Source organism: Daucus carota, chromosome 4 (genome assembly GCF_001625215.2).
Source record: "Daucus carota subsp. sativus chromosome 4, DH1 v3.0, whole genome shotgun sequence".
Lineage (NCBI taxonomy): Eukaryota > Viridiplantae > Streptophyta > Magnoliopsida > Apiales > Apiaceae > Daucus > Daucus carota.
In genome coordinates, this window is record NC_030384.2 from 9,585,388 (window position 1) to 9,657,476 (window position 72,089).

The 72,089-nt window shown below is 39.1% G+C and overlaps 3 protein-coding genes across 4 annotated transcripts; 1 reads left to right on the forward strand and 2 right to left on the reverse strand.

Moving 5' to 3' along the window:
• Positions 1 to 14,427: 14,427 nt before the first annotated feature.
• On the reverse strand, positions 14,428 to 19,144 carry LOC108192341 (heparanase-like protein 1). 2 transcript variants are annotated; one of them, XM_017372288.2, is made up of 10 exons: positions 19,004 to 19,144; positions 18,330 to 18,587; positions 18,108 to 18,144; positions 17,772 to 17,955; positions 17,237 to 17,385; positions 16,905 to 17,138; positions 16,113 to 16,302; positions 15,871 to 15,996; positions 15,644 to 15,743; positions 14,428 to 15,048 (listed from the first exon to the last, which is right to left on the reverse strand). In XM_017372288.2, exons 2-10 carry the CDS (start codon positions 18,537 to 18,539, stop codon positions 14,656 to 14,658), a joined length of 1,623 nt encoding a protein of 540 aa, XP_017227777.1. In that variant the 5' UTR covers positions 18,540 to 18,587; positions 19,004 to 19,144; the 3' UTR covers positions 14,428 to 14,655. The 2 variants fall into 2 exon arrangements, with proteins under 2 accessions (XP_017227777.1, XP_017227778.1); XM_017372289.2 differs by having other exon boundaries at positions 18,883 to 19,013.
• An 11,722-nt stretch (positions 19,145 to 30,866) lies between these two features.
• Positions 30,867 to 33,398, forward strand: LOC135152159 (uncharacterized). Its single transcript, XM_064091989.1, has 4 exons — positions 30,867 to 31,817; positions 31,983 to 32,551; positions 32,611 to 32,701; positions 32,856 to 33,398. Exons 1-4 carry the CDS (start codon positions 30,867 to 30,869, stop codon positions 33,396 to 33,398), a joined length of 2,154 nt encoding a protein of 717 aa, XP_063948059.1.
• Positions 33,399 to 37,098: 3,700 nt separating this feature from the next.
• On the reverse strand, positions 37,099 to 38,049 carry LOC135152160 (uncharacterized). The gene has a single exon (XM_064091991.1). The coding sequence runs from the start codon at positions 38,047 to 38,049 to the stop codon at positions 37,099 to 37,101; it is 951 nt and encodes a 316-aa protein (XP_063948061.1).
• Positions 38,050 to 72,089: the final 34,040 nt, after the last annotated feature.

Genomic DNA, 72,089 nt, shown 5'->3' on the forward strand with positions numbered 1-72,089 from the left:
TTGATCAAAATATATTTAATATATTGATATTCTTGGGGTAAAACTAATCGATTTCCATATTCTAACTGCATATATACAGACAATATGGGTTCCGGCGCAACAATTGACCGAGTCAAAAGTTGCGCCACCCCTGTTAACCTGTATGTATGTACATCACTTAGTTTTTATCCCAAGTCCTTGTTGCACTAGTCTGAAACGTCTTGGCGCAACCTTTGACCAAGTCAAAAGTTGCGCCACATCCGTTTCTTACTCCTGTGATGCCTGGGTTTTGCTAAGTACGGAGTTGCGCCTCTCATACACAGTTCGTGTATGAGGGGCAAAAAGGTCTTTTTACTTCTTGCGCCTGGTATCTCATCAGTGCATACATGGAGGGCAAGTTGGTCTTTCACCAACTTGCGCCTCGGTATTTCCTGTGTGCATATAGAGTCGCACTTAACTCTTTTCTCTTTCAATTCACCGATATACACACGCATATATACACAGCCGAAACCCTCTCCTTTATTCAAATTACAGTCGAGTTCTTGTGCTTTCAATCGACCAACACTCACTGATTTCTTGTCCATTTACAGTACTGAGACCAGTTTTGAAACCCCCTCACCGAGAGCTTTCATTTTATACCTAAAAATCAACGATCCATCGTTATTTTTCGTTAGGGCTTTTCGAAACTCTTGATCTTCTAGGACAGATTTCTACGTGATTTTAGCATCGATAATTTGCGAAACCGATACCATTATTCTTAGAATTTCAAGAAGTACAACATACTTTAATTTCATTGAAATCTGAAATTCGTGGAATTAGGGTTTTTCGGAGCGTTATTAATTGATTATTTTCGTGACATAAAGTGAATATTTGTTCGTGTTTATTCGTGAAACGAAATTTATAATCATTTTTAATTTTAATTAAAAATGGCTGCAAATTTTGATATTCCGAAGACAAATTTCACAATTGTTGAGAATAATAATTTAATTACGCAAGCGAATTATCGACGTTGGGTTAGATATATGTCAGAATATTCATTTGCTAGATTTGCTATGACAGAGTCAGTATATCTTAACAAATCTCTTCTACGAGATTTCTTGTCTTCTATTTCTGTTGTGAATGCAGGACAGGTACTTGGTATTACTTGTCAAATTCAGGGACGAACACTATCAATTACTGAAAATACCCTGAACACTGCTCTGCAACTTCCAACAGAGGACTTTGAAGCTGTTCCAGATAGGGCTGAAAGAACAAATTTCTTCTTTGCTATTCATTGCCAGAGGGAGAATGGTGATCTTCCAAGCAAAATGTACGTCAAGCATTTACCTCGAGAATGGAATTTCTTCTTTAATTCCATTTCTCATGTATTTGCACCAAAGACTGGAGGGTTCCATGGCATCACTATCTTCAACCAGGAAATAGGAATTGCAATAGCACAGAACACAAGGATAAATCTGGGACACTTAATCATGGGAGCTTTTCAGGATTCTCTAAGAAAGAACAGGAATGTACTTCTCTACCCTCGGTTCTTTCAGATTGTTCTGAATCAAATGCTGACTCCTGCTGAGAGAGCTGTCTATCCAAATATAGACAATGTCATATGCTCTTTCATGACCACAAGGGTGATATCTATGCTGGAGAGTCACCAGAACTACACTAACAATGAGGATGTGGTTCTTCCGGAGGCAATGCAAGAATTCTTAAACAACCAGAACTTGCCTCCACCACACATTCAAAATGTTGCTGATCCTGTGGTTCAGGAAGAGGAGGTCCCTGAAACACAAAGTGCAGCAGTTCCTGAGTCATCTCATCAAGCTGACATTCCTGAGACTCAAACTTCTCAAATTCAAGAAGAGGTGATAGTGGAAGATGCACAGACATCCTCAGATGACAATGCTCAATCTGAAGGAGAGGATTCATTGCAAGACAACTCCACTGATTCAGAAGATGAAGTGAATACTCCTATTCAATCCACTGCAGCTGATGTAATGGTGGATGTTGATGAACTTTTCTCTAACACCTACAATCCACTGCTACAGTCAGGTATTCCTTCTGACTCTGACAACTTGTCATTTGATGCACCTGATTGGGTTCAGAATCTTTTGGATTCCAATCAGCTTTCACCTACTATCACACGTGCCAGTGAATTTGAAATCCCCCAAATTCATAACCAAGGCACCACTTCCCAAACACTTGAAGCAGAAATATCTCAACCCCTCAGCCAACCACTTCATATTTCTGAGAAAGAGGGAGAAAGTGCCTTAAGTGCACCACATAAGGAGATTGTTTCTGAAACTGCAGCTCTGTCTCCTAGTCAAGAAAGGAGAATAGAACCTGAGACAACTGCAGATATGTCTATTTCTTCACCACCTCAGCCAAATACTATTCCAATGCACAGTGAGGTTGCACACACAGTTGAAGAATTGACGGTTGCGAACACTTTGTCGTCCATGTCAGGGATAGACACTGTTGTTTCTGATCCTTTTCAGGGTCAAGTGCCTTCACAGGCTTCTGGGGGAAACTTGGATGAATTGCCACATTCTACATCCTTGTCTACCCCCCTGGGAGGAACATTCCCAGATCCTTCAAAGGACTCTTCACCTCTCGAAGGTGAACGGCAATCTGTTTCTGAGCCCTTCGTATCAGGAAGTGTGCCAGTTATAGAGGACTTGTCACAAAGTCATTCGCCGTCAAAGGCAGTTGTGGGAAACCAGGGTGCTTCGCCAATTCAAGGATCACATCCTTCGAGCCCTGTGTCTACCCACCCTGAGATTCCAACTCAGGATCCAACAAAGGACTCACTACTTTCTAGTAGTCGGCAACTTGTTTCTTATGACTCAGATTCATCTGACGAGGAAACCGAGGACGAAGGCTTACGAACCTTCATTGCACCTTCTGTGACCTCTCTAGAAGAGGCTAAGAAGATTTCACTTGCAGGTACATCAACAGATGCTGGAACTTCTTTGAGTGAGAGGGAAACACTTACAGAACCAGTTATACAGAAACCCTCTGACCCACTGAGTGTTCTAGCTTTGAGTGCAATGAGAGAAACACCTGCAGAACGTACTAGTGAGAACCCCACATCCCAACCTACAATTGAATCTGCCATTCCAACTGTATCTGTGATAGAATTTGAAGCTCTAAAATTCAAAGTTCAACACTTAGAAGCTGAGAATCTTGTTCTACGGGAGGAGTTGGTAGAGATCAAATCAACAATGGAACAAAGGTTAGCTGCCCTGGAGGCTAAGTTGCTGGCATCTCAACCTTCCAGAGAGGATTACTCAACTGAGGGGGAGAGAGCAGCAGAAAAAGCAAAGGGAAAAAGGGTGATATCAGGGGTGTCTGAAGAACTGATTGATTCTGCTCTGAGGCATCAATTCAGTTACAGTCATGATGAATACATCCCTGAGTTTGTTGATGACAGGGTGATTAGGATGGTTGGTGCTGAGAATGAAGATCTTGAAGAAGGAGAAATCCCAGATGCTGAAGTCTTTGCTGATGAACTTGCATATCACAATGACATCTTTCCTGCTGAAGAGTTTGAAATTGCAAATCCACAAGACATTGCTGATGTTGCTAGGGATTATGCTGAACAAAAGAAAGCAAGGGAGAAGTTAGAAAACCAAAGACGGATTCGAAGGGAAAGGAGACTTGCCAACTTACATAAAGATGGAGCTGAATGGGATGCTGCTAGATCTGTGTTTGATTTCCCAGAGGTCACTCAAGACAATGATGATGACGAAGTAAAAGATATCTTTGACTCCTTCAGGAACAACTACAAGGATTTACATGATTATCACGAGGTGTTAAATGATATCATTTCTACTGTGTCTGTTGCTGTTCTTCCCAGGAGAGGATGGATGGTGAACATATCATTTGAGCTACAGAGAGAAGGCCATGGACTCAAGCATGTGTCAAGTCAGTTTCTCAGAGATCTTTCTTTAACTGAGCTGTTTGTGGCAAGAAACAAGATCATCTCAACCGGCAGAAAGCATAATGAAATATTCAGAGATATGGTGGAAGGTTGGATATCTGATATTGGAGTTGAAATTCATGACAAGCCTTCAGTTATCAAGTATTTCAAGGATGGTATGATTCAGAGTATTGGACTCACTGATGAAGCATTATCAACATACAATCCTCGTATACTGAAATATCTGGAAGCTCAAGTCAGAGAGAAGTGCTCAAGGACTAGCAAGGGAAGACTAACTGCTGAATTGTTATATGCTTATCGTCTGAACTTTGCTGCTCTGAGAGACTTAGACTTATCAGCCATCAATCGTCAACCACCATATCCACTGCCTCCACTCAACCCTGAAATTCCTGAAAATCCAAATGCACCTGTTGTTACTTACAATCCTACATCTGTACTATTCAAGAAGAAGAAAGACTCTGAAGTCACTGCTATACCACTCACAGAAATTGGAAAACTCAATTCCAAAAGAATCACTCGTGCAGTTGCAGCTGTTAAGTGGTCAGTGGTAAAAGAAGACAAGAGTGTGCTCAAAGATTTGGTTGATCTTCTGGAGATAAGAAAAGCTGTAGAGACTGTCCACAACACTTCTAGGGTTCGTGCTCATCCATCAAGGATCATTATGAAAATTGAAGGAATGGAGATGAATGTCACTTTCAAGAAGTTGAAGAAGATGGTTCACCTGCAGACTTTAGAGAAGATGAAGAAAAATCTAGAGCAACCTCCACCTGAGAATACACTGGAGCAAGTGGCACTGAGTACCATTACAGCAAGGATTGAAGAGATTGAAAACAAGCTTACTCAGAAGAGAGTAGAAGAAGCTGCAAAGAGGAAAGCTGAGCAGAAGCTGATTAATGCAAGAGCCAAGAAACCAAGGAAAGATTAGTTCAGGCTAGAGGAACAATGGCTGCTTGTATTTACTTTTTGGTTTCTGGAAAATGTAAGATATAATCCAGACTGTACTTAGTATTATTTCCTGTTTAAATTAGTATGCTTTTTCATTGTGTCAGTTGAGTTATCCTCTTAAAGGATTTGCTTGTCGAACTCTAACAAACAAATAGGGGGAGATTGTAAAGCATAATGTAACGTAACTGTAATTACGATAACTCAACACAACAAAAGACAGGAAACAATATGTAAGTATTATACAGGAATCTACAGGTTGGAGATTCGATACGAACAGACAAAGACAATCAAGATATCTGAGATGAGCATCAGTCCACTGAAAGAAGTTCATTAACATGTTCAAGCCTCAGTGAAGAATAAAGTTCAATGTGTCTGCTATCAAGATTGCCTGAAGATCAAGTATCAAAGACCAGAAGATTCCAGTATATTTAAATTGATTATCTGTAATCAAATTTGTCGAAGCAACATCTAACCCGGAATGACTGATCAAGTACATTATCAAGCAAAGGATTCAAAGGATTATTTCAGTTCGAGTCGTTCGTGAACCAGACCAGTGCACAGGACGTCAGGACGTACGAAAGTATTCAGTGAATTCGATCAACGAATTAATTGATCAAGTCAATCGAGCTGCTCCAGAATATCGTCAAAGAACTTATTAATATACATATGTATATGTATATATATTAATTGTGAATTACTTGAACATAAATAATTCAAGTAATTAATTAAACACAATTAATTCTATATATATATATATATATATATATTTAATAAGTAGTGCAAATGGAAGACTAAGGCAAATTATTCTAAGGCAATGGACTACACAGTGAGATGGAGCGCAACCTTTGACCAAGTCAAAGGTTGCGACTTCAACAGTGTCCAATGCACATATACAAGCACTGGAAGTTTGTCTAAGTACGAGGACACCTTACTGGAGGTATATGGGCGCAAACTTTGACTCCAGTCAAAGTTGGCGCCACCCTCATACAGTAAAGCAACCTGAGCGCCACTTCTCACTAATTCTCTAAGTTGTTTACACTGTGAAGGCCACTCCACTAGAGAATGGAGCGCAACATTTGACCAAAAGTCAAATGTTGCGCCTCCTTTCAATACAGTCCCCTCACACACTTTTACTTGAGATTTATTCTAAGGGAATGCAGTAATAAGTAAATGGAGCGCAACTTTGTTATATATATATACAAGTATATATATGTATATAAAGTTGGCGCCACTTCCTGCATATTGTGGAGTTAGATTTATTTTTATAAATCGAATCCGTCCAGGACGAACTCAAGTCGTCCAGGACGAACTCGTTAACCATGGTTAGTTGTTGGAAAGCCTATAAATAGAGCTTAGTGTTTTCATTTGAAAACAACTACACACTTTGTAAGTGCACACACTATACACGTTCTCGAGAGTTAAATTAGAAGATCGTATTTATCGAGAGTTTGTAATAGAGTGATTGTAGTCTCTGCAGCCGACACTTGTGTTGGAATTTGTAGCACCCGAGGATTATTTCTAATACAAAGAATATTCCCCGACTTGCTGGAGTTATTTATTTACGATTGATTTAACATGGACTGAAACAGATTATCCGCAATTAAATTAAATCGAAGAAATTGGTACGACGTATTCAACCCCCCCTTCTACGTCTGATTGGACCTAACACAGCTCATCTCTATAAGAACTAGATGGCTGTTCCTCAGCATTCTTATCCAAGGTGACCAGCTGTCCACCTTTCAACTTTTCATTTTCCTCGGCCATCCGGGCAAGTTCAGCTTTAAGCTTATCCATTTGTTCCTCAAATAGAGCTGTGTTTTTGTGTGCACTCACCTCACGTACACTCAGAGATGTTTCACTCTCCTTACGTGCATGTGTATCGCTCGGTGTTTGCCTTGCATCTCTCATTTCATTCACACTTCCAGCTGTACCTGTATAAACTACCAATGTTCGTTGAGATGGGTTCAAAGGTAGTGGACGAACAAATTGTCCTCTAGATACCATTGAAGGCAGATGTACTTGCACATTGCTAAGCAGGTCCTGATCAGAAAAGAAAGAGTGATAAAAATAGTTTACATATATCTTCCAAGTAGTGAGGGCTCACTAATGAGGCGACCCAGCAGAATGATGAGCCCTCAGGTCTTCAAATATCTTCTAAGTAGTGGGGGCTCCTCAATGAGGCGGCCTAGCAGAATGTTAAGCCCATACGCCTTCATATATCTTCTAAGTAGTGGGGGCTCATTAATGAGGCAGCCTAACAGAATGATGAGCCCTTAGGTCTTCAAATATCTTCTTAGTAGAGGGGGCTCATCAATGAAGTAGCCTAGCAGAATGATGAGCCCTCAGGTCTTCATATATCGTCTAAGTAGTGAGGGCTTACTAATGAGGCAACCCAGCCGAATGATGAGCCCTAACGCCTTCAAATATCTTCTAAGTAGTGGGGGCTCATCAATGAGGCGGCCTAGCAAAATGATGAGCCTTGAAGCCTTCAAATATCTTCTTAGTAGAGGGGGCTCATCAACAAGGAAGCCTAGCAGAATGATGAGCCCTCAAGTCTTCATATATCTTATACGTAGCGAGGGCTCACTAATGAGGCGACCCAGCAGAATGATAAGCCCTTACGCCTTCAAATATCTTGTAAGTAGTGGGGGCTCATCAATGAGGTGGCATAGCAGAATGATGAGCCCTGAAACCTTCAAATATCTACTTAGTAGAGGGGGCTCATCAATGAGACGGCCTAGCAGAATGATGAGCCCTCAGGTCTTCTTATATCTTCAAAGTAGTGAGGGCTCGCTAATGAGGTGACCTAGCAGAACGATGAGCCCTCAGGTCTTCAAATATCTTCTACGTAGCGGGGTCTCATCAATGAGGGGGCCTAGCAGAATGATGAGCCCTTACGCCTTCAAATATCTTCTAAGTAGTGGGGGCTCATCAATGAGGCGGCCTAGCAGAATGATAAGCCCTTACGCCTTCAAATATCTTCTAAGTAGTGGGGGCTCATCAATGAAGTAGCCTAGCAGAATGATGAGCCCTCAGGTCTTCATATATCGTCTAAGTAGTGAGGGCTTACTAATGAGGCAACCCAGCCGAATGATGAGCCCTAACGCCTTCAAATATCTTCTAAGTAGTGGGGGCTCATCAATGAGGCGGCCTAGCAAAATGATGAGCCTTGAAGCCTTCAAATATCTTCTTAGTAGAGGGGGCTTATCAATGAGGCGGCCTATCAGAATGATGAGCTCTCAGTTCTTCATATATCTTTTAAGTAGTAAGGGGTCAGTAATGAGGCGACCCAACAGAATGATGAGCCCTCAGGTCTTCAAATAACTTCCAAGGCTGGGTTCACTTCATGGAATGGAATGAGGGGAGAATGGAATGAAAAATTATATAGAGGTTTTAAGGAGAAAGAAGAAATTATAAGATAATGGCGACAAAATATGTATGTAGTTAATTTTTTTTTTGTGAGGAAGATTGTGAAGAAACATGATGTTGAAATGGAATGAGTATTCCTTCCAAAACATGTGGGTTAGAGTTATAGTTAAAATAGTAAGGTTGAAATGATTAAAGGAATGAAAATAATATACACTTTCTTTGATCAACACCATTTAGAGTAAAAAATTCATTCCACTCTCCCTCCATTCCATTCACTCCGAGTGAACACAACCTAACTAGTAGGGGCTCATCAATGAGGCGGCCTAGCAGAATGATGAGCCCTCAGGTCTTCATATATCTTCAAGTAGTGAGGGCTCATGAATGAGGCGGCCCAGCAGAATGATGAGCCCTCAGGTCTTCATATATCTTCTAAGTAGTGGGGGATCATCAATGAGGCGGCCTGGCAGAATGATGAGCCCAAAGTACTTAGTCAACAATAATCACGAGCTTAATGTACTCGGTCCGGTTCCCCTCCAGCTGGAGAGCAATTAATGTTTTTAAATAGAGGTGAATGAGCCCACCTTGGTGATCCATATCTAAATATGGGCCTGCCGAGGCCCATGTCAAATTTGGGCATAACAACTACCCCCCGATTCCTGTTCGCCATTAGAGATGCGAGGAGGAATCAAACGAGGCCTTCAAAAAATGTGTATGTATGTACTTGACGAGGCCAGGTGAACGATCCCAAAAGTAGTGAGGCCTCACCTAGCTACCTGGTGGAGCCGAGCTCGGGTGGAGGGACCCTAGGTGAAGCGACCCTCCGGGAGCGAACCCGAGATACAGCGACCCCCGGTGGAGCGACCCTAAGAGAAGCGACCCTCAGGAAGCGACCCCAGGATACAGCGACCCCCGGTGGAGCGACGCCATTTGAAGTGACCGAGATATAGCGACCCCAGATGGAGCATCCCCAGGTGAAACGGCCCTTAGAGAGCCACCCCGAAGGAGAAACTCCTGGTGAAGAAATCCCGAGGTACATCGACCCCAGGTGAAGCGACCCTCAGGGAGCGACCCCGAGGGAAAGACTCCTAGTGAAGCAACGCAAGGTGAAGTGACCCTCAGGGAGCGACCCGAGGGAACTACTCTTGGTGAAGGGATCCCGAGATACAACGATCCCCAGTCGAGCGACCCTAGGTGAAGCGGCCCTCAGGGAGTGACCCCGAGGGAGCGACTCCTGGTGAAGCAACCCCGAGATAGCGAGACCTAGTATAGCAACCCTGGGGGCAGTCCTGTGTCCACGTAACGACCCCTCTCCAGAGGAAGGGGCTTGAACCTTGATAAATCTTCTAAGTAAAGGAGGCCCATTTGAGAAATCCTTATGCCTTGATAATTCTTCAAAATAAGGGAGGCTCCCTAGACGTCTTCAACAATGACGACCTCGAGGTAAAACGAGGCCAAAGGGCAGCGAGGCCATGGGACAGCGAGGCCAACAGGTAGTGACCCCTAGGCTCATTGCTCATTGCTGATACTTGTAGCGACCCCCCTGGGTGATGACCCCTCCAGGGTGACGACCCCACAGGGTGAGGATCCCTCCAAACGAGGACCCCTCAGGGTAACGATCCCCAAGGGTGACAACCCCTCCAGGGTGCTCCTCAAGTCTTTCACGTTCAAATTCCCCAGGTCGTCATTATTAGGGGGCCGCTCTCATAATTATCATTATGGAGAGAAGGGGAGGATCATTTCTCCTACTGCCCTGAATCTTAGATTCTCCCTCATCCTCATTATTCCGCAGCCTAGCGTTCGCACAAAATCACGCAAGCGTACGTGGTCACATGTAATATAGAATTCAATTAAGTTCGTTCCCACAGAGACTGGTGTAATCAAGAATTATGCACTTATGCAACAATATATGATTATTATTCATTGCTAAGACGAGTATCAAATTGGAGGTTGTTATCTACTTTAACTAATTGAAATTGAATTACTGAACTAAAATTATAAACTAAGTGATTAAACTCAAATTACTTTTGTGAATTAAAACATGGGATTCAAACTTCAATAACTACTTCATTCAGAGTTATGCTTTTTTCGCTATGTGATGGTTGATAACTAATCAGATAACAAGAAACTGCTACACACTATCTTTCGATAAACGTATACCATATTATTCCACATCCACAATTAAGATAGAAGTCGAACAGACACCAATTATACTTAGACCTTGTATGTCTATAAGATTTGAAAACATAATGGTACGAACAAGTTATCTATCAAGATTACATAGGGCGATGCAAGATGGTTAAAATCACACCACCAATCATGTATGTCAAAAACATAAACTTATGCTCGCATGGAAAGTTCTAACTCTATATATCCACTTTCGCTTCAATAAAGATTAAAAAACAACTTAGATGTTAGCTACGCATCCAAGAAGAATAAGCACAACCAATAAGAGGAAATCAAACATTCATCACACAAATATTTAAGGCAAATCAAGTACTGAAATCCATATATAAATCTACTAGAATCCTATGACAACGATGAGTTCATAATCGAACTTCTCATCATCATGGGTTCGAATGTAAACATGATAGGAATATGTCTAAAACAATACGAAAGTACGAGAATCAAAGTTATGAAAACAAATCCGAGACAAGCATCCAAAGTTACGCCTACTTCGAAGAATTACAAAAGTGAAAATATTAAAGCTAGATCTTCTCCGTAGCCGTCACGTGCTCTCTCCACTAACTCTAGATGATTTCTTTTCTCTATTCCTCTTTTCTTTATGTGCCCTTGCAACCGGGCCATCAAAACGCTCCGAAACAGGCCAAACGAGATTTTTCTCCCGTCAGGGTGGGGTGGGCGCGCCACCATGCTGTTGGTATGGCACGGGCGCGCCACTTTGGCAGCCCCGTGCCATTCTAATGCGTCTGTTCCCTTCCTCCGTTGCCTTTCGCTCGATTCCTTCGCCATTTTTCCACCTTTTTGCACTTGCAACCACCCTTTATTCTCCATCTAGGCACCCTAGACAAATGAACATAAAAACACATCAAAAACACCACACGCTTGAGGCCAAATCATCAACTTAAGTCAAAATGAACGCTTCCAAGTGTATATAAAATCCACTTATCACCTAGATTGTCGGCGGGAATGATAAGGAGGGGATCTCTCCCGTCGTGGACCTTGAGTGGTGAGACCGCCTCCTCTCGTCATAATGAGAGGGGGTCACTCCTCTCTGCGTTGGTGTTCTCTTTCCTCCTTGTTTTATGTTTGGCCTCTCTTGCTGACTTAGTGGTACCTCGCCTGTTTCAAGTGTCCTATCGTCATCGTCCTCTCGTTCAAAATCATTCTCCAAATTCTTGGGGGTAACTTTTGAGGCTCTCCTGCCTTTTGAGAGGTGAACAGTCTTCTTAAAGCCTCTTTTCTTCTTGCTGGTTTGCTTCTCCATCTTGGCCATCTTAGATGTCATGGTCTTCATCTCCTCAGAGATATTTAATGATGGGATCACATATTGGGGTCTCTCCTTCAAGAGTATCCAGGTGTCCCCTTTCGAGCTCATCAGTACGAGGGACCGCACTATTCTCCTCATCGAGGCCTCCTAGAGAGGTCCTCCATGCTCTCTTGGACTTGTTCTTCCTATGGCTCATCTTTCTCCCTAAAATGTTTTGATCTCCCACTTTGGTCGCCAAATTGTTAACGGGAGAAACTGGTTACAACAGATGCGGGTATTTGAGTGATTATAGGAAGGAACTGCGAAGAACACGGGACGGGAAGTGATGGATGATGTAGCTGATCTTGTGTTTAATCCTTGAGAGAAAGAGAGAATGTGTTCTCAGGTGTTTCTCAGCAAGAATCAGATTATTAGCACAAGAGGCCTACGTACCCTTATTTATAGGGGTTCAAGCTACCACGTAGTTCTTACGGACCAAACTTCTTAGCATGGGCTAAGTGTCAGTCCAGTCCATCAGGGCCCAGGTCCATGGGACTTTGAGGGCTGCCGTCAGAAGAGGCCCGTACTCGCATGGCCTAGGGCCATATGGCAAGAGGCTGTCATGGAGCTGGTCGAAATGTAGATAATGATCCAATAAGCGGAGGTAAAGACCTTGAGATCCATACTCGTGGGCCCAACGGGTCCAGGCACGAGCCTTCACGTCTTCATCATCCTCTATGGGGCAAGGGAGCCCGTTCATCCTCTATGGGGCGAGGGAGCCCATTCATCATTTTATGGGGTGATGTAACCCGATCATCATCTTACGGGGTGATGTAACCCGATCATCATCTTACGGGGTGATGTAACCCGATCATCATCTTACGGGGTGATGTAATCTGATCATCATCTTACCGGGTGATGTAACCCGGAGTGGAAGGCGTAGCCCTAATGACGAGAGCCCAAATGACTTAGCTGAATAAAGCACGTGACCTCTCCGATGAGGCCACCTTGTAGTTGAGAGGTTGAGGCCTAGAGGCCTAGCTGGAGAGTGAGCCATGGGATGAGGACCCCCCCCCCAAGACTGGCAACCTTCATCTATAATGACCCCCAAGGATAATGAGGACATGAGATAGTGAGGCCCTAGGCTCGCTGTTCTATCTTCATGATGACCTCTAGGGATGATGACCCCTGTAGAGTCCTCCTTAAGTCTTTATAAATCTTTTAAGTAGCGGGAGCTGACCAATATGATGGCCTATTAGAATGATGAGCCCAAGGGACTCAATCCAGAACAATCATTGATTCCAGAATCCGCGGCCAAATCCTCCCCCCAAGCAGGGGAACCAGATAATCTTCATAAATAGAGGTGGACAGGCCCACCTCCATGATCCATATCTTGACTATGGGCCTGCCGAGGCCCATGCTGATTTTTGGGCATAACAGACTTGCAATTTCAATATGTTACCTAGATGAAATCCTAAACTCGTGTTTAGGTAATGTACCAAAAAAAAGGCACTCCAACAATATGCTAGTGATCACTAGCACATCATCGCTTTTTTGTTTAATCTGTTCCCTTCTTTTCCCAGTCTTTTCCACTCTTTTCTCCTTTCCCTCCTTTTATTTTTACTAGTGAAATACAAAAGGTATCCTAGACTTTCTTATCAAACCACTCCCAATTCAAGTAAATGGAATCACAGAATCTCAACGCCAGGTTTCATATTCGGTATAAATTTTGTTATTTTTTATACAAATTTATTATCTAAATCTTGCATTTTTTGTGATGTCTGACTATTAGGTGCGTTTTGAGACGAATTCCAGTGATCAAGTGCCTTCATTTCTCGATATGCTTAACTCAAAATTGTCTAATTATGAGGAGCTTGCAAGGCCAACACAAAACTCTTATTTTTCACAAAGAATCGACCAAGAAGAAATTGTTGAAGCAACTCTTTTCCATCTCAAGTTGTTTCCTATGGAAAAGCAAAAGAAAAAGAACTAAAAATTTTACAAAACAAGAAGTTGAAATGCTTATTTCAATGTGCGAAATAAGATTAAAATTCAAATAAGTAATAAGATATGTAAACTATTGGACTTGCTTTAACCTAATTACAACCAGCCCAGTTCATGAATTAGTATACATTTAACATTTTCGAATAAGAAAATTAATTAATAGATACATACGAGTCATGTTCCAGAGATAACCATTATGGAGAGAACCCTTAGAATCATTACATTATTTCTGGTATTAGTCAGGGTTCTGCAACAGAACTTCAAATGAAAAAAAGTATTAGTTAGGGTTCTGCAGCAGAACTTCAAATGAAAAAATGTCTTATTTACGTATTATATTTTAAAATTATTTTTGAACACACACAACGATGCAAAAAAAACATATATTGAGATTTGGATCCTGAAAATTTATGATAAATATAGGGTTCCGCAGCAGCAGAACCTTGGTGGTTCTATTGTTCTATTTTAAACATTGGTTCTCTCTCGAGCGCGATGCTATACATACAATATATATACGGGTCCGGTTCCTCTTACAACTCCTTAATCTAAGAACCCTAGCACCTTTAACCTCTTTAGCCTTATTTCTAGAACTGCACATGTAAAAATGTCATGTTTATATATTACTATTTTAAAACTATTTTTGAACACAAACATTGATGCAAAAAATATCTATTTAGATTTAAATTTTAAAACTCTATTTAAAAGAGTTCAGTACAATCTTGTTCCAAGGTTCTATAGCGGTGATAGTATACATATTGTTTGCACAAGCAAATTACAATTGTTTTTCTATCATATATTGATGAATTCCAGCCAGAAGTTTACATACAGTTACAATGATGGAATTCTTAAAAGCTGACAAAGGGTTGTTAACCCATCGGAGCTCTTACAATAACTACCGTGAACATTGATTTTTTTCAATGACAATAAATACCATAATCATGCGTCATAATACAATTGTATTCAGATATTAATCCAAGTAAAGGGAGGCAAGTCTCGGACATCATTTGCACCCTGGAGCATTGAAGTTGGGGAGTACTATGAACTTGATGGACAAAGGATCAACTGAAAGCGGAGAGTTTATGTTCACATGGACCGGAGCTAAACTTGGGATATCACCATTATCCGTAAGCACTAATGGGATTCCATTTAGCAGCATAATTTTGCTTTGGATCTCTCCATCTTTGGGAGTTAAGTGGTATTCTTCTCTATATAGGTCTTCATCTGATGTTTTGCCTCCAATCCATGAAATTGTTTTCTTCAGATGATGCACTAATTTATTTTTCCTTGAAGTGGTTTCCTTTCCGGCGCTCAACTTGCTGCTCATTGTACTTTGAACACTTGCTTCAAAATAGGTCTGGTTGCTCAAGTTAATAAGAAGTAAAGTAACGCCAGCCTGTAAACGAAAGAAGTAGGAGAGCTATTATATTTAAAAGAAGTTTTACATATTGATATGATACATCTCTCAACAAAGGTAAAGTTTGCATTCAAGTATAATTACAGCAATTTAGCGCACCTTGCATTCAATTATTTATTTGTACTGAACAAGAGTCGACAGAACAGAGTAACATCGATCTCTGTTAAAACTATATCTGAGAGAATCAAATTTAAGAAAGCCCGAAAGAAAAGGCTAGGTCTGGTGTTAAATGCTTGAACATAACTCGACTCAGTGAAATAATGTTAAACAGTCAACACATATCTTAGCACTCTGTTATAACCTCAGACTGCATGAACATAAAGCACTCTGTGAGCAATTAGTTTCCACTTATCTTGGTTAGATGCAAGGTACTTGTGTTAAAAAAAAGAAGAAGCATATATGCAACGAAGACTGAAACATTTATCAAAAATTTCTCTATCCTAAAGACCGTTATTATTATTATTGGAGTGCTATATTTTACTGTAAGTTGATGGAGATACAAGTTGACTTGTACCAAGCAGAAGGTTTCTTCTTTTCTGTAGATAATAGATATAAATTATAATAGAATGCTTACTCTTCCTTTTGAACAATGTGCGTAATAGCGCAAATGTGGTGAAGCATTACTTTCAACAGAAAGAACCCCTTTTCCCATAAGTCGATGCCATAATAACGCACTATAAAGATAATATAAACAAGAAAGCAGATTTAGTACAGCATTTATGGACAAAACCCTTTATAACAACTTAGTCTAATGTACTAGATGAAACGTTGATAAGAACTTTGGCGAGCTAAATGCCTTGCCTATAATAATCAGGGTTGGGTACCAAAGTTGTCGCATTGATTAGTCCATAGTGTCCACCGATCAAAGTCTGCCTGCAATACACCTTTGTGTTGAATTTTGACGCAATTCCAAGCTGATCTAGATACCTGCAATGGCGTATTAATAAGTAGCAGCTGACTTTGTTAGACAGATACTAGCAAGAAATTTTACTCCCAATTGACCCCGAGTCAAATTCATAATAACCACTAGGCAAAAAAATTACCAAAAGCTATTTACAAAGGTGTCAGACACATGCCGGCCCCCGCTGTTATAAGCTCCCCCAGATTCTCCAACCCAAGCGGAAGCCCAAGGACCATTTTCCTGAATTGTCTGTTCAAGACTACTAAAAGTCTTTGTTACTCTACTGAGATGGAGAGGGTTCAAAATTTTATTCACAAGATTAGGATCAACACCTGAAACATAAAAAGTTATCGACTCAGAATTCATTAAAGTCTAAAAAAGTAATAACCTGTTCCGAATTTCCAAATCGACAAATTCTACGCATTTATTTAGTGGGCACTAGGTACAGACTTGAACATTTTTTATAGCCTACTACATGAATTGGACACTGCACTGTCACTCCTATAAAGATCCAATGAAAAAGCAATATTTTAAGCGCATTCTATTTTGCATAAATTTGAATTGGAAATACATTTTGTTGTCAAAGTATTTGGGGTTGTCAAGCTGATATAAACCCATAATATATGTCAAACTTAGAAGTCCTAATTATTCCAGAGTCCATTTTGCATTAAATACTGATTGAAACATGCATTTAACTGTTAAAGCATTAGTAGTGTCTGGGTGTCGAGTCATATATTGTGTCATATGACAAGAGGCACATAGCTGGCCCTGAATTGTATATATGATGAGTTATAACACTGACAACGTGCAAAACTGAAATCTTTTCATTCCGCATCAAATATTGATTGAAACATGCATTTGATTCTAAAAGCATTAGGGGGTGTATGTGCTGGTGTCAAGTCATAAATTTAGTCATATGAACAGTCAAACATACCTGGTCCTAAATTGTATATATGATGTGTCATAACATCGACAGTGTCTGAACCTGAAACCTTCAGGAGCTTATCATACCACTCCTTTTCATAAAATCCACCTGGTGCAACGAGCAAGGGTTTGGGGTGAAAATTCTTGTACAACTTGTCTAACAGAGCTTTTAGTTTAATTATATCTTTTCCGTACTGTTCAGCACCAACACTTGCACCAATTCCCTTGCCACTTAGTTCATTACCTGACAACAGAAGATAGGTTGAAGGGTGACGTTAAGCTGAGTGACTTGGAGAGTTTATATAACAATCCTTGAAATAAGAAAAGGTCATAACAGAATACCGAACTCCCACGAATCTATCTGGTAGCCTTTAAAGATAGTAAATTCTATAAAATCTTGGGTATTGCTGGAATTCCAATCTCCTCCCCAAACACCTTGTCTAATCTTGTGTCTCCCATATAGTGCATTTAAGCCAAATGTCATTATTGCGCTGAAACAAAGCAATGTGTTAAGCACGCCAAAATTTTGATGCCATTATGTGATATGGGGACAGACAAGTTATATGGTCAGTAACATGGACAAGGTTTTAAGGGGAATTATGAAGAATAGAAAGCATCATGATCATGATCATGAAAATATCCAACACAGCTCCTCTAATAATTCTGTTTATGTTATGGGGTCATAGTTTTGTGGAAAAATAATCATAATTTATAGTCACATTGATATTACTGCAACTAAGATATTGCCTAAAAGATATCTCTGTGGTTTGTTGATTAAAAATATGAGTTAATTTGACAATCATAAATATGGTCTATTCAAGTAGACCGATCAATAAGGTGAACAAGAAAATCATATAATTATCAAGTGATAACTTACCCCGTTTTAATGAAAAAGTTGTTTAGTTCATCCCACCTCCTCATGTGCAAACATCCCTTGGAATATCCAAACAACCCATTGCTCTCTTTTGCAAATGGATGACAAGGGGAGTTGAGGTTTCCCACGTCATACTTTACTTGGTCTTGCAGAGAACCCCCAACTCTTATTCTCAGTCTTTTGAAAGCTGTTAACCCACAGAAAAGTTGGTCAATGGTAAGAAATAAATAACTTATAGCTAAAAACCTATAACTGAAAGTAAGAAACAAAGTATGTTTTAGTCAACTTCATTATACGAACAACAAGAAGCCCCTGATAGAAATCGTCACAATAATGAACCTTTAACAGCTTTTGATAGCAATGGATGATCCAAGTCCTGAAAAGATTTAAAACAAATGCTTCATCTTTTCAATGAGTCGATTATAAATAGAAACCATATACCAAATCTACTTGAGCATATTAATGTATACAAATCTAATGCAATTAGCCATTTCTACGAAATAGCAAAAAATAAATTTGCAGTTGCCAATTTAAGATAAAGTAACTTTGTACCAGTCTTACCAAATTTATCGCAGATGAATAGCCCCACGGGCAACGATTGTAGTTACACTTATCATGAGGCCACCAATCGATAGTAGCACATATAAAATTTTCATCTGTTTCAGTAAGTAGTGCAGTCGAATTAACTACAAGTTCCGCGTCTTGAACATTTTGAGCCAGTATGCAAGCAAGAGGTGCCATAAAGAAGAAGAAAAGGGCAAAACAACCCATGGGTGGTTCTGTCGAGTAGCTTTCCCCTTTCTCTTTAATCTGAATGAGCTAATGCCAAAACAAACAATCAGTGATAATTAATATTCACTCTGGAAATTTGGTTCTCTTTGAATAAATTAAAAAGCAAGCTAGCAATTATGATAAGTTAAATATGCATGACAACATAAGCTTCATTTACATAACAGTACAAGGATGCACAAGAACAAGTTGTGAGATGGATGAGTATGATAAAAAAAAGACATACAGTTGAACTAATCATCACAATCATATGTACATACATATAAAAATCAATCTACCAAAGGATACCACAAGTAAAAGCAAAGTAATCACATTTATTCCTTACAAGATACTACTAGTTTAAGGTAATTGTAGAAACCCAGATCCCAAAGCTCCAATTCACAAATCTTTGAGCACATAGAATATAATCTTATTAAAAAATGCAGCTTAAGTGACAATGCACTTACTTAATCAAACAGCCAGCTTGGTTAAATGGGTTCAACAGAGTAGGAAGAATGATGGGTTGAATCAATCCAGTGAACACTGCTTTTATCCACCACAATCCAAATTTGTGCTTGCTTTTTGCTTTAAAAAAAGTGTTTCATACAGGATCTGTTTAGCCAAGGTTTTTTTAAATTCATGGGCTTATCGCACTGTGTAAATAATTTATAAATTAAAATATGAGAGGTTCGAAATCTTTATCTTTTTGGCGATTTATTTTTATTTTTAAATTTTAATTTTATAAATAATTTTATTAATATTTTTCATATTTCATAAATCGTAAATATTAAAACAAATTATAAAATAACATAAATTAAGAATTACTTCTCATTTATAATTAAATTCTCATATATAAATAATAAATATATTTTTAACGTGATCCAAACCGTTCCATAATTACCAAACAGCTCCCTCTGCCCTCGTCAATTGGGTATGGACATAAATATTAAGAAAAAGTATGAAAAATTAGTAAAATAAGATGAAAAGTGGTTAAAATGGTAATACTCATTTATATTTGGTGATAGATAATAGATTTGAGATGGTGGAAGAGAGTAATCGAGTGTAATAATAATTATATTATAAAAATTTATTATATTTGGAATGTATGGAAATGATGAAACATTTAAAAAAATTGTATAGGAATAAATATGACCTTAATTTCAAATAGGGAAAATAGATTTTTTTGCCACCCAACTTATTATTTGTTTAGAAACCTACCACTGCACTATAATTTTTTTCTTTTTTGTCACTGATGTTAGGTTCGGACTTTTTTTTGTCACTAACGTTAGGTTCGGATTTGATTATTAACACTATGTTATTTTTTTTGGTATTATTAAAATATAGTGTTAGTCTGCAATATAATGGCGATCTGATATGTGTTTATATCTTAGTGTCCTAGGTAGTTTACCTTGGAGGACGAGAGTTGTACACGCATTTTGAGACTCCAAAAAATTTTAAAAATTATTTTATTTTATTTTTTCTGTATAAAATTTAATGTTGGTGTTTTTTTAAGGAAAAAAACACCAACATTAAATTTTATACAGAAAAAACATTGGATTTTTTTTTATCACTAACGTTATGTTTTGATTTGATTATTAACAATATGTTATTTTTCAAGCATTATAAAAACATAGTGGTAGTCTGCAATATTATGGTGATATGATATGTGTCTATAACATTATATACAGTCATCTATATGTCCCTTAGCTAGTTTACCTTGAAGTATGAGAGTTTAACAGGCATTTTAAGAACCTAAAAAATTTAGTTTTATGAATTATTTTAAGACTTCACAAATATATAGTATCATTTGACTTTATAGTTATTTACCACTACTTGTCACGTATTTTAAGGTTCCCACTTTTTATAAATGTAGTTCCATAAGTTAATTTTGAGATTTCCTTTCTGACTAAAAAAATCCGTACTCTCGTCCTCTAAGATAAACTACCTAGGACACATATGGAGTACTACATATAAAGATATAGACACAGATCACTATTATATTGCAGACTACCGAAAAATAAATTTCCGAAAATATCGTTTAGATGGTCGGGAAATTTAAATAAAGATCTGATTTTAATTAAATATAATAAAATTTCCCAAAATACCCCTTCAAAAGTTAACGGTAACGGCAGAAGATAACGGAAAGGGTGCAAAGTGTCTACAGGTTAAAAGTAAGGGGCTGCATAGTGTTTATTCCAAAACTATTAGGTGCAATGTGCAACATGCTGAAATCAAAAGGTGCCAAATGCAATTAACTCTAAAAAGAATAACACAGTGTTAATAATCAAATCCGAACCTAACGTTAGTGACTTGCCACCCACTTAACTTATAGAACCTCCCATGCACTATAATTTTTTTCTTTTTTGTCACTGATGTTAGGTTCGGACTTTTTTTTTGTCACTAACGTTAGGTTCGGATTTGATTATTAAACTATGTTATTTTTTTTGGTATTATTAAAATATAGTGTTAGTCTGCAATATAATGGCGATCTGATATGTGTATATCTTAGTGTCCTAGGTAGTTTACCTTGAGGACGAGAGTTGTACACGCATTTTGAGACTCCAAAAAAATTTTAAAAATTATTTTATTTTATTTTTTCTGTATAAAATTTAATGTTGGTGTTTTTTAAGGAAAAAAACACCAACATTAAATTTATACAGAAAAAACATTGGATTTTTTTTTATCACTAACGTTATGTTTTGATTTGATTATTAACAATATGTTATTTTTCAAGCATTATAAAAACATAGTGGTAGTCTGCAATATTATGGTGATATGATATGTGTCTATAACATTATATACAGTCATCTATATGTCCCTTAGCTAGTTTACCTTGAAGTATGAGAGTTTAACAGGCATTTTAAGAACCTAAAAAATTTAGTTTTATGAATTATTTTAAGACTTCACAAATATATAGTATCATTTGACTTTATAGTTATTTACCACTACTTGTCACGTATTTTAAGGTTCCCACTTTTTATAAATGTAGTTCCATAAGTTAATTTTGAGATTTCCTTTCTGACTAAAAAAATCCGTACTCTCGTCCTCTAAGATAAACTACCTAGGACACATATGGAGTACTACATATAAAGATATAGACACAGATCACTATTATATTGCAGACTACCGAAAAATAAATTTCCGAAAAATATCGTTTAGATGGTCGGGAAATTTAAATAAAGATCTGATTTTAATTAAATATAATAAAATTTCCCAAAATACCCCTTCAAAAGTTAACGGTAACGGCAGAAGATAACGGAAAGGGTGCAAAGTGTCTACAGGTTAAAAGTAAGGGGCTGCATAGTGTTTATTCCAAAACTATTAGGTGCAATGTGCAACATGCTGAAATCAAAAGGTGCCAAATGCAATTAACTCTAAAAAGAATAACACAGTGTTAATAATCAAATCCGAACCTAACGTTAGTGACAAAAAAAAATCCGAACCTAACATTAGTGGCAAAAAAGAAAAAAATTATAGTTCAGTGGTAGGTTTCTAAACAAATAATAAGTTGGGTGGTAAAAAAATCTATTTTCCCTTTCAAATAATATTACTATTTTCACAAGTGGCTGGTTAGGTTAACAGAGGGTTGTATTGGTTCAACAACGGCACATTTAAGCTCCACCAGATATATAACATGTCGGCAAATACTCGTTGTCGGTAGATATATATATATCTAAATACGTTTTTTTTCTAAATTAATAATTTTTTTTTGACAAAATGAGTATCTGTTCTACAAAACTCTCGAGTTGAGTCAGGATCGAATCCAAGATACGAGACGACAGAGGATAAACTCTTAACCACTGAGTTATCCAACCGTGCTCAATTAACAGTTATTTTAATGAATAACAAATAATGAACGTTCTCTAAATATCTGACTCGAAATTTTTTTCTTAAAATAAATTTTAAATTTATTACAAAAATAGAAACAAACACCTGCATAATTTAGCTAATTTAGTTGGAGTCTGTTTGGGTAAACTTAAAATTATAACTTATGGCTTATATAGTTTACTAACCGTTTAGGAGAGTTTAAAATAAGTGATTGACGCCTAAAGTAAATAAGTGAAATAAAAGTTAGAAATAAGTTAAGTCTTATAAGTGACGAAAGTGTTTGAGAAAGAGCTAGAAATCATTAAAAAAAATTTTAGCATTTCTAATTTATTTTAATTACTTTTTGACTTTTTACACAAACGATACGACTAAGTGCTTCTAACTTATAAACAGGGAAGCTGAACTTAAAAACCCTGGTCTTAATTTGATAACTGCTCAGTTTAAATTATTCCTTTTGAATAATTTTATAATATACATCACTAATAAGTTATTAAATAATAATTAAAAAAGTTGATAAATTATCTATCTTAGTATTAAAATTGATTATATTAAAAATCACAGAAATAAAATTAATTAATAGAAAAATACATCCAACTAATTTCTGGTTTTAAATTGATTTACAGATTTTTTTTAATTTTAAATTAATTTTTCATTTATTATGCAACAAACAATTTTTAACTTAAAATTTGAAACCGGAATATAAAAATCCAAAGACACGTACTCGTAGTTAGTAATACTTCCACAAATGACAAGTTTATTAATGTAAGTTATTCAAGTGGGGACGCCAAGTTTAATAATTGATTCAAGTGAGGACAAACAAAATTAATGAATTATGTCCAAATCTTATCATCATCTTTCACGTTTAAATCAAAAAACAGTTCTTCATATCTATAAGAACAACTTTTTTTTTTTTTTTTTTTTTGTAAGGTCTACATTCGTAGATGAATTGTATCGAAAATACAATAAACCGCATCCGGGATTTCTTTCTTTCAAGAAAGTTTATCATCTAACCGAAAGTCATGCAAGCATAACTCCGGACGCTTAGACAATAAAGCTTAAATGAATTAGAAAAGAAAAACCCATAAGTCCCGTAACAGCTCGCTTCCAAAATATCCTGAAAAAAACAAATCAAACAAAACATAAATCAATATACAAGAAAATCACGCATATATATAAACAAAAGATTTTATATAATAAAAATAGATAGAAAATAAAATAATATAAAAATATTAATTAATTTCTAACCAAAGGATAATCCTTTGGTTAGACACATGAAAATTAAAATTTAAGTGAGCAATAAAAACAAAGTTTAAAATATAATTAAATATATGAAATATAATGATCTACAAAATGGTAAACAAAGCCATAAAAATGGCATCCATAAGTGGAACAAAAAGCCATCAAAGGCACAATAAAGCCATTAAAAGCACAATAAAGTCATTCTTAATGACTCTCATAAATGGTATTGAATATTCATAAAAAATATCTATCCAATCACAATCACAATTTAAAGTAACTATTCAAATTGATGCTAATAGAGTCCAATAATAAATAGTCAACAAAACGGATCCGTAATTAAAGCCACTCCAATTTAAAAAAAGAATTATTGCCTAAAAATCAAAATCATAATAATTATGAATTCAAAAACGTAACGGACTCAGCCGCCGGAACCACCACCGCTACACCACCAGCACCACCACCGACCAAGATGTTACATAGTTCTAACATATTGTGATTTATAACAAATCAAAAATATAAATCACATCTAAATGATAAATCAAAAACCTAATTCACACGGACAGTAAAAAACCAATTAAAAAGAAACAAGATTTCAATTTTCTTACAAACAATATAAACAACAATATTCTGAATCACTTAAAAAGAAAGGAACATAATGATATGATAAAAGAATAAAGGGTTGATCAACATAATAGAGACAAGAGATTACATACCAAATGAAGCTGATATATGTCATAAGTGCAAAAATGGGGAAAATTAAAAACGTGATGAACAAATGATACAAGCTTAAAGTGGTCGAAATCTGTAGGCTCTGATCGAAGATGTCGTGGTACCAATCGCGCCGGAAAGTCCAAATCGAAGATCCCAAGTCAGCTGATGACGGCGAGGATAACACAATCTCGCTTCGAAAAACCTTAGTTACCTTGAACCAGTAGCCTATTTAGTTGGACAGAAGGGAAGAATAGACATTATCTATAAGAACAACTTTGATACACTAGGAGCATGTTTTTTAACCTTAAAATCCGGACTTCAAGTTATTTATGGCATTAACCTAAAAATTCATGTGTTTGCTTAATAAGTTAAATATCGGTTTAAAATCAGAAATAAACCGGAAACTGACTTGAAGTTAGAAGTTAGTTTGAGTTATTTTCTTCTGTGACTTAATTTTTTGAACTTGTTTTTTGATTAAAAAAATACTCATAACTCATAATTAAATCATAAATCACTTTTATTTTTGTTATTATATTTTTAATAACCAATAAGTCATTAATAAGTTCAAATTACCCACATAACTTATCAAATAAGTCACGTCAAGTCATAATTCAGAAACTCGGCCAAACGGGCTCTAGGTCTTAGGATAAACTCTCTCTAGTCGCTCTTTTTTTTCTTTTGCTTAGCAGCCGTCGGGGCTTCCATCAAGTATCTACCGATGGAAAGCCCAAAACTTTTTATTTTCTTTGTGTTTTCTTCCTTCTTTCAATAATCCTTGTTTTAATGTTTTGATTACCAAAAAATCTTCCTAGTTAGGTAAGATTGGTCTATTTTTTCTAGACATGTCAGAATATGGTTTTGGACTGATTTTGGTTGATTAATATTGATTTGGACTAGTTTATGAACCAGAACCATATATTAACTATATTATATCAAATATGGTTATAATTTGATTTAGTTTTATATGGTTATGGATTAAAATATGGATATCCATATTTGTATCAATATTAAGGCTTAAATTCATCTCTGTTAAGAGATCGTCATAATGATGAAACGAGGAACAATGCAATCGACAGAAACTGATGGCCGCATCAGAAACTAATGGAACCTCATCAGTATGCGAATAAATGATCAGTATCGAGTATAATCAGTATCTGGAGATCGGGTTTGATAAAGAAAGAAAGAAGATTGATACGAAATAACTCATTTATATAGAGATATACTTCTGATAGAATATATCAAGTTAGTAATTGTAGTAGTTGTGTACTATATATACACAGAGTTTAGGTTTTGTTATCAAGTAGAGAGAACACAACACGAGTAATATTTGTGTAACCTAGAAGCTCTTAAGAACGTCTGCATTTCTTGAGAGAGTTTTGTAAAGGTTCTTATATTAACAATAAGAGTTGAGTTGATTTAACTCCCGTTGGTTATTTATTGTCCTATATTCGAAATTCGATTTAACAATAGATATATTCTGCTTAAGTCTATTGGTTAAGATCAAGGATGTCAACAACCAAACACTGATCACTCAAAATTCCGGTGCTTAACAAAGATGACTATCCAACCTGGAAAGTTAAGATGATGCTATATCTCGAAGCCGCAGATCCTGACTTCGTTGATAGGACTACTGATGGTCCTCTAATTCCAAAGAAACTGATTCCTCAATATGGAACAACCCCTGAACACTATGTGGACAAACAGAAAGTGGAGATGAGAAAGGAAGAGAAACTGGAAGTCCTTAAAGTTGCAAGGGTAAAATCCATTTTTCACAATAGTTTGGATGCTGTAATGTCGAATCGAGTAATTGCATGTAAAACCTTGAAAGAATATGAGATAAATTGAAGACTCAATGCCAAGGAACTAAAACTATCAAAATGAATCGAAGAGCACTGCTCATACAAGAGTATGAAAGATATGAGACAAATCTTGACGAAGATCTCACAGACCCATATGGTCGATTTCTTACTTTGATGAATAATTTATCTCTTGCTGGAAAAGAATATGATGTTGAAGATTTCAACACAAAGTTTCTTAGATCATTACATAGGAAATGGGACATGTTATATGCAAAATTATGAAGATTAACTGAATGAGCCGGGCCCACAAAAGAAAGACTACTTAGGCCAGAAAAGTCAAGATCAACTCAGCTTCAAGGTGACCCTGTCAAAAGATAGGGCGCGCCCTATCTTTAGGCGCGCCCACTTGCCAAGGAAAGTTTAACTACATTTCAGAAGGGCAGCAGGAGAAGCTTGGTGTTTAAGGGGACGCCCTTAAACTAAGGTAAATCCTACTGTTGGAGTGACGAAAGCCCTACCTTGTAGTCTGAGGAGTTATCCTCCTCGGAAGGTAGAAGATAGATGAGAAGACGCATCCCGGGAGGTCCTATCTCTGTAGTCTGGCGGGTTGTCCTTGTCGGGGAGTAGGGTAGTGTCCATGCATTTGGGGTAAGCTATATAAGCTAGGCCTCATCGCATTGGGCCCCTTTCGGGAGGAAGATTCTAGAAGGGGAGGCCCAGCCCGCGCGGGTCTCTTAGGAGAAAGAACTACGTAACGGCTTGATCCCCTATATATAGGGGTACGTTGGCAGATTGTGGGCATCGATCATTCTTGAGAGCTATTCCAGTTAGCAATCTAGAACCCTTTGCTTACAATTGCAGCCACCTCCATAACAAACAATCAACCACTTCCTAAATTCTCGCCAACAAGAATCTTGATCCACGCCGCGAACCTCATCTTTGTTGACCTACCAGTTTTCTCCGTTAACAAATTGGCGCTAGAAGGAGGGGCTAGATCAAGATTTTCCATCAAGGAGAAAGATGTCGAATCACGGCGAGACAACGCCCGGCGGGAACCAACCCCCCGATCCTAGGTCGGGGATAGGCAATAACACTCCCGTCGACAACACACCCGACGGGAACACTTCCCACGACAGGGCGATCATCATAACAGATGGGGAGCCTGTCGTCATGAGACGCCCCATCTCCAACTCACCGCCGGTCTTCATAAGCAATGAGGAGTTACTTAAGGAGTTGCATTACTTGAGAAACGAAGCGAGAGAACAGCAAGCGCTCAGAGAGCGAGTCGCTCAACTTGAGTCTCTTGTTCCCGGAACACATCGTTCCGGGAAGCAGCCCTTTGAAGAAGAGAGTCAGTCAGGCCATCGTGATGATAGAAGGCCTGTGATTGTTCCGCGGAACTTATTCGCGTCAAGCGGCTAGACCACCATCGGAGGAGAGGGTGCTAGAGACGGAGGAAGACCCCCACAAGATAGGCGAGTGACCGCACACCTGGAGGAGGCTAGTCGAGATGTTAACGCTCTGGCGGAAAGATACAGAGGAAGAGTCAGTAGGGCGGATCTGTTAGCCCTGATCAAAGATCTTGAAAGCAGACCCGAATATGCGAGTACCGGGTCAAGAACGGCAGGCACGGGCCGAGATGGACATAGGAGGGAGATTCCACATGGTCCAGACTCAAGAAGCTATGACAGACCCACAGAGCAAGAACCCCGTGGCGCAGGTGGAAGAACAGAGCGAGACCCAATTGTGCTCGAGGGACGACAGAGTCATGGAGGAACGCGCGAGCATGCGACGTCTCCGGGCAAAGGAACGACTCATCAACAGGTTTCTTTCTCATCTCCTCTTTTAAATTCTTATAATGGTTGTATTGTATTGCATTCTAGTGGTAGTACAGGTAGTAACGTGTAATTAGACAAATCTTGGTCAGACCATTGCCGATCCTCATATTCAAGCCTCATCTCAGGCCCATGCGCCCCCATCCGCTCAGACTCATGCCAATCAATCCAATCCTCTCGCCACAGCAAATGATCTCATGGCCACCGGAACGCAACCATCAATGACTCCACCGCAGCCAAATGTTCAAACCATTCCAGGCATTGGAGCTATTCATGTCAATAGCCTTAGGAAGCTTCTGGCACATTTTGATGGAGGTCAGACATCTCTCTCAAGCCAAGCCCTATCACCATTCTCTACTGAAGTGATAGAGGCTCCACTGCCAGCTAATTACAGGAACACTACATCTGATCTTAAGTTTCATGGCAATTCAGATGCCGTAGAGTTTCTTGGAAGGTTCAATGTTGAAATGGGTGTCTACCAGATACCGGATCTTGTTAGGTGTAGACTCCTTGCGGCCACATTCAGAGATAGCGCCTACCAATGGTTCCGGAAGTTGGAACCAGCATCCATCACTTTTTGGATAAGCATGCAGACTATGTTCTTGACTCAGTTCCAGGAAACCGTCAAGTACGCTCCACCAGTCACCGCTTTGGCAAACATCAAACAGAAGGAAGGAGAGACTCTCCATGCTTACTTCAAACGTTTTAATGCGGAATCGTCTAATGTCCGGGGAGCGACAGATGAGACATTGAAAAGTTTCTTGGTGGCCGGGCTTCGAGTAGGAATCGACTTTTGGAAGCACTTGCAAGGCAATGATCCCAAGTCCTTGGCAGATCTATATGCAAGAGCCGAAGCATACAAGAACGTCGAACAATCACTGGCTGAGAGTCGAAAGAATGAGAGAAGCCCTGGTAAGGCCCGGCAAAAGAGGAGGGACCGGTCCCCAAGTCCGGAACAAAGAGGGAGGCGACGAAGTCCCAACCGGGTCAACACCATGTACAGAAGAAACTACACACCTCCTCGGGATCATGAAGAAAGAGGAGATCATTGGACATCGCTCGCTGCGCCAATTGACCACATCTTCGAAGTTAATCGTGACAAGGGACTCTTCCGTAGGCCAGCTCCACTAAATTCTTGGCAAGCCAAGAATAAGGACAAGTATTGTGAGTACCACGAATCAACCGGGCATGATACCCATGAATGCAGACAACTAAAAGAAGAGATCGAGTCGTTAATAAAAGAAGGTCAACTTAATGAATGGATAGTTCGTGAAGCCCGATCCCGACGAGATATTCGAGCCAAGGACAAGAGAGGACTTGGCTACACCGGCGATCAAGAAAGGGGGAAACAAGAAGATATCCAATTCGTCAAGGACGGAAGCATTCATGTCATCTTTGGAGGGCCACATTTGGCCGGCGAGGGGACCAGGGCCATGGAGAGATATGCAAAGGAAGCGAAAGGTAGGCCCCTTACTAATATCCATAATTTGTCATCTAGGCCTCCTAAAATCTTTAAAGGAGAAGCTGTTGATATAACTTTTTCAGAAGAAGATGCAAGATGGGTCCACCACCCGCACAATGACGCACTGGTGATCGCTCTTCGCATTGGTCCAATGAATGTTCACCGAGTACTTGTTGACAACGGAAGCTTAGTCAACATTCTCTATTATAGCACCTACCAGAAGCTTGGTCTTCCTGACAAGGATATGATGATTGAGGATGTGTATGTCTATGGATTTGGAGGAGAGGCTGTGAAGGTGAAAGGGACAATCCGGCTTCCAGTAACTCTAGGAGAAGGAACATGTTCGGCCACCCAGGTTATGGATTTTATGATTGTGGATCACGACTCATCACATAATGCCATTGTTGGGCGACCACTACTGAAAGAGATGAGAGTGGTCACATCAATATATCATTTGTCTATGAAATTCCCGACACCTGGAGGAATTGGAGTTGTGAGGGGGTGCCAGTATGACTCCAGGGAATGTTACCTTCAATCTCTCAGAGGTTTTAAGAAGAATAGATCATTAAAAGAGCCCGCTGGAGTAAACGACAATGGGGTCGTCAACATGACTTACATCGTTTAGTTCCCTGATGAAGAGGATAATGTTAAGCGAATAAAAGGGAAGGAAGTAGTGGAGAAAGACTCGGATACGGAGCTTAAGCCTTGCTCTATATGGGAAAAAGGGGAGACGTCCGGAACTAAGGAGGGATCTGATCTAGACCCGCGGCTACCCCTGGAGTTGGCCAAAACTGGCCCAGCTGAGAATACAATCGAGATCCAGGTTGGAAAAGCTGGTGAAGCCAAGGTACTAAGGATATGTACAAAGCTGAAAGGAGAATTGAGGGTGAATCTTATACAGTTCTTAAGGAGCAACTTGGATGTTTTTGCTTGGTGCCATGCAGACATGATAGGAATTGATCCGGAAGTAACGAGTCATCACTTGAATGTTGATCCCACTAAGAAAGGTGTCGGGCAGAAGAGACGGGCTGTTAGTGGTGAGAGGGCCCAAGCATTGAAAGAAGAAGTCGATCATTTGTTAGGCGCTAAGCTGATTAAAGAATCCTTCTACCCGACATGGCTGGCCAATCCGGTCCTAGTTAAGAAGCCTAATGGGAAATGGAGGACTTGTGTTGATTTCATTGATTTAAACAAAGCATGCCCGAAGGATAGTTTCCCCCTTCCCAGGATAGATCAGTTGGTAGATGCCACCGCCGGACACGCCTTACTAAGCTTTATGGATGCATATTCAGGCTACAACCAGATACCCATGTACGAGCCAGATCAAGAACATACTTCTTTTATAACCGATAGGGGGTTGTACTGCTATATAGGGATGCCATTTGGGTTGATCAACGCCGGGGCAACTTATCAGTGACTTGTGAACATGATGTTCAAAGATCAGATCGGTAAGACTATGGAGGTTTACGTTGATGATATGTTGGTAAAATCCAAGGAGGCGCAAGATCACATTCAGCACTTGGCTGAAATGTTTAACATACTTAGGAAGTATCGAATGAAGCTGAATCCCCAGAAGTGTGTATTTGGAGTTGAATCTGGTAAATTCTTGGGGTTCATGGTAAACCATCGAGGGATCGAAGCTAACCCTGCAAAAATCAAGGCATTACTCGATATGAAGTCTCCTCAGAATGTTAGGCAGGTTCAGAGCCTTACAGGAAGGATAGCAGCATTAAATAGATTCGTATCCAAATCCTCAGATAGGTGCAAGGAGTTCTTTAAGGCTATCAAGGATGTAGGGAAAACTTTCGTATGGACTGACAAATGTGAGGAGGCCTTCCAAAGGATAAAGGAACAGTTAGGAAAGCCACCTCTCTTGTCCAAGCCAGTAGAAGGAGAAACATTAATCTTATACTTGGCCGTTTCAAGACATTCCATTAGCGCTGTCCTTGTGAAGGAAGAAAAGGATGTTCAATTCCCAGTATATTATGTTAGCAAGAGGCTACAAGATGCTGAAACAAGATACACTAGCATGGAAAAGCTGGTATATTCTTTAGTCTTGGCAGCAAGGAAACTTCGTCCATACTTTCAGGCACATAAGATTGAGGTGCGAACTTCTTATCCTCTCCGTCAGATTATGCATAAGCCAGAAGCAACGGGAAGATTGATGAAGTGGGCTATAGAGCTAGGACAGTTTGATTTGGAGTATAAGCCTAGGGCTACTATCAAGGGTCAAGCTCTGGCTGATTTCTTGCTGGAATTTGAAGATGACACTCAAGAATGGGCAATGGTGCCGTATAGTCCAGTCGTTGAACCCATTAATGGTCTTTTGGTGGAAGATGACACATGGTGGAACTTGCATGTCGATGGAGCTGTCAATTCTGATGGAGCTGGAGTTGGGATAGTTTTGGTTAGTCCTGGGGGGTGTCGATTGTTAAGTGCCATCCACTTGGGGTTCCCCGCTACCAACAATAATGCAGAATATGAGGCATTAATTAATGGCTTATCCCTCGCCATAGAAATGAAGGCTAGAAACCTTATTGTATAAAGTGATTCCATGTTGGTGGTACACCAGGTAAATGGGGGGTTCTTGGCTCGAGGTTGGAGGACGAACTTATACATGACTCACACGCAGGAGTTGATGAAGAAGTTCAGGGAGGTGTATTTGGAAAAGGTTCCTCGCGAGAAAAATGAAGGTGTTGATGCATTGGCCAAGGCCAGTTCTAGAAGGGACACCAAGTTATTAGGAACTATCCAATTTTGTGTTCAGGAGAAACTAAGTGTGTCGGAAGCACAGAAGGTCACCCGGTTCAGAGAAGATCTGATGGAAGTAGAGGATGAAGTCGCGGATACTTGGATGACCCCTATACTTAAGTTCATCCAGGAGGGTCAGCTCCCGGAAGGTGTAAAGGAAGCCAAAAGTCTTAGATACAAAGCAGCAAGATTTGTCATATATGATGGGGTCTTGTACAAGAGGGGGTTCAACCAACCGTTGCTGAAGTGCATTGCAGGGGACGATTGCAACTACATCTTGAGGGAAGCACATGAAGGAATATGTGGCAATCACTCGGGGGGTAGTTCACTAGCTTTAAAGATCCTTAGGCAAGGATACTACTGGCCGACTATGAGGAGTGAAGCAAGCAAGTTCGTGTAGGCGTGTGACAAGTGCCAGCGATTTGCCACATATTCATCTCGTCCTGCAGCAAGTCTGACTCCGTTACTCAGTCCATGGCCATTCGCTTTGTGGGGGATAGATCTCATTGGAGAGCTTCCAAAAGCCAAAGGAGGAGTCAGGTATGCAGTAGTGGCAGTAGATTACTTTACAAAATGAGCCGAGGCCGCACCTCTAGCAACCATTACTGCTAAGAAGATAACAAGCTTTGTATTCAATTCAATCGTGTGCAGATTTGGTATCCCGTACTAATTGATATCTGTCAATGGGAAGCAGTTCGACAGCAAAGAGTTGAAGAAATTGTGTGATGACCTGAATATAAGGAGAAACTTTGCAGCCGTGTACCATCCACAAAGCAATGGACAGACTGAAGCAATCAACAAGATCATCAAACACACGCTGAAGGCCAAGTTGGAAGAGAAGAAAGGTGATTGGCCGGAGGAGCTTCCAATGGTACTATGGTCATACAACACTACGCCAAGGACAACCACTGGGGAGTCGCCGTTCATGTTGGCTTATGGCTGTGAGGCAATGGTTCCAGTAGAGGTCGGAGCAGGTTCCTTCAGGAGAGACCACTTCCAAGAAGAGGACAATGTTGTCAACCAGAGGCTACATCTAGATATGTTGAAAGAAGTCAGAAGGGAGTCGCAAGTTAGGTTGGCAGCATATCAACAAAGGACAGCCCGGTTCTATAACAGTCGAGTCAAGCCTAGACCATTCAAAGTAGGAGACTTGGTGTTGCGCAAGATGATGCCAGGGATGAAAGTGAAGGAATTTACGGAAGAGCGGAAGCATGATATAACAATTATCAATCCGTAAATCAGGAATCGCGCATATAGAAAGACACATAAATTACACATACGATTTATGAAATAGTTTTAGAATCGAATTCTAACCTTTGAAAGCGATCCAAGGAAGACAAAGAGAGGTCCTAGCAGTTGCTTCTCAATGCGTGAAGCACTCTACCGGTATCCACCAAGATTAATCCTTCGATGAAGCTTTTATAAAGATGGAGCCCTTCTACTTTTGAGAGAGAGAGAGAGATGAAGAAGGTGAGGGAGGCTACTAGGTTTTCACAAAACCCCAGTTTTCTAAAGTCTTCTCATCTCTTTCTTTATATAGGGCCCTCCTGGGTTTTACACAATTATTATATCAATATATATTAATATATATAAATCCCACACTTTATCTTATAAAATGTTTAAATAATAATTAAAACTATTTTAATTATTATTATTTTCTAAACTCCTTAGAAAATAACCTGCTCTCTCAAAAAATCCCTTCATCAATAAATTAATCTTTTTATGGTGTGACCCTGTAGGTTCAATATTATGCCGGTAGTAGAAATAAATAATAATAAACCTTTTATTAATTATTTATATGAATTCTAAAATTCACTAAATATAATTAACTGATTAATTATATTTATTCTACATCGTGAGTGATGCTTCTCAACATATCGCGACTATCCGGATAATATGAATTCTCTGCTTAGAATAACAAGAACCTGTCAGTGACTAGTTACCGTACAATTAATTCCTTCTACCCTTACAATATCCCGATTAAATACAAGGCATGGATCTCGTGTCAAGCCTATCAAATTTAATCATATGATTTCTTGTTCTTAATGTGAAGTTCATATTAATGCAAATTAGAAACTCCTTTCTAATTTCATACACTCTGGCCAGAGATTCCAGAACTTGCATAGAAAGAATAACATAGGATATTCTCTTCCTATACTGGAAGGGGTAGATCCTCTATTGACGTTAACTATCTCTATACATAAATCCCTATGCCCAGAATAGTCCTAATGGTTGTCCTTGAGACTAAGGACTAAACCAAAGCACAGTTCTTTATATATAAGATAACTTTAACGATCTCAAGTCTTAGGACACTTGTACAACTATCACTCAGTGAATAACTATTGACACGTGAGTAATCTCCATTAGTTATTCAACTTATCGAGTCATGTTCAGTGAACTTATTCCCCAATAAGCACCTACATACTGGCTATAGTGTCACCACACAAATGCCTATGAGAACAGACATCCTCCTCAAGGGAGCAAGCACAGTATGTACCAATCTTTGCGGATTTACTAACTTCCGATTAGTTATCCTATGATCAGGAACTGTTTAAGTCTAGAGTTATCATCTTCTAGATCTCACTATTATAATCTCATTATAATTCTAGAAGCTTTACTCCAAACTATGGAACATCTTATTTAAAACACTTTAAATAGATAAATCCCATAATAAAATCAAAACAAGTCTTTTATTAATATTAATGAAATCAAATACGAATACAAGAAAGTATTTCTTAACTCATCATACATGATTGGATTTAAAACAAACACTTTCAATCTCCCACTTGAACTAAAGCCAATCTCCCTGATATCTAATACCCATCTTCTCTTTATGACGATCAAAGTGAATCTGAGATAATGACTTTGTGAGTGGGTCTGCTACGTTGTTATGTGTGTCAACTCTCTCAATCTTGACATCTCCTCTTTCAATGATTTCCCTAATCAAATGAAAGCGTCGCAAAACATGTTTGGAATTTTTATGAGACCTAGGTTCCTTGGCTTGTGCTATTGCTGCATTGTTATCACAATACAACACAATAGGCTCCTCAACGCTAGGAACAACTCCCAATTCAGAAACAAATTTCCTCATCCAAACGGCTTCTTTTGCAGCCTCACTTGCAGCTATATATTCTGCTTCCGCTGTGGAGTCAGCTGTAGTAGACTGTTTGGAACTCTTCCAACTAATCGCACCACCATTTAGAGTAAACACGTACCCTGACATGGATTTACTATCATCACTTTCTGATTGAAAACTAGAGTCGGTATAACCCTCTATTTTCAACTCAGATTCACCACCAAAAACAAGAAAAATATCCTTAGTCCTTCGCAAGTACTTAAGGATGTTCTTCACTGCTTTCCAGTGGTCTTCACCTGGATCGGACTGATATCTGCTCGTCACACTAATTGAATAAGCAACATCAGGCCTAGTACACAACATCGCGTACATGATAGATCCTATTGCTGAAGCATAAGGAATCTTACTCATACGCTCTCTTTCCTCAGGTGTCTTAGGAGACATCTTTCCAGAAAGAGATACTCCATGGCTCATCGGTATGAGACCTCTTTTGGAGTTTTCCATGCTAAACCTTTTAAGCACCTTTTTGATGTATGTACCCTGGGTAAGACCTATCATTCTTCTAGATCTATCCCTATAGATCTTCATACCGAGAATGTAGGACGCTTCTCCCAAGTCCTTCATAGTGAAGTTCTTTGATAGCCACACTTTGACTGATTGCAGCATCGGTATATCATTTCCTATAAGAAGTATGTCATCCACATACAATACAAGAAATGTTACCGCGCTCCCACTAACCTTCTTGTAGACACATGGTTCATCTATGTTTTTGATAAAATCAAACTCTTTGATTGTCTCATCAAAACGGATGTTCCATCTACGAGAAGCTTGCCTCAAACCATATATGGTTCGTAGTAGCTTACACACTAGGTGTTCATTTCCTTTGGAAAGAAAACCCTCTGGTTGTGTCATATACACTTCCTCTTCAAGTTTCCCATTGAGGAAGGCCGTTTTCACGTCCATTTGCCAGATCTCATAGTCGTAGTAAGCAGCGATTGCAAGCAAAATCCGAATTGATTTTAACAGGGCTACAGGCGAAAAGGTTTCATCAAAGTCAATTCCTTGCCTTTGTCTGAATCCTTTTGCCACGAGCCTGGCCTTATAGGTCTCCACCTGGCCATCTGCTCCAATCTTTCTTTTGTATACCCATTTGCACTCAATAGGCTTCACGCCCTCATGCGCTTCGACCAAAGTCCATACTTGGTTGGTATACATAGATTCCATTTCGGATTCCATGGCACTTTGCCATTTCTCTGAGTCAACACTACTCATAGCCTCATTGTAGGTTATAGGGTCGTCATCATCAATGAAAGACAACTCATTGTCATTCTCAATGACAAGGCCATAATACCTCTCAGGTTGGCGAGTCACTCTCCCTGACCTACGAAGGGGCTGTTCCACAGAAGGCTGTTCAGTCTGAACAGGTGTTTCCTCTTGAACCGTAGTAGTTTGTGCTTCTTGAACTTCACCAAGTTCAATTTTGCTCCCACTGTTCCCTTCAAGGATAAACTGCTTTTCCAAGAAGGTAGCATGTCTAGAGACAAACACCCTATGATCGGTGTAAAAGTAATACCCTAAAGTCTCTTTAGGATATCCCACAAAGCTACATTTTATGGATCGAGATTCCAGCTTATCAGGGTCAACTTTCTTGACATGAGCTGGACATCCCCAAATCTTAATGTGCTTAAGACTTGGTTTCCTTTGTTTCCATATCTCATATGGAGTTTGAGGAACAGATTTGGAAGGCACCTTATTCAGTAAATATGCTGAGGTTTCCAATGCATAACCCCATAGGAATACTGGAAGATCCGCATAGCTCATCATGGACCGAACCATGTCTAACAAAGTTCGATTTCTCCTTTCAGATACCCCATTTAACTGTGGAGTATATGGAGGAGTCCACTGAGAGACTATACCATTTTCTTTGAGATAATCTAGAAACTCTCCATTCAAGTAAGTATTCACCACCTCGATCTGATCGAAGAGTTTTAATACTACGTTTGGTTTGTTTCTCTACTTCATTCTTATATTCTTTGAACTTTTCAAAGGCTTCAGATTTGTTACAGTGAAAGCAAACAGCTGTGCTTTTGGGGTCAACCTTGGCCTTCGCTGGATTAGTCTTATTCTCACCACCTTTCTTCTTTTTCTTGGGAGGGGCCCTCTTCCTTTTCTTGGAAGTAGAACCCTCACCAATAAGAAGAACAGAACTCTTCTTGGAAGGGAAACTCGACTCAGCAGTTTTCAACATGTTATGGAGTTCAGGCAAGCTAACATCCATCTTATTCATGTGAAAGTTCACAACAAACTGCGAGAACGAATCAGGAAGCGATTGCAAGACCAAGTCTTGGCTTAGCTCCCCATCCATGACAAAACCAAGTTGTCCTAAACGTTCAATCAAATTGATCATCTTGAGCACATGGTCATTCACAGATGTCCCCTCTGCCATTTTACAACGGAACAGCTCTTTCGATATCTCATATCGAGCTGTCCTCCCCTCAACATGATACAACTCTTGTAGATGAATCAGTATAGTGTAAGCATCCATGTACTCATGTTGCTTCTGAAGCTCAGAGTTCATGGAGGCCAACATAATACACTGGGCAACATTTGCCTCATCCATCCACGAGCGATGAGCTTGATGCTCATCATAAGGTGCATCATCAACAGGGGCCTTAGGCAGTGGTGAGTTAATCACATGGTCCAACTTCTCAGACTTGAGAACAATTCTCAAGTTACGAAGCCAATCAGCAAAATTGGGACCAGTCAACTTGTTAGCATCAAGAATGCTACAGAGTGATAGTGCAGAAGACATAATGTATATAGTAAATCTGTAAATGATGAACACATAACAACACTTAGCAAATATTCAATTTCATTTAAAAACACTATATGAATTGGGTCTTTATTCATAAGTGGCTCCCACTAGTTTATCCAATTTATACAACCCCCTAATTGAAAAATTAAGCATTCATAATGCTAGTGGGAATAGGGATCCTACATTCCATCACACAACCTCGGCTGTAGCACGAAACGTCATGCGACGTTCAATAGGCAGACAACTCTTGTCAATTACATCTTATGTTATTCCCTAATAAAACTTTAGCCTCTTGAATAATTGAGTCACGGCTGTAGCACGACAAACTCAATATTCTAAGTCAAGTCTAACCCAACATCTCGTACAATTAAATCAGTTTCCAACGGCCCACGGCTGCAGCACGTAACGACCAGTAGATTCTAATTCAATGTACACATCTCTATGTAATAGACAAGTATTTCTTATTTCGAAATCAAAGCCCTCGGTTGTAGCACGAAACGACAATGATTTAAAAACAAGAACTACTTTCTACCATGTTGGAAGGCTATGACCGACACAAGCCCGTTGTGTCATTGGCCAATTATTACTTGATATTATTTAATTTTAGAGGGATTATATTATATTACAATCATAATCATATTATAAAGAGATTCTTCCTTTTAAATTAAATATTTCAAATCAATAATCGATAATTGGATGATTCCCAGATCGGGGGGAGCATTGTCAAGAGGCGTCACTTAATACCCCTTTCTTACAGATCGAAATCCGCTTTTGACAGAACCATCCTTTCTCTCAATATTGAAAATTCATATTTAATTACGTATTTCATAAACACAAGAATCTCATGATTGTAATCATAATATTTTTATTAAGGCAAGAAACGATTCCTATTCTAGATTTTCTAGAGCACGCCTTATATTGATTTAAGTCCACCTAAATCTATCATCGCATGGTAAACATAGGCATATATCTCATATATAAAATTAAATAAACAAGTAAGCATGCAAATAAAATCATGTTACACATTGATATAATGATGTATGGATTTATTATAGCATGTAACATAATTATAAGCAAGATTGCAAATAATGGGATGCATCAAATATCATCAAACAAGGCATTCAACACACTCCAAGGGCTGTAAATATTTTTTTTAAACAATTTAAAAAATCTGTTTCTTTATTCCATCAGATGCGTCTCGAAAAAACGAATCCAACGGTACCTTACACGTCTCAATCGGAGTTCGGACGCACCCGGAAAAGCCAAAAAACGAAATCAAGCGCGCGCGTCAACTGATGACGTGGCGCTGACGTCAGTGCTGACGTGGCAGGCAGTGCTGACGTGGCGCCATGTCATCAGATGACGTGGCGCTGACCTGGCAGTTGACCAACCAGCGCTGACGTGGCGCTGACGTCATCAGATGACGTGGCGCTGACGTCAGCTGCTGACTCGTTTGCACAGTCAACACTCCCAGCCAATCAGAATGCGACACGTGGCAGATCCATGTCATAAATCAGAAAAGTAATTTTCAGGCAGAATTAAACTTAAAAAATTCAAGAAAAATACTTTCTGACCTCAGAAAATTTCGAAAAAAATATGGAAATTTTCAGAAAAATACAAGGAACCCAGATCTGAAAAGAAACAAGCCTTTAAAAAGATTTACGATTTAATTCATAATTAAATCAATAAAGCCCTCGAATCATAAAATCAATTTAAAAATCCATACGTATGAATAAAAATCTGAAATTTTTATCATGAATCTATATGCATACAACCTGGCTCTGATGCCATTGAAGGAATAACAAGAACCTGTCAGTGACTAATTACCGTACAATTAATTCCTTCTACCCTTACAATATCCCGATTAAATACAAGGCATGGATCTCGTGTCAAGCCTATCAAATTTAATCATATGATTTCTTGTTCTTAATGCGAAGTTCATATTAATGCAAATTAGAAACTCCTTTCTAATTTCATACACTCTGGCCAGAGATTCCAGAACTTGCATAGAAAGAATAACATAGGATATTCTCTTCCTATACTGGAAGGGGTAGATCCTCTATTGACGTTAACTATCTCTATACATAAATCCCTATGCCCATAATAGTCCTAATGGTTGTCCTTGAGACTAAGGACTAAACCAAAGCACAGTTCTTTATATATAAGATAACTTTAACGATCTCAAGTCTTAGGACACTTGTACAACTATCACTCAGTGAATAACTATTGACACGTGAGTAATCTCCATTAGTTATTCAACTTATCGAGTCATGTTCAGTGAACTTATTCCCCAATAAGCACCTACATACTGGCTATAGTGTCACCACACAAATGCCTATGAGAACAGACATCCTCCTCAAGGGAGCAAGCACAGTATGTACCAATCTTTGCGGATTTACTAACTTCCGATTAGTTATCCTATGATCAGGAACTGTTTAAGTCTAGAGTTATCATCTTCTAGATCTCACTATTATAATCTCATTATAATTCTAGAAGCTTTACTCCAAACTATGGAACATCTTATTTAAAACACTTTAAATAGATAAATCCCATAATAAAATCAAAACAAGTCTTTTATTAATATTAATGAAATCAAATACGAATACAAGAAAGTATTTCCTAACTCATCATACATGATTGGATTTAGGACAAACACTTTCAATCTCCCACTTGAACTAAAGCCAATCTCCCTGATATCTAATACCCATCTTCTCTTTATGACGATCAAAGTGAATCTGAGATAATGACTTTGTGAGTGGGTCTGCTACGTTGTTATGTGTGTCAACTCTCTCAATCTTGACATCTCCTCTTTCAATGATTTCCCTAATCAAATGAAAGCGTCGCAAAACATGTTTGGAATTTTTATGAGACCTAGGTTCCTTGGCTTGTGCTATTGCTGCATTGTTATCACAATACAACACAATAGGCTCCTCAACGCTAGGAACAACTCCCAATTCAGAAACAAATTTCCTCATCCAAACGGCTTCTTTTGCAGCCTCACTTGCAGCTATATATTCTTCTTCCGCTGTGGAGTCAGCTGTAGTAGACTGTTTGGAACTCTTCCAACTAATCGCACCACCATTTAGAGTAAACACGTACCCTGACATGGATTTATTATCATCACTTTCTGATTGAAAACTAGAGTCGGTATAACCCTCTATTTTCAACTCAGATTCACCACCAAAAACAAGAAAAATATCCTTAGTCCTTCGCAAGTACTTAAGGATGTTCTTCACTGCTTTCCAGTGGTCTTCACCTGGATCGGACTGATATCTGCTCGTCACACTAATTGAATAAGCAACATCAGGCCTAGTACACAACATCGCGTACATGATAGATCCTATTGCTGAAGCATAAGGAATCTTACTCATACGCTCTCTTTCCTCAGGTGTCTTAGGAGACATCTTTCCAGAAAGAGATACTCCATGGCTCATCGGTATGAGACCTCTTTTGGAGTTTTCCATGCTAAACCTTTTAAGCACCTTTTTGATGTATGTACCCTGGGTAAGACCTATCATTCTTCTAGATCTATCCCTATAGATCTTCATACCGAGAATGTAGGACGCTTCTCCCAAGTCCTTCATAGTGAAGTTCTTTGATAGCCACACTTTGACTGATTGCAGCATCGGTATATCATTTCCTATAAGAAGTATGTCATCCACATACAATACAAGAAATGTTACCGCGCTCCCACTAACCTTCTTGTAGACACATGGTTCATCTATGTTTTTGATAAAATCAAACTCTTTGATTGTCTCATCAAAACGGATGTTCCATCTACGAGAAGCTTGCCTCAAACCATATATGGTTCGTAGTAGCTTACACACTAGGTGTTCATTTCCTTTGGAAAGAAAACCCTCTGGTTGTGTCATATACACTTCCTCTTCAAGTTTCCCATTGAGGAAGGCTGTTTTCACGTCCATTTGCCAGATCTCATAGTCGTAGTAAGCAGCGATTGCAAGCAAAATCCGAATTGATTTTAACAGGGCTACAGGCGAAAAGGTTTCATCAAAGTCAATTCCTTGCCTTTGTCTGAATCCTTTTGCCACGAGCCTGGCCTTATAGGTCTCAACCTGGCTCTGATACCATTGAAGGAATTTTCGGAAGAGCGGAAGCATGATATAACAATTATCAATCCGTAAATCATGAATCGCGCATATAGAAAGACACATAAATTACACATACGATTTATGAAATAGTTTTAGAATCGAATTCTAACCTTTGAAAGCGATCCAAGGAAGACAAAGAGAGGTCCTAGCAGTTGCTTCTCAATGCGTGAAGCACTCTACCGGTATCCACCAAGATTAATCCTTCGATGAAGCTTTTATAAAGATGGAGCTCTTCTACTTTTGAGAGAGAGAGAGAGATGAAGAAGGTGAGGGAGGCTACTAGGTTTTCACAAAACCCCAGTTTTCTAAAGCCTTCTCATCTCTTTCTTTATATAGGGCCCTCCTGGGTTTTACACAATTATTATATCAATATATATTAATATATATAAATCCCACACTTTATCTTATAAAATGTTTAAATAATAATTAAAACTATTTTAATTATTATTATTTTCTAAACTCCTTAGAAAATAACCTGCTCTCTCAAAAATTCCCTTCATCAATAAATTAATCTTTTTATGGTGTGACCCTGTAGGTTCAATATTATGCCGGTAGTAGAAATAAATAATAATAAACCTTTTACTAATTATTTATATGAATTCTAAAATTCACTAAATATAATTAACTGATTAATTATATTTATTCTACATCGTGAGTGATGCTTCTCAACATATCGCGACTATCCGGATAATATGAATTCTCTGCTTAGAATAACAAGAACCTGTCAGTGACTAGTTACCGTACAATTAATTCCTTCTACCCTTACAATATCCCGATTAAATACAAGGCATGGATCTCGTGTCAAGCCTATCAAATTTAATCATATGATTTCTTGTTCTTAATGCGAAGTTCATATTAATGCAAATTAGAAACTCCTTTCTAATTTCATACACTCTGGCCAGAGATTCCAGAACTTGCATAGAAAGAATAACATAGGATATTCTCTTCCTATACTGGAAGGGGTAGATCCTCTATTGACGTTAACTATCTCTATACATAAATCCCTATGCCCAGAATAGTCCTAATGGTTGTCCTTGAGACTAAGGACTAAACCAAAGCACAGTTCTTTATATATAAGATAACTTTAACGATCTCAAGTCTTAGGACACTTGTACAACTATCACTCAGTGAATAACTATTGACACGTGAGTAATCTCCATTAGTTATTCAACTTATCGAGTCATGTTCAGTGAACTTATTCCCCAATAAGCACCTACATACTGGCTATAGTGTCACCACACAAATGCCTATGAGAACAGACATCCTCCTCAAGGGAGCAAGCACAGTATGTACCAATCTTTGCGGATTTACTAACTTCCGATTAGTTATCCTATGATCAGGAACTGTTTAAGTCTAGAGTTATCATCTTCTAGATCTCACTATTATAATCTCATTATAATTCTAGAAGCTTTACTCCAAACTATGGAACATCTTATTTAAAACACTTTAAATAGATAAATCCCATAATAAAATCAAAACAAGTCTTTTATTAATATTAATGAAATCAAATACGAATACAAGAAAGTATTTCCTAACTCATCATACATGATTGGATTTAGGACAAACACTTTCAATCTCCCACTTGAACTAAAGCCAATCTCCCTGATATCTAATACCCATCTTCTCTTTATGACGATCAAAGTGAATCTGAGATAATGACTTTGTGAGTGGGTCTGCTACGTTGTTATGTGTGTCAACTCTCTCAATCTTGACATCTCCTCTTTTAATGATTTCCCTAATCAAATGAAAGCGTCGCAAAACATGTTTGGAATTTTTATGAGACCTAGGTTCCTTGGCTTGTGCTATTGCTGCATTGTTATCACAATACAACACAATAGGCTCCTCAACGCTAGGAACAACTCCCAATTCAGAAACAAATTTCCTCATCCAAACGGCTTCTTTTGCAGCCTCACTTGCAGCTATATATTCTGCTTCCGCTGTGGAGTCAGCTGTAGTAGACTGTTTGGAACTCTTCCAACTAATCGCACCACCATTTAGAGTAAACACGTACCCTGACATGGATTTATTATCATCACTTTCTGATTGAAAACTAGAGTCGGTATAACCCTCTATTTTCAACTCAGATTCACCACCAAAAACAAGAAAAATATCCTTAGTCCTTCGCAAGTACTTAAGGATGTTCTTCACTGCTTTCCAGTGGTCTTCACCTGGATCGGACTGATATCTGCTCGTCACACTAATTGAATAAGCAACATCAGGCCTAGTACACAACATCGCGTACATGATAGATCCTATTGCTGAAGCATAAGGAATCTTACTCATACGCTCTCTTTCCTCAGGTGTCTTAGGAGACATCTTTCCAGAAAGAGATACTCCATGGCTCATCGGTATGAGACCTCTTTTGGAGTTTTCCATGCTAAACCTTTTAAGCACCTTTTTGATGTATGTACCCTGGGTAAGACCTATCATTCTTCTAGATCTATCCCTATAGATCTTCATACCGAGAATGTAGGACGCTTCTCCCAAGTCCTTCATAGTGAAGTTCTTTGATAGCCACACTTTGACTGATTGCAGCATCGGTATATCATTTCCTATAAGAAGTATGTCATCCACATACAATACAAGAAATGTTACCGCGCTCCCACTAACCTTCTTGTAGACACATGGTTCATCTATGTTTTTGATAAAATCAAACTCTTTGATTGTCTCATCAAAACGGATGTTCCATCTACGAGAAGCTTGCCTCAAACCATATATGGTTCGTAGTAGCTTACACACTAGGTGTTCATTTCCTTTGGAAAGAAAACCCTCTGGTTGTGTCATATACACTTCCTCTTCAAGTTTCCCATTGAGGAAGGCTGTTTTCACGTCCATTTGCCAGATCTCATAGTCGTAGTAAGCAGCGATTGCAAGCAAAATCCGAATTGATTTTAACAGGGCTACAGGCGAAAAGGTTTCATCAAAGTCAATTCCTTGCCTTTGTCTGAATCCTTTTGCCACGAGCCTGGCCTTATAGGTCTCAACCTGGCTCTGATACCATTGAAGGAATTTTCGGAAGAGCGGAAGCATGATATAACAATTATCAATCCGTAAATCATGAATCGCGCATATAGAAAGACACATAAATTACACATACGATTTATGAAATAGTTTTAGAATCGAATTCTAACCTTTGAAAGCGATCCAAGGAAGACAAAGAGAGGTCCTAGCAGTTGCTTCTCAATGCGTGAAGCACTCTACCGGTATCCACCAAGATTAATCCTTCGATGAAGCTTTTATAAAGATGGAGCTCTTCTACTTTTGAGAGAGAGAGAGAGATGAAGAAGGTGAGGGAGGCTACTAGGTTTTCACAAAACCCCAGTTTTCTAAAGCCTTCTCATCTCTTTCTTTATATAGGGCCCTCCTGGGTTTTACACAATTATTATATCAATATATATTAATATATATAAATCCCACACTTTATCTTATAAAATGTTTAAATAATAATTAAAACTATTTTAATTATTATTATTTTCTAAACTCCTTAGAAAATAACCTGCTCTCTCAAAAAATCCCTTCATCAATAAATTAATCTTTTTATGGTGTGACCCTGTAGGTTCAATATTATGCCGGTAGTAGAAATAAATAATAATAAACCTTTTATTAATTATTTATATGAATTCTAAAATTCACTAAATATAATTAACTGATTAATTATATTTATTCTACATCGTGAGTGATGCTTCTCAACATATCGCGACTATCCGGATAATATGAATTCTCTGCTTAGAATAACAAGAACCTGTCAGTGACTAGTTACCGTACAATTAATTCCTTCTACCCTTACAATATCCCGATTAAATACAAGGCATGGATCTCGTGTCAAGCCTATCAAATTTAATCATATGATTTCTTGTTCTTAATGCGAAGTTCATATTAATGCAAATTAGAAACTCCTTTCTAATTTCATACACTCTGGCCAGAGATTCCAGAACTTGCATAGAAAGAATAACATAGGATATTCTCTTCCTATACTGGAAGGGGTAGATCCTCTATTGACGTTAACTATCTCTATACATAAATCCCTATGCCCAGAATAGTCCTAATGGTTGTCCTTGAGACTAAGGACTAAACCAAAGCACAGTTCTTTATATATAAGATAACTTTAACGATCTCAAGTCTTAGGACACTTGTACAACTATCACTCAGTGAATAACTATTGACACGTGAGTAATCTCCATTAGTTATTCAACTTATCGAGTCATGTTCAGTGAACTTATTCCCCAATAAGCACCTACATACTGGCTATAGTGTCACCACACAAATGCCTATGAGAACAGACATCCTCCTCAAGGGAGCAAGCACAGTATGTACCAATCTTTGCGGATTTACTAACTTCCGATTAGTTATCCTATGATCAGGAACTGTTTAAGTCTAGAGTTATCATCTTCTAGATCTCACTATTATAATCTCATTATAATTCTAGAAGCTTTACTCCAAACTATGGAACATCTTATTTAAAACACTTTAAATAGATAAATCCCATAATAAAATCAAAACAAGTCTTTTATTAATATTAATGAAATCAAATACGAATACAAGAAAGTATTTCCTAACTCATCATACATGATTGGATTTAGGACAAACACTTTCAATCTCCCACTTGAACTAAAGCCAATCTCCCTGATATCTAATACCCATCTTCTCTTTATGACGATCAAAGTGAATCTGAGATAATGACTTTGTGAGTGGGTCTGCTACGTTGTTATGTGTGTCAACTCTCTCAATCTTGACATCTCCTCTTTCAATGATTTCCCTAATCAAATGAAAGCGTCGCAAAACATGTTTGGAATTTTTATGAGACCTAGGTTCCTTGGCTTGTGCTATTGCTGCATTGTTATCACAATACAACACAATAGGCTCCTCAACGCTAGGAACAACTCCCAATTCAGAAACAAATTTCCTCATCCAAACGGCTTCTTTTGCAGCCTCACTTGCAGCTATATATTCTGCTTCCGCTGTGGAGTCAGCTGTAGTAGACTGTTTGGAACTCTTCCAACTAATCGCACCACCATTTAGAGTAAACACGTACCCTGACATGGATTTATTATCATCACTTTCTGATTGAAAACTAGAGTCGGTATAACCCTCTATTTTCAACTCAGATTCACCACCAAAAACAAGAAAAATATCCTTAGTCCTTCGCAAGTACTTAAGGATGTTCTTCACTGCTTTCCAGTGGTCTTCACCTGGATCGGACTGATATCTGCTCGTCACACTAATTGAATAAGCAACATCAGGCCTAGTACACAACATCGCGTACATGATAGATCCTATTGCTGAAGCATAAGGAATCTTACTCATACGCTCTCTTTCCTCAGGTGTCTTAGGAGACATCTTTCCAGAAAGAGATACTCCATGGCTCATCGGTATGAGACCTCTTTTGGAGTTTTCCATGCTAAACCTTTTAAGCACCTTTTTGATGTATGTACCCTGGGTAAGACCTATCATTCTTCTAGATCTATCCCTATAGATCTTCATACCGAGAATGTAGGACGCTTCTCCCAAGTCCTTCATAGTGAAGTTCTTTGATAGCCACACTTTGACTGATTGCAGCATCGGTATATCATTTCCTATAAGAAGTATGTCATCCACATACAATACAAGAAATGTTACCGCGCTCCCACTAACCTTCTTGTAGACACATGGTTCATCTATGTTTTTGATAAAATCAAACTCTTTGATTGTCTCATCAAAACGGATGTTCCATCTACGAGAAGCTTGCCTCAAACCATATATGGTTCGTAGTAGCTTACACACTAGGTGTTCATTTCCTTTGGAAAGAAAACCCTCTGGTTGTGTCATATACACTTCCTCTTCAAGTTTCCCATTGAGGAAGGCTGTTTTCACGTCCATTTGCCAGATCTCATAGTCGTAGTAAGCAGCGATTGCAAGCAAAATCCGAATTGATTTTAACAGGGCTACAGGCGAAAAGGTTTCATCAAAGTCAATTCCTTGCCTTTGTCTGAATCCTTTTGCCACGAGCCTGGCCTTATAGGTCTCAACCTGGCTCTGATACCATTGAAGGAATTTTCGGAAGAGCGGAAGCATGATATAACAATTATCAATCCGTAAATCATGAATCGCGCATATAGAAAGACACATAAATTACACATACGATTTATGAAATAGTTTTAGAATCGAATTCTAACCTTTGAAAGCGATCCAAGGAAGACAAAGAGAGGTCCTAGCAGTTGCTTCTCAATGCGTGAAGCACTCTACCGGTATCCACCAAGATTAATCCTTCGATGAAGCTTTTATAAAGATGGAGCTCTTCTACTTTTGAGAGAGAGAGAGAGATGAAGAAGGTGAGGGAGGCTACTAGGTTTTCACAAAACCCCAGTTTTCTAAAGCCTTCTCATCTCTTTCTTTATATAGGGCCCTCCTGGGTTTTACACAATTATTATATCAATATATATTAATATATATAAATCCCACACTTTATCTTATAAAATGTTTAAATAATAATTAAAACTATTTTAATTATTATTATTTTCTAAACTCCTTAGAAAATAACCTGCTCTCTCAAAAAATCCCTTCATCAATAAATTAATCTTTTTATGGTGTGACCCTGTAGGTTCAATATTATGCCGGTAGTAGAAATAAATAATAATAAACCTTTTATTAATTATTTATATGAATTCTAAAATTCACTAAATATAATTAACTGATTAATTATATTTATTCTACATCGTGAGTGATGCTTCTCAACATATCGCGACTATCCGGATAATATGAATTCTCTGCTTAGAATAACAAGAACCTGTCAGTGACTAGTTACCGTACAATTAATTCCTTCTACCCTTACAATATCCCGATTAAATACAAGGCATGGATCTCGTGTCAAGCCTATCAAATTTAATCATATGATTTCTTGTTCTTAATGCGAAGTTCATATTAATGCAAATTAGAAACTCCTTTCTAATTTCATACACTCTGGCCAGAGATTCCAGAACTTGCATAGAAAGAATAACATAGGATATTCTCTTCCTATACTGGAAGGGGTAGATCCTCTATTGACGTTAACTATCTCTATACATAAATCCCTATGCCCAGAATAGTCCTAATGGTTGTCCTTGAGACTAAGGACTAAACCAAAGCACAGTTCTTTATATATAAGATAACTTTAACGATCTCAAGTCTTAGGACACTTGTACAACTATCACTCAGTGAATAACTATTGACACGTGAGTAATCTCCATTAGTTATTCAACTTATCGAGTCATGTTCAGTGAACTTATTCCCCAATAAGCACCTACATACTGGCTATAGTGTCACCACACAAATGCCTATGAGAACAGACATCCTCCTCAAGGGAGCAAGCACAGTATGTACCAATCTTTGCGGATTTACTAACTTCCGATTAGTTATCCTATGATCAGGAACTGTTTAAGTCTAGAGTTATCATCTTCTAGATCTCACTATTATAATCTCATTATAATTCTAGAAGCTTTACTCCAAACTATGGAACATCTTATTTAAAACACTTTAAATAGATAAATCCCATAATAAAATCAAAACAAGTCTTTTATTAATATTAATGAAATCAAATACGAATACAAGAAAGTATTTCCTAACTCATCATACATGATTGGATTTAGGACAAACACTTTCAGAAAGTGCCAGGTCATGGAGTGTTTGATGCAAATTGGGAAGGACCATACCGCATTCGAGCTGAGATCTTTGGAGGAGCATATTATTTGGAAGATATGCAAGGTGAGCCCATTTCTAAAGCATGGAATGCTGAGCACTTGAAGAAGTATTTTCAATAAGAGCAACATGGACTCTGCCAATAGGAACAGCATGTAGACCTTAGATATGGAAGAACATCCTGTGTAATCACTTTTCAATATATAGTGGCAAGACTCTTTAATTCATTTTACTGCCTGCAAACACAGGGCGCGCCCAAACATGGGGCACGCCTACTAGTTAACGACTTGAAAGGTTACTGAGTTATCGAAGATAATAACTCCTCTTGAGAATTCTAATTAAGAATAAGCTCGCAGGGGAAATAATCCAGCAAAACGATCAGCATTTGTCAAACCAACTGCTCTTTCTGACTCAAAAAGCATCGAGACTGGGCGCGCCAAGTCATACGGCGCGCCATTTTTCTACTTGTAAATATTTAATAACGCAGCACGATAAGGGAGATTTCCATATACATGGTGAGTACAAGGAAGAAAAACAAATAAGCGATATCGTAAAAGAAAGCGCTTAACAAAAGCAGGTAATAAAGCATCAGAAAGAGAAGGGGCGCGCCCTAATATCAAACAGACAAGTTTGCAAAAGTTATACAAAATTAAACAAATTGCAGGGTTACAGGGACCCGCACCCCAGATAATATTATAAACTTAGTCTTGAGAAGATTCTTGGTTGATAGGTTGAGAGGAATCTAGGTTAATGGGCTGAGAAGAGGGAATTTCAACAGCAGAAACCTCTTGAGGAGTATCACCAGAAGTTAATCGGGGAACAGAGTTGGTATCATCAGCATTGGCCTCGACTTCACCTTCCTGGCGCGCCTCATCCTCCTTCTGCTGTAAAAACTTTTGTGCAGAAGCTGAGGCCGCTTCCAGTTCAGTAGCCAGCCTCTTCTCCTCTATAGCTTTGGCCTCCTCAACCTTGAATTCCTCGATCCAAGCACGGGTAGCAGGCACAAATTTGCTCCAGTCGTAGTCAGGATCGACAGCTAAGAAGCCTGTGACATAACTCCTAAAACCAGCTGCAAAAGAACTTGACTCAGTAGTAACTAGGCGCGCCTTGATATCATCGACTTCACTTTCCAAAGAAAGTACTTTCTCACTATTGGCCGTCAGTTCCTGGGCTGTCTTATTTAAATCCGCCCTAAGAGTATAAGCATCTGCCTTCAACCTAGAAATATCCCGCTCAGCATTTGCCTTAAACTTCTCCAACTCCGTTTTGTCTTTTTCAGCCACAGCCAATTGATCCTTTAGCTTCGCCTTCTCCTCGTTAGCAGCATCAAGGCGCGCCCTCAGTTTTTCAGTATCTGTGGGGTTACAGGTTAAGTGGAAGAACAACTCAGCTGCGGCGCGCCTACATGCATCAGCCGCCTGTTCTCCGTTATGTTGCTGCCAGATTTTGAATTTTGATGGCTCTATGTAACCATCTGCTACCTTGGCAAACCAATCACCTGCAGCAGTGACTGGAGCATCATAGGGGAACTCAGAAGGAGTCTCGGTAGCCTTTAACCTTTTACTCGGCTGAGGGACGAGATCCTTTGGCTTTCTTTTCTCCTGATTTAGCCTCTTAGGAGATGACTGGTGGAGGGCTGATTGGCTGATGGAAACTTTGTTCTGAGTCTTTGAACTGGACGCGCCAACATTTACGGCGCGCCCAGTGTTGATTCCAAATCCAGCAGGAAGAGTCATGTCTGGAATAGAGATAAAGACATAGAAAGGTTACTAATATTAAAACAAGTTATACACATCATAAAAACGTATACATTCAGAACAAGTAAAGTAAATGACAACCGCGAGAAAAACTTGACTTAAAAGGAAAGACATGTCTCAGTGAATAACTAATAACGAGTTACCAATATCAGGCGCGCCCCGAGAATCAAAATCATCAGAACCTACTTCTGCTTCCTCTTCGGCTTCTGGTTCCTCCATTTCTTTGGCTTTTCTTTTAATACGGCGTCCCCCATAAAAATCTTGATGGGGACAGATAGACCCTACAGCTTCGCTCAGGAAACCATACTCTTTCAACCTCTCAGTAGTCACTAAGTGGTTAATGATTTTGGACTCGTATGGAAGGTTAATTATGTTCTCTGCGCGGTTCTTGGCGCGCCCAGATAAAGAAGATTGCTTCCTTTCAACTAGGACATATAAAGAAGACGAAATATCTAAGTACTAGCGAAAGTAACAAGGAATATATATAAAACAGGGCGCGCCGTAAGGAGAAAGACTTACTGGGGGAAGTGTTAAACTGGGTTCTGATCCTCTCCTCTGGCCAAGCATAGAAGAAAGGCTCCTTCCATTTCTTTTCATTGCTAGTCTTCCCGTCAGACCAGCCTGTTGAGTTGTGGGATCTCTTAACCACCAGATAAAAGTAACCCAGACTAGACGCGCCTAATCTGAAGAAATAACTTAAATCTTCCATTGTTGGCGCGCGCTGATTATGATCCCTATATAACATATACAGAGCAATTGCTAGTTTCGAGCTGTTTGGAGACAGTTGAATGGGGGCGATGTCAAACCATTCTATGATGGATTTGAAGTAGGGATGAAGAGGAGGACCAATGCCCAACTTAACAAGTTTAGGAGTAAGAACCATCCTAGGAATTCGTAACCTGGGGTTGTAGTCGAAAATATGAGGCCTCATCCAAGGATGGGGGCGCGCCCAGATACAGCCCTTATCAAAGTACTTTAAGCACCATTTAATTTCATCGTTTGTAGCAGTAGAAGATAGCCCGACACAAGCCAGTTTTCCAGCCTTCTTGCGAGCCTTAGCCTTAACTGCCTCCCGGACTTCCTTATCCTCATCCCATTCAAAATCCAACTCTTGGTCTGAGATAGGTGGATGGGTGTATGGGTTTGGAGATGGTAAAGGGGAAGGAGGGCGCGCCTCGTCTAAAGATTCCTCGTCATCTAAATTATGATAGAAAGTTCTAGCTTCCTCTTCAGCTTCATCTTCTTCAGAATCTCCATCATCTTCTAGATCCTCCTCGTCTTCACCATTTAATTGGTCGCTATCAGAGTCAACTAACTGGGCTTTCCCACGAGAAGGAGAACGATACAACACCTCTTCATCTTGGTTTAAAAACTCGTTGATATCTAAAGGGTCAATCTCAAGTACTCCAGGGGAAAGGGGCCCGCTTCCGGCCATGGGGGTGAATAACTGAGAAGAAAAGGATCGCAAAGGAACAGGAGAGAAGTAACCTGGCGCGCCCGATTTGGCCAGCTGCAAAGAAAAAATAAAGAAGAAGAAAATGAATCACTGGGCGCGCCAAGTTGGGAAGAAAGTCGATGAAGGGGGTTGAATAAAGAAGTAAGACGAAAACAGAATGATGGGAGTACATATATAGAGGAATATGGAAGCAGACTCAACTAAAGCTATGATTAGTAATAAAGACTAGGCTTAAGTATATTCTCTAAAAAGATAATAGAAAGAGACGGCGCGCCATATCTATAAAGAGAGGTGTCAAGGAGACAGGAGTTACATCAAACAACTATCACGCCTTCGCAAACATTTACAGACCAAGGAACGAAGAAATTACGCGAGAATAAAAGAAAGATATGGCAAATTACTGAACTATTACAACCAAATACCATAAACACTTATTTGAATTCGCAACGGGTCAAAAATGGATCAAAAGCATATACATACATATATATACAGGGGAAGTATATGAAGAACAAGTAAAGCAGGTGAAGAGTCATGAGCTTAAATACAAAAAGTTACTCGGTGAAATTATTAGAGAAAGATATGTATGTGCACCTTGTGACGAGACGAGTCGTGGGATGGCTTTAGAATTGCAAATGAGGCAGTAACATGGATGGTAGAGCTCGACGAAGACAAACGGCGGCGGCAAGGGTTTTTACTGAGATAAAAGTGAATAAAGAAGGAATGAAAGGGAAAAGACCCGTATTTATACTCGGGTAGAAAATGGAAATAAAATAAAAACAAAAATATAGAAGAAATGGAGTACAGCTGTTCACAATAGGGGCTCTCGACAGTCAGCATCATACGGCGCGCCCAATTAGGTCGTGGACAGTTGCTAAAAAGTGATAAAAGTTTTCAAGATCTCGTCGACATTTTCAATGCCACCAAGATCTGGGGGGTAGTTGTTATATGCAAAATTATGAAGATTAACTGAACGAGCCGGGCCCACAAAAGAAAGACTACTTGGGCCAGAAAAGTCAAGATCAACTCAGCTTCAAGGTGACCCTGTCAAAAGACAGGGCGCGCCCTATCTTTAGGCGCGCCCACTTGCCAAGGAAAGTTTAACTACATTTCAGAAGGGCAGCAGGAGAAGCTTTGTGTTTAAGGGGACGCCCTTAAACTAAGGTAAATCCTACTGTTGGAGTGACGAAGGCCCTACCTTGTAGTCTGAGGAGTTATCCTCCTCGGGAGGTAGAAGATAGATGAGAAGACGCATCCCGGGAGGTCCTATCTCTGTAGTCTGGCGGGTTGTCCCTGTCGGGGAGTAGGGTAGTGTCCATGCATTTGGGGTAAGCTATATAAGCTAGGACTCATCGCATTGGGCCCCTTTCGGGAGGAAGATTCTAGAAGGGGAGGCCCAGCCCGCGCGGGTCTCTTAGGAGAAAGAACTACGTAACGGCTTGATCCCCTATAAATAGGGGTACGTAGGCAGATTGTGGGCATCGATCATTCTTGAGAGCTATTCCAGTTAGCAATCTAGAACCCTTTGCTTACAAGTGCAGCCGCCTCCATAACAAACAATCAACCACTTCCTAAATTCTCGCCAACAAGAATCTTGATCCACGCCGCGAACCTCATCTTTGTTGACCTACCAGTTTTCTCCGTTAACACATATTATCAAATGCTTAATTGATACTCCAAGTAAAGGTGAGATGTATAATATATAGCCAATAGGTTATATGTTGCGATAGCTTAGCCACTGACTTCAATTATGATAAATGACTTTGTTTTATCTAGATTGTATCACCTGCGTACATGTAGAACTTTCTTTATAATAATAGAATAATCTGAAATATTTGGAGCACCTTGCCTGTAACGTGTTAAATTTTAAATGCTTAGGCACATACAGCAAGATAATTAACCAACTGAAGTAGACTGAACACTACCAGCCTAAAAAATCTGAACTACTTACTACATGAAAAATATGAGTCTGTGTTTGAATCATTGGTAGACTTGACAACACCACATGCAGATTTTTGACTTAGTTTAATACCAAGACACTCAGCCACAACTCATAGAAATACAGTATATTCTATCTAAGTTTAAAGAGCTTCTTACTAATAGTATCTGGCTTATCCACCACTGAATCTGGATGCAAAGTAGAACTCTTGCTTTGTTGAATCCTAATCATTCGATCATGCATATACCTATCGAGTGCAGTACCACGGGAATTTTGTGCGTGCTCTGTATAAATGTTGGAATTCTATTTAGATAATATCATATATTCACAAAATTAATGCCTGAGAGGAATCATATTTACCCGGTGCATTTTCATTCGAAATTTTAGTCCATCATCGATTCCGACTTGCATCGGAGATTCTTGGATTAGGGATCAAACAAAAACAAATGCTTACAAATAAATTAAAACACCACAATGCCATCTCTGGGGGAAAATCATTTCTGAAGATTTACCGGTATCATTCTCCTTGTTATCAGATATGTTAAGCCTAGAATCCATAAAAGAGGCCGTGAGATCAAAAATCGTAACACATGAGTCTAGTGGGAAGGTGATTCAAAACGATTGTAGAGAGAATCAGAAAGCATACCAGAATCGAGACAGATAAAGAATTTATCTATATTTCCATGTTTGGCTCCCTCATTTGAGCTGTAGATATGAAAACTTGGAAAGCAAAGATATGTAAATATATTTGGACAACTGTGAGATTAATGGGTTGTCCAAAGCGGGTAGTGTGCGGATATTCATCGGGTAAATACTTCGGGTAACTATCTGGAAACGGGTTGTAGAAACAGTAGTAAATTACACAACGAATTGGGTAAAACATGGGTAACCCGTGGATAAAAATCTAAATGGGGATTTCGCTCATTAAGAATATATAGATATATAGATGTAATGCAACAACAAACAATTATTGCAATAAAGCCTATGTAGCAACAAAATAATGTTTACAGCAACACAGGTAAATCATTGCAGTAGTTGTTTTTGTTGGCTAACTAACCACCTGAAGGCAACATTAATCAGTCCAATTGCAATGAATTTTTTAGCTGTTGTAATACTAAATGGCAAAAAAATTGGATACAATTGCAACAAATTTTTTTAAAAAAACAAAAGGATATTGCTGAAAATAGACTATCCAGGCATGTTTTTATGCCACAAATCCAAGCATTAATACCATTAACCATAATACCAATTCAAAAGCAGCACTCAGGCTGTCACAACATCATCATACATAAGGCAAAATAAAACAAATTCGTGAGAGAATTTAGTCACATACATAAGCTAAACCAAATTCGCGAGAGAATTTAAACAAAAGTAAAGTCAACATCTGACTTATACCAATGCAGCATCATCTCCATCTGCATCGCCTTCATCTCCATTCACTTCTTCTCCATCCTCCGATTCTCGATCTTCAGTTGCATTAGCAGAACTTTCGGCACATAATTCTTCTACATCAATGTTGAGACCTGGATTCAATTCACCCAGTCTTTCAAAAATCTTCCTCAATTTCTTATGCATCTTCTCCTCCATTGCTTCAGCTAACTTTTCAGTCACTTTTTCCAGTTCTACAAATGTTGCATTGTCATTTTTTGTCAAATTTTTCTTTGACTTCCTTGTTATGCCACTTCTTCAAACAAGCCAGTTAGGACCATGAGCTTCAAGATGAAGGTCTGATATCTCCTCATCCTCAATCTCCTGAACCTCATCAACAGATCTTCAGGATTTTCACCATTTTCACCATTTTTCTTTTCCTACATGTAATTTTTTAAACAAAATAACTGGTCATGATATATATATATGCTAAATCTGGAAAACAAAGATACTTATACTATTTGTCGATAAATATAAAAGGGCCATTTGTTACCTTCTTTTTATGACCCTCGTGGGTTTTGGAGTAAACTGCCTTCTTTGTATCAATTGCACGGGCCTCTTTAACATTTTTCTATAGCAAAGAAAAATGTTATAAGTTTTCCTATAAGAAATAAAATAGATAGAAAAGTAAATAAAAAATATGCAGGGCATACCATCCCATGGCGAATCTGGGCGAAACTTGTACGTCGAGCAGTATGAGTATCAGTCACTTTGCTTCAGTTTTCTTTATTTGTTGCAGCTTTGTTTAGTATTTTTTTAATACTCCAGTACTTGAGAAGCACCTTGAACTGCTCAAGTGGAACACCAGACTAGTTAACATAATCAAGTGGGATGTATAGCCTGGCTATCGCCCCCACGAAACTACTCAATTCAGTAACGACATTTTTTTCTCTGAAACAGGTTGGGGTTCATGATTTAAATGAATAACTGGCCTTTCATCGAGTCTCCTTGTGAAGACATGGTTCATCTTCGTTGGTCCTCTGCGCCTTGTACTTTTCATACTAGATTCTCCAACAAAATTAGGCACAAATAATTATACGTATTCCTCAAATAAGTAAGACGACTACATACAAATCGAAACATACCTATTTCAAATACACTATCCACGGTTTTAAAGTTGTTGCCATCGAAATTATCCTCAACAGTGGCATGCCTTTGCTGTTGTTCTGCCTCCTTTTTGCGTAATTGCATTTCAACATATTTCTCCATCGTACCAATCCCTTCATTGTTAGGCGCCCTTTGCAACTATGTCAGATCAACAGGGAGTGGAGGAGGGGGCGGTGGTAGTGGTTGGGGAGGCGGTAATATCTCTATGGCAGTACCCTTGCAAAAAACCACAAAAATAATAACCTCAAATTACACATGACCAAAAAAACATTAATATATTAGATGCATATGAAACAAATATATATATACAAATATTCATTCTCATTACAAGAATTTAAGTGTCCAGTGTAGTATATTCGTACTCATATACCTCTTTCCCTTCAGCTTGATTTATTGAACATGATCGTGTTCTTGGTCTCCTGGTGACATTGTTCACCTTTTCTGGCTGAATAAATAAATAACACTACTCAATGACACCTATTCATGCTGTTCCAAAAATTATAAAAAAATCGAAAGAATTAGATTTGAAACTATACCATAGGATTACAATTTGCTTCTTTTCCTACGCTTGCCATAAGAGTTTTCTTTCTTTTGATTTTTTCTTGCTTAGCAGCTAAGAATTCATCTGCCTTCCCCTTCACTTTTTGAATTTCTTTGGCATTTTCTTCCATCGTCCTCCTTCTATTTAATTCATAATCCGCAATTGTTTCCTGAACCAAGAGCTCAATAATAACCTCAAATTACAGATGACCAAAAACATACAATCTGCTAATATAATTAAACTATGATAAGAAAAATCACTTTATCATTGGATTTCTTATTTTCAAGCTCATCGCCTACATTTTTGTTCACTGCACTACTACTTGCAGGTTTAGCCTTTTTGGCACTGATCTCCTTATCATGTTCAATTTCATTCTCAGCTAAAAGTACGTGTCTTCCTTTTATTAGTTATTTTTTTAGATCATTAATGGTAACAAACTTCTTTTTTGGTGGCAAATCAACACCTACAACATAACGAGAGAAAATTGTGATGTATTGTCAATTCTTAAATTTATACAAAATAAAACATATCAAGGCAATTAGATTTTACCTTCAAAACATTGTGTCCTTGATCTTATGATAACATGAGGCTGTATCTAGGTAACAGGCTCAATAGATTTGTCTATGACATTGTCTATGTAAAGATCCAGTAAAGAACCATTTTGTACCCCTTTCACAGCATCAACCACGTCTTTATCAGTCAACAATAGTTTCCAGCCACCTTCAAATTTCTTCTCATAAACGCCTCCAATTTCTGTCTATCTAAGTTCATCTTTAACATACTCCATGACTACCGAGAATAAGAATCTATCCGGATCTGCTGCCTCATCAATCGTGGTACACGTTCCATTTAAGTACTTAGTTTTTTGAAACTGTCCCTTATAATGGAACCTCACAAAGAAATAGTCTTCTTCTATATCCTGAAAACCACATAATATTTATTCATTAGTCCCTAAATTATACTATTATAAGTGATAAATACGAGTGAAACATAAATACGAGTGAAACGAGTGCTTTAATTAAGTAAAAAAATAAAGTGAAAAGTAGCATCAATAACAAGTGATCAAATAAAGTGATCAAATTACAAGTAGCATCAAATAACAAGTTATCAAATTACAAGTAGCAAAAATTTGTCATGACTACAAGCAATAGAATAAAACACAAATAAATAAATCAACAAGTTTCAGTCATTCATCAGGAAGTTGATTATCTTCTTCCTCTTCATCGGACGAAACTTGTTAATCTGGAATGTCATCCCTGTGCCAAGTGAGATCATCAGTTTGGTTCTGAAGTTGGGATTTGAGCTCGAAATCATGCATAGTAGGTCCACAAATATCTTCAAGCACATCATCAGCTACCTCATCTATGCCATTGTACTCTTTGGTTGTTTCTTAACAACAAACAACAAATGTTTTTCAGTACAATCTTGAATGTAGAACACTTGTTGTACTTGTGTAGCAAGTACAAATGGATCATCCCTGTGACACAATTTGTTGAAATTAACACGTGTGAGTCCAAAGCAGCCCCTATCCTTTTGATACCAAAGACACCTAAACAGAACAACTGTAAATGCCCCCCAATAATCTAATTCAATAATCTCTTCAATTGCTCCGTAAAAAATAACATCTCCAATTGTTGGATTTTGATCCTTCGAACTTGCAAAACTGGTGGTTAGAGCTATCCAGATGACACCGCTATTTTGTGTAGTACAGTTGGCATCCCTTTTTTTGGTGTGAAATCTGAATCCATTTATAACATAGCCGCTAAATTTCTTCGCTGCTCATTGAGGCCCCCTTGCTAAATTCGATAATTCTAATGAATTTTCAGTTCTTTTCTCAACCTCAGCTTTTAACCAGTAATGAAATTCAAGAGTGTGCGTCCTTTCTTTTTGGTATTTCTTTGTCTTTGCTTGATTATCATATAAGATATGATGTCCCCTGCAATTTGTTTATCAACAACTTTTGTCAAATTTGCAGTTTAAACTATTCTATTTATTTGAACACATAAAGAGAATAATAACATACTCGATTAGTTTCTCAATCTCGATGTTTTCACTGTTGAATAGTACATATCGATGAGCATTTAGCCAAACATTTTCTGCCAAGTAGACAGACTTTCCATATTTGTTTCTCCTCGACCCAATGGGATTTCCAGCATTTTTGTTTTCATTAGTCTTTGTTATGCCAACATCAGTTAGAAATCTGGAACAAAATGTCATGCATTCTTCCGCCAGGTACCCTTCTGCTATAGACCCTTCTGGTTTACTCCTATTTCTAACATATGATTTCAATTTACATAGATAGCTCTCAATTCCAAACATCCATCTTAGATGCACTGGACCACCAAATTCCACTTCCTTACATAAGTGAACAGGAAGGTGAACCATGATGTCAAAAAATGCCGGCGGGAATTGGCAGAGTATTTCAATAACCTCCTCCTGCAACTTATGAACTTCTTCTAACTCCAACACTTTTCCGCATATCCCCCTGAAAAATGCACCTAATCTGACTAGAGGTAATGCGACCTCTGGTTTTAAGGTATTCACAGCAGCAAATTGCAGTAGATACTGGAGTATAAAGTGCGCGTCATGACTTTTATACCCGAATATCTTTCTTTCATCTATATTAACGCATCGAATGATATTAGATGCAGTTCCATGGGGAAGCTTAGCATCCATAAATAATGTACAGAAGCTTTCTTTTTCTTTCTTCGTCATATCAAAAATTGTTGCTTTGATTTCATAACGATCACTATCACCAATTCTAATGGGATGAAGAACCTTCCGAATACCCATTTCTTGCAAATCTTTTCTCGCATGACATTGTCTTTCGTCTTGCCACCCATATTTAACAGTGTACCTGTTATTTTATCACAAATATTTTTTTCTACATGCATGACATCTAGATTATGTCTGAGTAAATTATCTCTCCAATATGGTAATTAAAAGAATATAGACTTCTTTTCAAATGGCCAATCTGCACCCTTTTTCCTTTTCTTTGAATCTCGTTTTTCAAAAAAAATTTCATATCCCTGCAATAATTCTTCAATGTCCTTTCCAGATAATGCAGGGGGACAAACATCTGTTTCAACCTTCCCATTGAATCTTCTAGTATCAAACCTATGCTTATGGTCATGAGGTAAGAATTTTTAGTGGTTCATATAGCAGACTTTACGGCTATGCTTCAAATACAAGGAAGAGGTACAATAGTGGCAATTCGGACAACCTAATTTACCTTTGGTGCTCCAACCCGATAACATGCCATACCCTGGGAAATCACTAATGGTCTAGAGGAGACTAGAATGTAACATAAATGTTTTATTAGCAAAGGCATCATATGTTTCTAAACCCACTTCCCACAATCCTTTCAACTCTGCGATGAGTGGCTGCATATATACATCTATATCATTACCAGCGGACATGGGTCCAGGGACTATGGCTGAAAGAATTAAATTACTAGGTTTTAAAATCAACCAAGGAGGTAGATTATAATTTACTAGAATTATTGGCCAAGTGCTGTGACTAATATTCATTGATCGATAAGGATTAACCCCATCTGCTGCTAATCCTAACCTGACATTTCAGGGTTCGGCTGCGAAATCTGGATGGTTAGCATCCAAAGACTTCCAGGCCTGTGCATCGGCTGGATGTCTTAGCTTTCCATCTTTTGTTCTTCCTAGTGCATGCCATGTCATGAGTTTAGAATACTCTTTACACATAAATAAACGCTGGAGCCTTGGTTTCAATGGAAAACAACGTAAGACTTTTGCAGGAACTTTTGACTTTTTTACTTCTAAGTCAAGAGAAACAGGTGCATCAGTCCCCTTTTTTGGGATTTTCCGTCTTGAAACTCCACAAAATTTGCAATTTATTAAATCTATATTTTCCTTCCAATATAACATGCAATCGTTGGGACAAGCGTGTATTTTTTGATAATCAAGACCTAATTCTCTTATCATATTTTTGGCAACACTAAAAGAAGAAGGCAGATTTACATGAGGAAATGCCTCCTTTATCAACTTTAGAATACCACGAAAGGCACTTTCAGTGAAACCATGAGTGCACTTTAATAAGTACAGTTTCACTATAAAACCTAAATGGGTAAAGTTCTTACACCCCGGATACAAAGGCTGTTTCCCTTCCTCAACAAGCTTATAAAAACCTCGTGCATCGGCATTCATTCCATTCCTACCTCTACTTTCATCATGAATCATGTTGTCAAAATCATCACCTAGGCCCATACCGGAGTTACAATCCATATCCTCATAAACTGTTCTAAACTTAGGGGTTGACACTTCGTATATCCAATTAGACAATGATGGACACACACTGTTACTAACGAGATGATCATATACGTCTTCTTGACAAAACCAGAAATGATTACTATAATCTTTACAAGGGCATCTTAGTTCAGATCCTACAGCAAAGTTATCAAAAGCATTTTGTACAAAATCTGTCACCCCATTACTATAGCCCTCACTGTACTTCGGAAGTGAAACCCAAGTCATACCGAAAATTCACAAACCTATTTTCTACACACAGAAGCAAACATAGGATATACATCATTCAAATATAAACTAACATAAAAAACTAGACAAGTTCATCATAAAAAACAGAGCATAACACATGACATTTACACAAAGCTTTAAACAATAACCCATAATTTTTGAATAAAATCATAAAATCTCAGTTATAAAATCGAAAATAAAAAATGTCATAGAATCCCAAATTACTTGAAAATCCATACTAACAAAGTTAGTATTAAATAATCACAACAAAAGCCCTAATTAGTTGAAAACCCACATTAACAAAATCACTAATCAGTTGAAAGCCCCAACAAAAAATATACATGCACAATCGATTAACTGTATTTTGAGAACAAGAAACAAGATTGAACATATAAAGCATACTCGATTAAGATTTGAAACCAAGAACAAGCATAATCTGTTTTATATATATACTCAAACTTATAATCGATTTAGGGGTATTTTGAAGAGGATCGATGTGTACCTTTTCGGAGTTTCAATCTTCCCAGAGCTTGCTTTTTCCTCTTCGCGTGAGCTGAAATTTCTTCCCAGAGCTTGCTTGTTGAGAGTTTTTGAGAGTGCTTGTGAGAGTGTTTAGTGTCTGGGAGTGTTAAGTCAGGGGTTTTGTTTGTCTGAAATTTCTATTTTCTTATTTTGCTATTTTGGGAAGCCGCGAAAAAAATTCTAAAGCTCCCGCTTTGTCAATTTAGAAGCCCGCCAATTTGTTGGGCCAAAAATTCAGATCATTTGCAACGCCATAAAAATATCCGTTGCAATATAATACTAGTTTTTAACTCCCTCCAATTTTCGCACTTCATTTGCAATGATTTTAAAAGTCCTTGCAATTTATGTAATATGTCTTCTCAATTGCAACATTCTATCTCAAGTTTTTAGAAATATGGTTGCTGTAGCCAATCTATGGTGTAGTGTGGCTTTCTGCAATCTTATGCATAGTGTCCAATCTTTACATAGTTAAAACACTTTATCTTTGACCAATCAACTTTGCTTCCCTTAATTTCATTTGATGATCCAGAAGAGTTTTCTTTGAATTGATCCTTCTTTTTACCTCTTCCAAACCTTACCTTTCTTAGTCCTTGGGATATACGCGCCATGATTTCTTGCATCTTAGCTTCATCTGAACTATCATTTGCATCATCTCCGGATGAGTCATCAGTAACTGATATGACATCAGTATCTGATACTTGGTTCTTGATCTTCTTTCTAGGCTTTTCAGCGTAGCTCCTCTTTTCCTTTCTTGTATTTGCTCTTAAGGCTAGTGACTTTGATCTATTTTCCTTCTTGGCTTTCCTTTGTTAAACCTCTAGATCATGAGTCTTTAGTATTCCATTTACTTCATCTAAAGATATAGTGCCTAGGTCATACTGATGTTTTATTATTGAAGTCTGTGTGTCCTATTAATGGAGAAAACTGGTAGGTCAACAAAGATGAGGTTCGTGGCGTGGATCAAGATTCTTGTTGGCGAGAATTTAGGAAGTGGTTGATTGTTTGTTATGGAGGCGGCTGCAATTGTAAGCAAAGGGTTCTAGATTGCTAACTGGAATAGGTCTCAAGAATGATCGATGCCCACAATCTGCCTACGTACCCCTATTTATAGGGGATCAAGCCGTTACGTAGTTCTTTCTCCTAAGAGACCCGCGCGGGCTGGGCCTCCCCTTCTAGAATCTTCCTCCCGAAAGGGGCCCAATGCGATGAGGCCTAGCTTATATAGCTTACCCCAAATGCATGGACACTACCCTACTCCCCGACAGGGACAACCCGCCAGACTACAGAGATAGGACCTCCCGGGATGCGTCTTCTCATCTATCTTCTACCTCCCGAGGAGGATAACTCCTCAGACTACAAGGTAGGGCCTTCGTCACTCCAATAGTAGGATTTACCTTAGTTTAAGGGCGTCCCCTTAAACACAAAGCTTCTCCTGCTGCCCTTCTAAAATGTAGTTAAACTTTCCTTGGCAAGTGGGCGCGCCTAAAGATAGGGCGTGCCCTGTCTTTTGACAGGGTCAGCTTGAAGCTGAGTTGATCTTGACTTTTCTGGCCCAAGTAGTCTTTCTTTTGTGGGCCCGGCTCGTTCAGTTAATCTTCATAATTTTGCATATAACAACTACCCCCAGATCTTGGTGGCATTGAAAATGTCGACGAGATCTTGAAAACTTTTATCTCTTTTTAGCAACTGTCCACGACCTAATTGGGCGCGCCGTATGATGTTGACCGTCGAGAGCCCCTATTGTGAACAGCTGTACTCCATTTCTTCTATATTTTTGTTTTTATTTTATTTCCATTTTCTACCCGAGTATAAATACGGGTCTTTTCCTTTTCATTCCTCCTTTATTCACTTTTATCTCAGTAAAAACCCTTGCCGCCGCCGTTTGTCTTCGTCGAGCTCTACCGTCCGTGTTACTGCCTCATTTGCAATTCTAAAGCCATCCCACGACTCGTCTCGTCACAAGGTACACATACATATCTTTCTCTAATAATTTCACCGAGTAACTTTTTGTATTTAAGCTCATGACTCTTCACCTGCTTTACTTGTTCTTCATATACTTCCCCTGTATATATATGTATGTATATGCTTTTGATCCATTTTTGACCCGTTGCGAATTCAAATAAGTGTTTATGGTATTTGGTTGTAATAGTTCAGGAATTTGCCATATCTTTCTTTTATTCTCGCGTAATTTCTTCGTTCCTTGGTCTGTAAATGTTTGCGAAGGCGTGATAGTTGTTTGATGTAACTCCTGTCTCCTTGACACCTCTCTTTATAGATATGGCGCGCCGTCTCTTTCTATTATCTTTTTAGAGAATATACTTAAGCCTAGTCTTTATTACTAATCATAGCTTTAGTTGAGTCTGCTTCCATATTCCTCTATATATGTACTCCCATCATTCTGTTTTCGTCTTACTTCTTTATTCAACCCCCTTCATCGACTTTCTTCCCAACTTGGCGCGCCCAGTGATTCATTTTCTTCTTCTTTATTTTTTCTTTGCAGCTGGCCAAATCGGGCGCACCAGGTTACTTCTCTCCTGTTCCTTTGCGATCCTTTTCTTCTCAGTTATTCACCCCCATGGCCGGAAGCGAGCCCCTTTCCCCTGGAGTACTTGAGATTGACCCTTTAGATATCAACGAGTTTTTAAACCAAGATGAAGAGGTGTTGTATCGTTCTCCTTCTCGTGGGAAAGCCCAGTTAGTTGACTCTGATAGCGACCAATTAAATGGTGAAAACGAGGAGGATCTAGAAGATGATGGAGATTCTGAAGAAGATGAAGCTGAAGAGGAAGCTAGAACTTTCTATCATAATTTAGATGACGAGGAATCTTTAGACGAGGCGCGCCCTCCTTCCCCTTTACCATCTCCAAATCCATACACCCATCCACCTATCTCAGACCAAGAGTTGGATTTTGAATGGGATGAGGATAAGGAAGTCCGGGAGGCAGTTAAGGCTAAGGCTCGCAAGAAGGCTGGAAAACTGGCTTGTGTCGGGCTATCTTCTACTGCTACAAACGCTGAAATTAAATGGTGCTTAAAGTACTTTGATAAGGGCTGTATCTAGGCGCGCCCACATCCTTGGATGAGGCCTCATATTTTCGACTACAACCCCAGGTTATAAATTCCTAGGATGGTTCTTACTCCTAAACTTGTTAAGTTGGGCATTGGTCCTCCTCTTCATCCCTACTTCAAATCCATCATAGAATGGTTTGACATCGCCTCCATTCAACTGTCTCCGAACAGCTGAAAACTAGCAATTGCTCTGTATATGTTATATAGGGATCATAATCAGCGCGCGCCAACAATGGAAGATTTAAGTTATTTCTTCAGATTAGGCGCGTCTAGTCTGGGTTACTTTTATCTGGTGGTTAGGAGATCCCACAACTCAACAGGCTGGTCTGAAGGGAAGACCAGCAATGAAAAGAAATGGAAGGAGCCTTTCTTCTATGCTTGGCCAGAGGAGAGGATCAGAACCCAGTTTAACACTTCCCCCAGTAAGTCTTTCTCCTTACGGCACGCCCTGTTTTATATATATTCCTTGTTACTTTCGCCAGTACTTAGATTTTTCGTCTTCTTTATATGTCTTAGTTGAAAGGAAGCAATCTTCTTTATCTGGGCGCGCCAAGAGCCGCGCAGAGAACATAATTAACCTTCCATACGAGTCCAAAATCATTAACCACTTAGTGACTATTGAGAGGTTGAAAGAGTATGGTTTCCTGAGCGAAGCTGTAGGGTCTATCTGTCCCCATCAAGATTTTTATGGGGGACGCCCTATTAAAAGAAAAGCCGTAAATGTTGGCGCGTCCAGTTCAAAGACATGTCTATCTGTCTTTATCTCTATTCTAGACATGTCTCTTCCTGCTGGATTTGGAATCAACACTGGGCGCGCCGTAAATGTTGGCGCGTCCAGTTCAAAGACTCAGAACAAATTTCCATCAGCCAATCAGCCCTCCAACAGTCATTTCCTAAGAGGCTAAATCAGGAGAAAAGGAAGCCAAAGGATCTCGTCCCTCAGCCGAGTAAAAGGTTAAAGGCTACCGAGACTCCTTCTGAGTTCCCCTATGATGCTCCAGTCACTGCTGCAGGTGATTGGTTTGCCAAGGTAGCAGATGGTTACATAGAGCCATCAAAATTCAAAATCTGGCAGCAACGTAACGGAGAACAGGCGGCTGATGCATGTAGGCGCGCCGCAGCTGAGTTGTTCTTCCACTTAACCTGTAACCCCTCAGATACTGAAAAACTGAGGGCGCGCCTTGATGCTGCTAACGAGGAAAATGCGAAGCTAAAGGATCAATTGGCTATGGCTGAAAAAGACAAAACGGAGTTGGAGAAGTTTAAGGCAAATGCTGAGCGGGATATTTCTAGGTTGAAGGCAGATGCTGATACTCTTAGGGCGGATTTAAATAAGACAGCCCAAGAACTGACGTCCAGTAGTGAGAAAGTACTTTCTTTGGAAAGTGAAGTCGATGATATAAAGGCGCGCCTAGTTACTACTAAGTCAAGTTCTTTTGCAGCTGATTTTAGGAGTTATGTCACAGGCTTCTTAGCTGTCGATCCTGACTACGACTGGAGCAAATTTGTGCCTGCTACCCGTGCTTGGATCGAGGAATTCAAGGTTGAGGAGGCCAAAGCTATAGAGGAGAAGAGGCTGGCTACTGAACTGGAAGCGGCCTCAGCTTCTGCACAAAAGTTTTTACAGCAGAAGGAGGATGAGGCGCGCCAGGAAGGTGAAGTCGAGGCCAATGCTGATGATACCAACTCTGTTCCCCGATTAACTTCTGGTGATACTCCTCAAGAGGTTTCTGCTGTTGAAATTCCCTCTTCTCAGCCCATTAACCTAGATTCCTCTCAACCTATCAACCAAGAATCTTCTCAAGACTAAGTTTATAATATTATCTAGGGTGCGGGTCCCTGTAACCCTGCAATTTGTTTAATTTTGTATAACTTTTGCGAACTTGTCTGTTTGATATTAGGGCGCGCCCCTTCTCTTTCTGATGCTTTATTACCTGCTTTTGTTAAGCGCTTTCTTTTACGATATCGCTTATTTGTTTTTCTTCCTTGTACTCACCATGTATATGGAAATCTCCCTTATCATGCTGCGTTATTAAATATTTACAAGTAGAAAAATGGCGCGCCGTATGACTTGGCGCGCCCAGTCTCGATGCTTTTTGAGTCAGAAAGAGCAGTTGGTTTGACAAATGCTGATCGTTTTGCTGGATTATTTCCCCTGCGAGCTTATTCTTAATTAGAATTCTCAAGAGGAGTTATTATCTTCGATAACTCAGTAACCTTTCAAGTCGTTAACGAGTAGGCGTGCCCCATGTTTGGGCGCGCCCTGTGTTTGGAGGCAGTAAAATGAATTAAAGAGTCTTGCCACTATATATTGAAAAGTGATTACACAGGATGTTCTTCCATATCTAAGGTCTACATGCTGTTCCTATTGGCAGAGTCCATGTTGCTCTTATTGATAATACTTCTTCAAGTGCTCAGCATTCCATGCTTTAGAAATGGGCTCACCTTGCATATCTTCCAAATAATATGCTCCTCCAAAGATCTCAGCTCGAATGCGGTATGGTCCTTCCCAATTTGCACCAAACACTCCATGACCTGGCACTTTCATTCCTGGCATCATCTTGCGCAACACCAAGTCTCCTACTTTGAATGGTCTAGGCTTGACTCGACTGTTATAGAACCGGGCTGTCCTTTGTTGATATGCTGCCAACCTAACTTGCGACTCCCTTCTGACTTCTTCCAACATATCTAGATGTAGCCTCTGGTTGACAACATTGTCCTCATCCTGGAAGTGGTCTCTCCTGAAGGAACCTGCTCCGACCTCTACTGCAACCATTGCCTCACAGCCATAGGTCAACATGAACGGCGACTCCCTAGTGGTTGTCCTTGGCGTAGTGTTGTATGACCATAGTACCATTGGAAGCTCCTCCGGCCAATCACCTTTCTTCTCTTCCAACTTGGCTTTCAGCGTGTGTTTGATGATCTTGTTGATTGCTTCAGTCTGTCCATTGCTTTGTGGATGGTACACGGCTGCAAAGTTTCTCCTTATATTCAGGTCATCACACAATTTCTTCAACTCTTTGCTGTCGAACTGCTTCCCATTGTTAGATATCAATTTGTACAGGATACCAAATCTGCACACGATTGAATTGAATAAAAAGCTTGTTATCTTCTTAGCAGTAATAGTTGCTAGAGGTGCGGCCTCGGCCCATTTTGTAAAGTAATCTACTGCCACTACTGCATACCTGACTCCTCCTTTGGCTTTTGGAAGCTCTCCAATGAGATCTATCCCCCACAAAGCGAATGGCCATGGACTGAGTAACGGAGTCAGACTTGCTGCAGGACGAGATGAATATGTGGCAAATCGCTGGCACTTGTCACACGCCTGCACGAACTTGCTTGCTTCACTCCTCATAGTCGGCCAGTAGTATCCTTGCCTAAGGATCTTTAAAGCTAGTGAACTACCCCCCGAGTGATTGCCACATATTCCTTCATGTACTTCCCTCAAGATGTAGTTGCAATCGTCCCCTGCAATGCACTTCAACAACGGTTGGTTAAACCCCCTCTTGTACAAGTCCCCATCATAGATGACAAATCTTGCTGCTTTGTATCTAAGACTTCTGGCTTCCTTTACACCATCCGGGAGCTGACCCTCCTGGATGAACTTAAGTATAGGGGTCATCCAAGTATCCGCGACTTCATCCTCTACTTCCATAAGATCTTCTCTGAACCTGGTGACCTTCTGTTCTTCCGACACACTTGGCTTCTCCTGAACACAGAATTGGATAGTTCCTAATAACTTGGTGTCCCTTCTAGAACTGGCCTTGGCCAATGCATCAGCACCTTCATTTTTCTCGCGAGGAACCTTTTCCAAATGCACCTCCCTGAACTTCTTCATCAACTCCTGCGTGTGAGTCATGTATAAGTTCGTCCTCCAACCTCGAGCCAAGAACCCCCCATTTACCTGGTGTACCACCAACATGGAATCACTGTATACAATAAGGTTTCTAGCCTTCATTTCTATGGCGAGGGATAAGCCATTAATTAATACCTCATATTCTGCATCATTGTTGGTAGCGGGGAACCCCAAGTGGATGGCACTTAACAATCGACACCCCCCTTGACTAACCAAAACTATCCCAACTCCAGCTCCATCAGAATTGATAGCTCCATCGACATGCAAGTTCCACCATGTGCCATCTTCCACCAAAAGACCATTAATGGGTTCAACGACTGGACTATACGACACCATTGCCCATTCCTGAGTGTCATCTTCAAATTCCAGCAAGAAATCAGCCAGAGCTTGACCCTTGATAGTAGCCCTAGGCTTATACTCCAAATCAAACTGTCCTAGCTCTACAGCCCACTTCATCAATCTTCCCGTTGCTTCTGGCTTATGCATAATCTGACGGAGAGGATAAGAAGTTCGCACCTCAATCTTATGTGCCTGAAAGTATGGACGAAGTTTCCTTGCTGCCAAGACTAAAGAATATACCAGCTTTTCCATGCTAGTGTATCTTGTTTCAGCATCTTGTAGCCTCTTGCTAACATAATATACTGGGAATTGAACATCCTTTTCTTCCTTCACAAGGACAGCGCTAATGGAATGTCTTGAAACGGCCAAGTATAAGATTAATGTTTCTCCTTCTACTGGCTTGGCCAAGAGAGGTGGCTTTCCTAACTGTTCCTTTATCCTTTGGAAGGCCTCCTCACATTTGTCAGTCCATACGAAAGTTTTCCCTACATCCTTGATAGCCTTAAAGAACTCCTTGCACCTATCTGAGGATTTGGATACGAATCTATTTAATGCTGCTATCCTTCCTGTAAGGCTCTGAACCTGCCTAACATTCTGAAGAGACTTCATATCGAGTAATGCCTTGATTTTTGCAGGGTTAGCTTCGATCCCTCGATGGTTTACCATGAACCCCAAGAATTTACCAGATTCAACTCCAAATACACACTTCTGGGGATTCAGCTTCATTCGATACTTCCTAAGTATGTTAAACATTTCAGCCAAGTGTTGAATGTGATCTTGCGCCTCCTTGGATTTTACCAACATATCATCAACGTAAACCTCCATAGTCTTACCGATCTGATCTTTGAACATCATGTTCACAAGTCGCTGATAAGTTGCCCCGGCGTTGATCAACCCAAATGGCATCCCTATATAACAGTACAACCCCCTATCGGTTATAAAAGAAGTATGTTCTTGATCTGGCTCGTACATGGGTATCTGGTTGTAGCCTGAATATGCATCCATAAAGCTTAGTAAGGCGTGTCCGGCGGTGGCATCTACCAACTGATCTATCCTGGGAAGGGGGAAACTATCCTTCGGGCATGCTTTGTTTAAATCAGTGAAATCAACACAAGTCCTCCATTTCCCATTAGGCTTCTTAACTAGGACCGGATTGGCCAGCCATGTCGGGTAGAAGGATTCTTTAATCAGCTTAGCGCCTAACAAACGATCGACTTCTTCTTTCAATGCTTGGGCCCTCTCACCACTAACAGCCCGTCTCTTCTGCCTGACACCTTTCTTAGTGGGATCAACATTCAAGTGATGACTCATTACTTCCGGATCAATTCCTATCATGTCTGCATGGCACCAAGCAAAAACATCCAAGTTGCTCCTTAAGAACTGTATAAGATTCACCCTCAATTCTCCTTTCAGCTTTGTACCTATCCTTAGTACCTTGGCTTCACCAGCTTTTCCAACCTGGATCTCGATTGTATCTTCAGCTGGGCTAGTTTTGGCCAACTCCAGGGGTAGCCGCGGGTCTAGATCAGATCCCTCCTTAGTTCCGGACGTCTCCCATTTTTCCCATATAGAGCAAGGCTTAAGCTCCGTATCCGAGTCTGTTAGGTCCTGAAACGATTGTAGAAGGGGGGTTGAATACAATCGTCACTAAAAAATCGCGGCGGAATAATCTGATTTGAATTAAACTTGTTAATCAGATTTTAATTAATTAATATAACAATGTTTTAAGTCGTTATATAATTAATAAGGTTCGTTTTAATGT

Excerpts from the sequence above, each read along its gene's own strand:
- LOC108192341 (XM_017372288.2), bottom strand. The coding sequence starts at position 18,539 with ATGGGTTGTTTTGCCCTTTTCTTCTTCTTTATGGCACCTCTTGCTTGC. Across the intron at positions 17,386-17,771 it reads AACTTTTTCATTAAAACGGG|CGCAATAATGACATTTGGCT; the intron begins GTAAGTTATCAC and ends GCTTTGTTTCAG. Across the intron at positions 15,744-15,870 it reads CCCAACCCTGATTATTATAG|TGCGTTATTATGGCATCGAC; the intron begins GCAAGGCATTTA and ends TTATCTTTATAG.
- LOC135152159 (XM_064091989.1), top strand. The coding sequence starts at position 30,867 with ATGGAGGTTTACGTTGATGATATGTTGGTAAAATCCAAGGAGGCGCAA. Across the intron at positions 31,818-31,982 it reads CTGGAGTTGGGATAGTTTTG|GTAAATGGGGGGTTCTTGGC; the intron begins GTTAGTCCTGGG and ends GTGGTACACCAG. Across the intron at positions 32,702-32,855 it reads AAAGCCAAAGGAGGAGTCAG|TTCGACAGCAAAGAGTTGAA; the intron begins GTATGCAGTAGT and ends AATGGGAAGCAG.
- LOC135152160 (XM_064091991.1), bottom strand. The coding sequence starts at position 38,049 with ATGTCTTCTGCACTATCACTCTGTAGCATTCTTGATGCTAACAAGTTG.